Here is a 70,600-nt window from a genome sequence, read left to right on the forward strand (position 1 = left end):
CGCTCGCCTTCACAGAGGAGCACCCGCTTTGCAGTGAATCAGCCTGATCAGATTTGTCCTAACTACGAGGAACTTTTCCCTCCTCATTCGGATCATCGCACACAGCGACACCCACTGCCCGCCTTGAGCCCGCCTTCGTGCGGCCTCTTCAGCCAGAGTGAGGGGAGAGGGAGCGGCCGCCCTCACTAAAGATGGCGGCCGAGGGCGGCCGGGCAGCAGCGTGGCGCTGAAGCCGCTTCCGCCCGCCCCTGCCCGTCACGTGATCGCTGGGGCTGCGGCCGCCACTGCCCGACCCCGCCGAGCGGGCGGGGAGCGGCGGCGGGGTAGACTGAAGCCGAGCGAGCCGAGCCGAGCCGAGCCGAGCCGAGCCGGGCCGGGCCGGGCAGGGCCGGGCAGGGCCACGCCACGCCACGCCACGCCACGCCACGCCACGCCACGCCACGCCACGCTCCCGGCCGCAGCGGTGGCGCCGGGCGGTCTGGCCCTGAGCGCGCTGCGCGGTCCGGGTGGCAGCAGTGAGATGGAGCCCGAGGAGGGAGAGGATCGCACCCCACTGCTGAAGGAGCCCCAGCCCGACACGGGTGAGGCGAGCGGCAGCTGCCCCTGTGTGGCGGCGTCGCGTTGCCATGGAGGCGCGGGCCGCGAGCGCCGCTGTGGGGCCCGGGGTTCGGTGCCGCCGTGCCATGGCCGGGGTGACGGGAACAGCGCTGCCCGCGGGCAGCGGAGACGGGCACGGGCGCTGCGCTGGCTGCGGGCAGCGGTGACGGGCACGGGCGCTGCGCTGGCCGCGGGCAGCGGCGACGGGCCCGGGCGCTGCGCTGGCTGCGGGCAGCGGCGACGGGCACGGGCGCTGCGCTGGCTGCGGGCAGCGGTGACGGGCACGGGCGCTGCGCTGGCCGCGGGCAGCGGCGACGGGCCCGGGCGCTGCGCTGGCCGCGGGCAGCGGCGACGGGCCCGGGCGCTGCGCTGGCCGCGGGCAGCGGCGACGGGCCCGGGCGCTGCGCTGGCCGCGGGCAGCGGCGACGGGCCCGGGCGCTGCGCTGGCCGCGGGCAGCGGCGACGGGCCCGGGCGCTGCGCTGGCCGCGGGCAGCGGTGACGGGCCCGGGCGCTGCGCTGGCCGCGGGCAGCGGTTGACGGGCCCGGGCGCTGCGCTGGCTGCGGGCAGCGGTGACGGGCCCGGGCGCTGCGCTGGCTGCGGGCAGCGGTGACGGGCCCGGGCGCTGCGCTGGCTGCGGGCAGCGGTGACGGGCACGGGCGCTGCGCTGGCTGCGGGCAGCGGTGACGGGCACGGGCGCTGCGCTGCCCGCCCGCCCCGTTCGGTACCGGGGACGCCGCGGCGCCCGGGGATGCTGGATCAGGCACGGCCCCGAGTCCTGACAGCGGTCGCGGCTCAGTCGCGGCGCCAGGTGTGCAGCCCTGTCAAACACCAGCCCTCGGCTCGGGGTGGTTGCAGTAAAGACATTCCAGCCTAAAAACTACCGGGGTTCACCGAGATTGTGTCAAAATTAAAAACGAAGGAAGAATTTTGAGTAAGACTAACTGCTTGTGACAAGTATGGAGAGGAAGGAAGGTGAAAGGATGCACGAAGGTAGGAGAGGAGGCTCGATATATGGTCAGAGCTTCAAAACAGCTCGCATATTTATTTGTCTGTGCTGTTTTGCTTCCCAGAATGCACAACCTATAAAGAGTAAAGTAATACTTTTAGTTTATTTAGCATGCCATGCAAAAAAAACTATTCAGCAAATGTGCAACTGCATGAAGAGGAGCTGCTAACAAAATGACTTTGAAAGTGGCAGGAGAGAAATTTGAGCTCAAGTCTTCCTGAAGCAATATGTTCTTAAGTTTGCACAATGCATCAGGCTCCAGTTGGAGGTGGCTCACCTCACCCATGAGGAAAACTACAGCAGACGAGCAACTTCCTTTAAACTGCCGTGCAACTTGCAGCACAGACCTATTTTTAAACTGCAGTTTAAGTATCTTGTTAAATTATAGCTGCAGTGCTTTAAAATATGCCCCTGAAATCAGAATTAGCTACAGATGTAGGACCAAAGACTGCTAGTCAAGGTAAGACCTTGAACCCAATGCTTTAAATTTTGGTTAGCTGCTTTAGGGGGTGAATGTCTGTGTCTCTGGCTATAACACTCTCCTGAAACACATTGGTAATCTTGAGTCTTCCGTTCTGTTAACCTGATCTAATATTCTTAGGTATTTCAAGTGATGGAATGACAGGGAACCAATAATTTTGTAGCTACTTGCTTCAGATTTTAATTCTACATGTTTGATAGGGTTTTTTAAATTAAATGTTTACAGTTGGAAAAAAAAAAAAAATCTGACATTAGCTTAAGTTCTTGCTCATCTGTTTTGTGGAGATTGCTCTCCATGCAAGTTATATACCAGTAATAGTCTTATAGAGGAAAAGTAATGGCTGTTCCAGTTAATCTGCATTTCCAGGGAAGGGTTACACCATCAGTGTGTTATTCAGCTTTCTGTTATTGTGGTCTAACCCCACCAACTACAAGAAGTGGAACAGTTAAGTAGCTTTACCTGTAATTTTATTAATTGTTATAAATTATATGACTTTACATTTTCTACTTAAGGCAAATTGCTTTTTAAACAACAACAAAGAACAACAAAGCTGCTTGAGTAGCTTTTGTGTAGTAAGTACTTCCTGTTCTCGGTGCCTGTTGTTTTTAATGTAAGCAATAAAATTTTGGCTGCTCTCCCTCTTGTCATTTAAAAGTCCAGGATGGCTTTTTCAAATGCTTCTGATGCAAAACTTGCAATTTGCACAGGTCTGGAAGGGGTTTTGCATATTTGTACAATAGCCTTGTTATTTATTTATTTATTTGTTTGTTAAATTAACAGAGCAAGTACAGCATCTCTGTGTCATTTTAACAACTTGTGCAGCCATAATGAACTTCACATAAAGTTTGTCAGGATGGGAAAAAATGGGAAAGTTCCGTTAATTTCATGAAAAACAATCTTGCAGAAAGTCTCTGTTGGTGTTCCTCCTGAAAAATAAAATCATATAGGCTCATTCCTTGTTTCAGGGAAGTTACTGGGAAGGGGAAGGTATCTCATCAGTTTGTCCACAGGGCATGTCCTTTGTTTCTTACTGCAGATCACAAAATCCAGTCAAGTGACATATTGCAGTAGCAGGTGAACCTCTTGTCAGTCCTGTTCACAAATGTATGTGTTCTATTCATCACTTGAACTCTGTGTAGTGAAAGATGAGATCACTACAGATCGATGTAAACTGATGTAATATCTGCTGATCTCCAGCCTTCCCAGAGTTTCAGACATCCAGGTTATAAAACTTCCCATTAGTAGCATAGCTCCCTCACAAGAGGGGAAAGTCTACCCTCTGTTTGAAAATTCAGGAGATTGTTCAAGTAGCAATCTGACATTCCTACTCAGTAGTTTCAGGCATTCCCAGTTCATAAAGAGTAGCTGCAGAGATTTAAACTGTTACAGCTCAGCTCTGATGAATGCTCTCTGCCAGGTGCTGCTGTGTACTGCTGTAGGAAATCAATAACTATGTTAGAGTGCATAGTCTGTGTATAAACAGCTGACAGAGTTGACTTAATGTCACGACACAGATTTTATGCTGAATCTTAGGACTCACTTCCTTTGTTGTCTTGTGACTGCCAAGAGGGTGTACTGGGCAGCTGGGGACGTGTTATTGTTTGGCAGTGCCATCACAGTGTTTGCCATTCCCCTTTCTGGTAGTTTTGGCAGCTGTCAGCAAATGCATATTCTCTTGGAAGCAAATTTATAGTAGGAAAATTTGTCCTAGAAAACAGCCTGAAGTAGCAATGACCGTTCATTAGCACTACTTTAGGAGTATTCGTGTTTCTTGAACCATTTTTGTGTATATTACAGGCTTCCCACTAACTGTTTTTGGGGGTTTTTTTAAGTGTGAAATTCTGTCTTGAAAAAATATTAGAGTGTTGTGGAGAGGACTTTTGAAACTATGTTTCTAAATCCATTTCCACAGACCACACACTACCCATCCTCTGCAGTCCCCAGGCTAATGTGGGTAGCTGCCTGTTGTCTAAACAAGGATTGCATTTGCTTTGCACATCAGTATGAAAGTGGGCTTTTAAAACTTTTTTCAACCAGCCTCAGACTCTACCCCTATTGAATAAACTCCTTAAGAAGAAAAATTACCTTGTCTCCTTGCTAATTTTTTATCTTAAACAAATATTTCTGAGAACCTTAGTAAAAACTGCTTATGAGTCGTTCTTATTCTGTTAGGTCCATTAAACATTTTTCATTTGCTCTTGTTTCAGTCCCTGCATGCTGCTCAGCTCGCTACAATCTCGCATTCCTGGCCTGTTTGGGGTTCTTCCTCCTGTATGCATTGCGTGTGAACCTCAGCGTCGCCCTGGTGGATATGGTAGAACCTAACACAAGCTTAGCGAAGAATGTGACTTCCAATGTGTGTCCAGAGCATTCTTCCACCATAAATGTTCCTCGCAACACAACGGTGAGGTCTCAGTAACGTGTCTTGTCTTGTAATGTGGCATGTCAAAGTGGTTTTAGAACCCTGTGAGAGATAGAACCATATTAAGGTGGCAAGAGAACAGGCTGTCTTTTACTGCATGGCCTTTCCAGCTATTCTGGGAAGTGTCAGCCTTAAATGACCAGCTAATTGAGAAGCGCTATGCTCAGGGTCAGCTTTTTTACGTACCTATTTTCTGTGCTGTTCCTTGGAAATTGGCTAATCTGACCATGTAGATCTACCATGACTCACTGTTTTATATGCCACTTACCAATTGTTACTGTTACATCTGCGTCAGAGCTCCCATCACTGTCTAATTTGCCTGTTCTTTGTACAGTCACAGTAGCATGAAATTTCATTACAAATTAACATGTAATATTTCTCTCTTCACTACTTCAATCTCTTTCCCAGATCATGCATTTGTCTTATATACCCTTTGCTTCTGACTTCCAGTAATCCTTAAAATCACATTTCTTAGCTGAACTGCCAGATGTCGAGAAAAAAAACTTCTAAAAAAAAACCCCAACTTTGTGGATTTGGACTTGCACAGATCTTGTCTTGAAGTTATTCCTGAGCAGTCTTGCCATCTTCCTGCTTTCATTTTGTTTGCTCTTTTAGAGGTCATTTATTATTTATCACAAACTAATTATAATGGTGAACTTTATGGGAACATTCTGTCTCATCTTTTCTGTGAAATGTATGCTGCTCATTTGGATGCGGAAAAATTGGTCTTTTGGAAGTGATCCCAAATTTCAGAATCACTTTATTGGGCAACAGTTCCTGTCTTCTTGCTGACTTCCTTTATAGCTGCAGATTCCTATCTCAATCATCCTCACTTTTATTGCATTGTCCACTAAACTCATCTTCTGAGTTGTGCTGTTATGCTTCTCCCATTATTCCACCTACACTTGTGAGCCCTGTCCTTGGCTGCTCTCTTTCTTTAGATTAAATGTAAGCACCTGCAATTCCTTTTTTTTTTTTTTTTTTTTTTGGTTTTTTTGGGTGGGGGTGGTTTTGTCCCTAAATTTTCTGCAGGTAAAGCCATTTTCTAGAGCATGACAAAATGTCCACTCTGCGATTTGGAAGTGGGATTTATACTCAGGCAGACTTACATAGCCAGTACCTGTCACCTAACCCAAGCTGCTTAGAATTCAAAAAGGGATAATTGCCAGAACACTTGTATTTCATGTAGTGAAATTTCAAGTATTTTCATACTTGGGTTAGATATGTCCAAATAGATTGTAAACTATCTGAATTAGCTTTTAACACAACTTTGATTGCAGTACCGGTGGGTGTAGAGGAAGGAGACCCTACGGAATAGGCCACAAAAATTTGACATTTATTTATAAATGACTAAATAGTGGATCAATGAAAAAATATCATCAGAGAAACTGCTGTCTTTAACTTACTGCATTTTGTTGGGATCTTTTTCTTTTCTTAGGGAGTAAAGTATTCCTGGGATGCTGATACGCAGGGTTGGATCCTTGGTTCTTTTTTCTATGGCTATATCATTACTCAGATTCCAGGAGGATATCTTGCAAGCAAAATTGGAGGCAAACTGTTGCTGGGTTTTGGCATCTTTGGTACCTCTGTATTCACTTTGCTTACTCCCTTAGCTGCAAATTTGGGAGTTGGCTACCTCATAGCTGTCAGAGCCTTGGAAGGACTGGGAGAGGTAAACCTGTTTCCTCTATGTAATTTGACAATGTATCTCAATAATTTGTTTAAAATTGGAGTGATTAGACTCTGTGGGGGTTGTTATGCTGGAATAGTATATAGATTGGTTCATTTGAGTGGCTTAGTTTTATGGGTTTTAGAATAATTAAAGCATTTGCACTATATTTTAGCCTAAGCTTTTCAAGTAAGACATGTAACTTGAGACAAAACTATTCTAATTTTTCAGAAACCAGGGCCTCGAAACAGTGTTATTTGCATTGTTCCTACTTTTCCAGTATATACAGAGTCAAAAGCAGGAGAAATTAATTCTGCCTACTTATTTTCATGCCTTACACAATTTTTATAAGTGGTTTCTTGCTAGGCAGCAAACTAAAAGATAGTACTACTGCTTTTAAATGGAACATGCTTTGAAACATGTAAAGTTGAAGCGAGTTCTAAAATTCTTGCATTTCAACAGAATGAAATGATGTTTTCTAGGGTGTTACCTTCCCAGCTATGCATTCAATGTGGTCTTCTTGGGCTCCTCCACTGGAACGCAGCAAGCTCCTTAGTATTTCATATGCAGGTGAGAAATTCCCACGCTGATAATGGGATTATAAATTTTTACTGCAGCAACGGGGAGGATTGACTTAAATCAAAGGGATTTATATTGTAAATTTTAATCAGCATTTAATCCAGAAAGTGTAACATTAAAGTAAATCTTGCTTTCCATTCATTTTCTTCATTTAGTCATGGTTTTTATAACCTGACAAAAGGTATTGATCTATAAGTAAGTATAAACTTGGGTCTAACTTTGGTATAAAGTGGTGCAAATAATTACTGTGAAGCTGATTAATAGATGATATTGTAAATAAAAAAGATTTTGCATTAGGAACAAAAAAGCTGGGGCAGTCACAGGATAGAGCTGTTTGGTTGATTTTTGGAGGGTTTTTTAAGTGGTCTTGGAGGAACTTGGGGAACAAAACAGCCAAGGTCCCTTGTATTGCTGCAAGAGCTCCTTGTCAGAGTCGAATACTCTGACCAGATTGTTTGAGATATTCTGTGTCTAGAAGGTGTAACGTTTGGTATCAGATTTACTTCTTTGAAGGTACTTGATCTTGTACAGGATTTTTGAGTGATACAGAATGTACTGAAAGCACAGTACCAGTATAAGTTAGCACTTAGCAAATGTAAGTTGACACTTAGCAAAATATAGCAATTGCAATAAACTTCAATTTGGGTTGACTGTAAGTCAAGTCTGTTGTTCTCTCACAAATTCTGTTGTTTAACTTTTATACTTTGTGTTTGACTAACCCAGGTATTCACTCACTTCACGGTGGTCTGGCTGAGTCAGTGAGACAGTCACACTTTTAGTGAACTGAATGAGGAGAAACATTTACACCACCAGTTGATCCACTCGACTGACATAGCTGCTTATCTAAAGCAAAGCCACCCTCTGATGCCCTTTGTGTTGAGATAAAGTCAGCTTCTTTACAACTGTGGTTGGTCACACCCAGTGTTACTCCCCGAGTTTGATGGACGTGTTGCTCTTGCCCACCTCCATTGAGCCTTCTTGCATTTTAGGGTTTTTTTGGTCAGTCACATTGCTCAGTGCAGTATTTGAGGGACAGGTGAAAAAAAGGTTTCTAAATTTGCTAGTCAAAATTGCTATTATTTCTAAGAAGATGGCAAATTTTGTATTCAGTTACTGAAGTAATGGTTTGCTTTCCTCACTCTTACTAGTACTAATTCTATTTTTTATTTGACCTGTGGTTTATCAAGAAGACAGGCCTATACCATGTAAACTTCAGCTACAGTTTCTTAAGGAGCTAAGACAGTCTAGTGACTCACTTTTCCCAGAGGGATGAAGCCTTAATCCTTTTTCCTCATGTTTCCTCACTTTGCTCTGAACCAATTGTTTCATCATTCATTGAAATGACCCTTCAAAGAGCTACTTTAACTCATTTAATGCATCAAAAAGCTTTTTTCTTTCTCTTTTTTAAAAATCTGTTTTCTGCCTTGGTATTTAATTAAATACACTTTAAAAAAAGTCTCCATGTGAGACCCAGCACACAAGTTAAGCAGAGTGTACAGAGTTGGGATTGCCTTTACTGCATTTAGTAATTGGGAACTTTTAAATTGTCCTTTTGTATTTTGTGAAAATATATGCTAATGTACTAGTGAGAAGAGGCTGTGGCCTTGAACAGCCTATTGTTAGCAGTCACGGGTGGATAAGATGTCTTGTGTTATCTTGGCAGGCTGTTTTCCTTCCTTTCCTTCCATGCTGGCAGTCATGTGGTCTGTAGTTAGTCTAATCATGATCATGTTGATTTTCTGAGAGAACATGTGGTTGAGGTTATATAGAATTGTTATTTTGATTTATATTTTGCATGATGTATGTGGTTTTCTTGTTCATTGTTGGAGCTTTCTGCCTCAAATAAAAATTATTGTTTCCATGAAGATGGAGTCTAGGTAGCCAGAATATCAACATAATATTTTCTGAGTTAAGTTTGGAGAAGTAATCGTACAGCTAATATTAAGAGACAAAACCTACTGTTTATCACCTGTAGAGGGTCAAGTATGTAAATAATATGGGTTTCTGGTTTAGATTTCAAAAGGGAAACACCTGCCATCCTTTTTCTTTGCAAAATGTATGTTGAAGTATAAGCACAGGAATAGTTCTTTCTGGCTTTTGGCTTTATTCTGAACTGGAGTCTGCTCATCTTTCCCTTCTCCCTTGATCCTAGACCCTGTCACATTCAGGAGATGTGGAATTTGATTCTACTGGTTATATATGCATGATTTCTGCTTCATGTTTCTAGCATTCCTGGTTTCATGGAGCTAGAAGGAGATACAAAAAATGCAAACTGACTATATTGTCACATTATACACCCAAGGCCTTAATTATACTGTATTCAGCTCTCTCTTGTTTTGCAGCAATACCAGTTGAGTAATTTGCATTGGTTTAAATGTGTTAGAGCCATCACTTTATTGGAGACAAATGTCCCAAGAATGCTTATCTTTTATTGCTTGTTGCTTCTAATTTTGGCATTTTAGGGCTTTGTAGCTCTATTTGCTCGGAGCTGCCACGGCAGCTCATTGTGCCTGTGTTTCTTTAAAGCAAAGCACAACCCTCTAGTGGTGGTGACAATCTTTATTCATGATTTATTACAGAAAAATAAAATAACTCTGAAATGGCACTTATACTTAAGGGGTCCACAGGAAATCTAATTCTTTTTCCACTTTGTTTTGCTTTCTTCTGGTAGGTGCACAGCTGGGAACTGTTGTGTCTCTGCCACTATCTGGTTTAATTTGTTATTATATGAGCTGGGTTTATGTGTTCTACATATTTGGTGAGTTTCTGTTGTTTTGATTTTTCTTAATTATTAAAAGTACAATCCATATTCTTTTTGAAAACCATATTCTATAAAACTTACTTTTTGTTTTCAAAGCATGTTTGACGTGTTGGGTTGCTGTTTTATCCCTTCTGGTCAATTAGAGATATATAAGGCTAAGTAGATTCCAGTGAATGGCTAAATAAGCCTTCTTTCAGTGAGCAAAGCTGTCTCTGAGTTGGACAAAAGCTGGTACAAATCAAATGCTCTTAAGTCTCTCACCACTTGAAAACAACAGTCTGAAATTTCTTATCTGAAGTGTGAAATTGAATTAATAACCTTAATCCCAGGAATAAACCTCAACTTTGAATGAAAGGAAGTAAAGTGTCAAAAGTTACTGCTGCTTAAAATATAAACTGTGGAAAATCTCTAGCAGTCATAGGGACCCTGAAGGAATGCATAGCATATTTACTGTGACTTATATTCTGGAAGAAGCTGAAACAGATTTTTTTTTTTTTTTCTTTCCCAATTTTTTTTTTAATATATTTTTAACAGCATGGCTTAGGTTATGCTTTTTACAGGTCTGTTTATGTGTCTGAGCCATTTCATGACTCTGCATGGGAAAGGGGGAATCAGAATATAAGACAAGAGTTACATTTTCCTCAAAAAAAATCTCTAATTTTTTACAAATCACAAAGGTTCAAACAAAAGAACTGAACAAAATTAAATAAGTCACAGTGTTACTGTTACATAAAAGTGCAGTTAATTTGGACCAATTTTTGAAAAGTTACCTTTTTTCAAATGACAATTCTGGGGTTGGCTTAAGAAAGAAAAGGAGGAATAGTACATCAATTAAGCTGCATGTAATGATATTCTGTGTATGTGCACAGAGTAGTTTTTGTGATTAAACTTAATGTGAACTTTTTATTTCCTGAGGGTGAGCCATATCCTTTGTGGCTTTTCCATGTGACTAATAAAAATACAATTATGTATGAGCACACAGCTTTCTTGCTGTATGAAGAGCTGTAAGTAGCAGAAAAAAAGAGGAAAAAAATAAAAATAAAAAATTCTACTTAGTCATCTTCATTCTTTATTATATCTAAATGTACATTGTTAAGCCACTTTGGGGAACTAGTGTTTGTAAGTAGATGGAAAAATAATGTTCATTAAAATTATATTAGTGTATTGAGAAAACACTCCTGACTATATAATCTGAGATTATTACTCAATAAAATAGCGTTTTTAAAATCTTCTATCTTTTCACCCATCTTCTCACAACAATAGGTGCACTTGGCGTATTGTGGTGGTTCTTCTGGATGTTTTTGGTTAGTGATACACCAGAAACTCACAGGAGCATTTCACATACTGAAAGAGAATATATACTGTCTTCTCTAAAAGATCAGGTACTGCATGCACTTTGATAGACACCAACCTACCTAAGTCTGAACATAAACCACACACATGGTCATTAATATCAAGCTTTGTTTGTGGTTTGTTACATGATTTGTAATGCTTTGTTATATGTTTATGTAAACATAGTTATGTTTAGAATAGCATTGTTAACCAGAAATGGAAGCAGGATTTTTCAAACAAACAAAAAATAAATAGTGCAGTTGTAAACTGAAAAATAATCAATAATCAAACAAAACATTTATAATAATGCCTTTTGTTACAGATGCTGTTGAGGTGCTTTATTCAAAAAGCTTTGTATTTAAAAAAAGCCCATTTTATACTACATCCAGACCTGTATAATGTCTTTAACATTTGCAATACAATATTTTACAGCATTTCTCTTTCTCAGTGTGTCATCCAGAGTAAGAAACAGATTACTATTCGCAGAGAAAATGCTAATGAGCCAGTTCCTGAAGTCTGCATAAGATTCATTCCTATGACTGGGGTGATATGTGTTTACAAACAGTGAAGCTGGCTGAGAGACCAAAATTAATATCTAGGATTGAGCAGGAGAGATTCAGCTAAATCAATACCTGAGGGGTGACTAAATATTTAATTATTTATAGTAAAAGCAGAAGGCATCAAATTTCAACAAGGGAAGGAATATTTTCTGAATGACAAAATGTAAAAATTGGTTTACTTTGGGATAGTAAACATCAGAGCAGTAACATACTTTAGTATATATACCTTCATTGACATCTGAAGATAGTAATTAATTCATTGCTGATGACTTGCATTTATCCACTGAGACTCATTTTGTGAATGGATTTCAGAATTTCAGAATGGATTATGAGCATAGATTTGGTTAGCATCAAAACCAGTGTATTTAGTATATGTTCATATCAACATCCTGGTTTCCTTCTTTTTCTCTACTCTTTGTCTCCTGCTTGGCAGCTTTCTACACAGAAATCTGTTCCCTGGAGACCTATGCTGGAGTCCCTTCCACTCTGGGCTATTGTTGTGGCACACTTCTCTTACAATTGGACTTTCTACACACTTCTTACACTCTTGCCCACATACATGAAGGAGATCTTGCGGTTTGATGCACAGGAGGTGAGATACATACAAATATAGTAATCTTCTTCTGAGTTAAGGAAACTAAATCACCTGCTGTTTAGAATAGAGGAAACTGTTTAAGAACCTTGGAATGTAGACATAAAGCTGGGAAATAATAACTCCACACAATAAAGCAGATGCATCAAAAATGTTGCCTGCCTTAAAATTTTTACTTTCTTGACTTATTTGACATTTACCATAGTGCCAGCTTTCAAGTTAAATTTTCTGTTTGAAGATGCATGGTACCCATCTTCAACTGCTCTGCTTTAAAACAAGAACTATAAAAATACTTTCCCTGTTATATGACTTCTATGATCATTTCAGATTTTACACCAAGTTTTATGGCTTCTGAAACAATAACTACTTATTTTCTATCTCATAAAGGAGAATATTTCCAGTTAAAAATAAAACTTAAAAAAACCATTGGACAAGTGCATTTTTGGAATTATTTTAAGGATGGGGTTTGGGGGGAGAAAGGGACCAGAGGGAAGCTTCATTCTGATTGGATCACTTTCCAAATTGTCAATTTCTTTCTTCAATGAGCAGCAGAGGTAAAATACCTTTTCTTACTAAGGCAACTGGATGAAACAAAACCGTAGTCTTAAGGTCCAGATATAGTGATTTTCAAGGAAATTCTATAAAATTATTTCTCAGGGAATATATAGAGGGGTGGAGAAGGTAGAATATTCTTATTTATAGCAATTACTTGACTGCATTACTGGTCTGTCTTTAATGAAACAATTTTGGTGATGGCACAGCTTACCTGGAGAAACTGGTATAGCTAAGATAAAAAGGTGCTCAGAAATTGCAATAAATTTAACATTGTCTTTTCCTGGTTTAGCAAACAAAACTATTTTAGAGCAATCTGAAGATGAACGCCATGCAAGAAAGAGGTGATGCCAGCAATCTTGGGAGGAGAAGATGGGGAACCTTAGTATTAGAACAGAAGTTTGCATTAGGGCAAGTTGCAAAATGGCTGGAAAAAACTAACTGAAGTTGCTGGTTGGGCTCCTTATTATGCCTCTTCAGGGAATACCTGAGCATCTGTGAAAGTCATTTACTACCACAGCTCTCAGTTGTACGAGTTTTCTAAAACACCATTGCATTAAATGGTAACGGGTTCTGCTGTGGTTTCCTTTGTGTCTGGGTTATGTGTTTTCTTTTTGGAGTAGCTTAGAGTACTGACTGTTGTGAACATCAAACAAAAGAAGCTTGTGAAATAGTGTTGGAGTAACTTGTTGCCACACATTTAGATGGAAATTGCATTAGTGTTTAAAATATTATACAGTTGTTGCTGTTCCGTTTCCTTTCTAAAATACAGAAATTAGTTAAAAATAATGCTGTTTCTTTGAATAGCACTTCAAAAAAGTTTTTTAATTACTGAGATTATCTATTTTTCAAAATTTTAATTACTGTTTTTGAAAACTGATGAAATCCAACAGGCAGCATGCTTAAGTACCGATAGAATGGACTCCAGGTGGGGATGTGTCTCTTGTTTCATTTTAAATTAAAATTCCTAGGGAATATTTCAGTTCTTGACAAATACACGTTTCATACTAGTGTATAAAGGTCATACTATTTCTATTCAAATACCCCTTTTTAATCACAGATAAGGTCAAATTATAGCTCTGTTATCAGTAATTATCCATAATTCTTTGGAGAAGCTGTAAATGCAGGCAGTTTAGTAGTACCTTTTGTTTTCCTTCATCAGAAAATCATCTAGAATCAGGCAGAAGTCTCTAGGCAGCACGTGTTTAAAGTAACAGGAATTAACCAGTGACTTCAGTGTCAGACCCTGAATAACTCTGCTTGGTGTCGTGGGATATCCAGCCTAGATGTGATGAAAAGTCCTAGTTCTAGATTCTGTCTCTGTTTACAGCCAGCACCAGATGTTTCAGCAGATGAGTGAGGAATAATGTAAAAGTAGTACAAAACCCAGAGATTCTACATAATTTTCAAAATTCTGAATAAATATACAGCTTCCACTTACTGTAGTAACCCGCTTGATATTGGTTATTCTGGAAACTTCCGCAATCAGGTTAATGTCTACAGGATATCTTCAGTTATAGTTTTCTTTCTCCTGAAGCTAGTTGCTGATCTAAACCTTTGAGTTTTTGGTCTGACTGCGTCGGTAGTTATGGATTAAGTCATTATTGATTTGTCATTTTCATGTTTTAACTGTCTTCTTTTAACCTCCTTAACAGAATGGATTTTTGTCTGCCCTGCCTTATTTTGGCTGCTGGTTATGTATAATTCTCTCTGGCCAAATTGCCGATTATTTACGGGAAAAACAGAACTTCTCCACTGTTTGTGTTCGCAAATGTTTTACCCTAATAGGTAGGTGCAAGTATTATCTCCTGGAACATGTAATCTTAGAAAATACAATAATATCAGTTTGGGAAAATGTAAGGGCTTGGGGGAGTAGTCTGACATTCTGCTGTGAGATGAGGCAGAATTGTGCATGGCTTGAGAGGAGCAATTTTATTTGTACATTAATGTGTCAAGAATAATCCTATCTTTTTCCATGAGAAGAAGGCCTACTGGATGAGAGAACAGTAAGAGATTGTCAAAAGCTTTTTTTTACACAAGATAATTGGACTACAAGCAAACCAGTCAAATAAGTGGTCATGTAAAGTCACCATAAAAGGGTGAATGAAACACTGTTATCAAAAAAGGTTTATCAAACTGACAGGATTATTGTTCTTCGTGAGCCTGTTCTGTTGTTCAGTGTTTTGTTTGTCTAAGACTAAAATAACTGAACAGGAATTCACTTGCAAAATTTACAGTTGCTCCCACAGTAAAAAGACCAAACAGAATCCAAAATGGTCTTGATTAACTGGGAGGAGAGATGGTCTGAAATCTTTAACAGATCAGCCAGATAAGGTTTTTAATGAACACAAATAAAAGGCTGTATTTAGGAAAGAGAAGTTAATTGCTGAGGGGACAGGAGAAAGAAACTGAAGGGAAAAAAAAAAAAAAAACAATATGTACAGGACCCACAAGTTGCAGCCCAGTTATTGTATGGTGATCCTTGCTGCCTTCTCAATTCACCTGATTCAATTGCTTCCTTTAAAGCAGCTCTTGTAATAAGTTCTCAGGCATTTTGTTTGTTTTAAGACTGTGCTATTTTGGTGATTCAGTTGACTTCAGGGCTGCACACCTCACACCCATGTATGTACAACTCAGGAGAAAAAATGTTGTTGTCTTAGGAAAAGCAGGACTTAGGTTGGCTTCATCAACAAAAGCATGTACTTGTAGCTGTTTGCAGAGTGGGTCATGTAAACGGGCTCTGGGAAATGGCTACCAAAGTTAATTGCAGATAGGAAGCATCATGAGCTCATGATGGCTCGTAAGCTGTTTCCAGTGCCTGATGACACAGCTATCTTAGATTCACTCAGGGTTCACAGTGTCAGTGTCACTTCAATTTATTTCTAGCAATAAATAAAATTAATTAGGTAACTTTCAAAACCTGATGATTTTTGTTAGTTTTTTAATCTAGTTTGTTCTTGCCGCTAGAGTGGGATATTTCTGATCTAGTTGCTGTTTCCTGAGACAAGAACAATTTTGTAACCCATCTGCTCTACCTTTTTACAAGGACATGTAGTGATAGGACAAGAGGAAACGGCTTCAAACTGAAAGAGAATAGATTTGAATTAGATAATAGGAAGAAATTCATTACTGAGAGGACGGTGAGGCACTGGAACAAGTTGCCCAGAGAAGTTGTGGCTGCCCCGTCCCTGGAAGTGCTTAAGGCCAGCTTGGACGGCGCTTTGACCAACGTGATCTAGTGGAAGGTGTCCAGGCCGGTGGCAGGGGGTTTGAACTGGATGATCTTTGAGGTCCCTTCGCCCCAAGCCGTTTCTGATCCCTCTCGTGCAGTGCCGGTTCTGTACGCCAGGGGGCAGTGGAAGTTGCATGGAAAACACTTGGCGCCTTCGCGTGTCCCTGGGGTTAAACGTCCATTGATCCTGAGGTTTCTGTCTTAAAGGAATGATTGGACCTGCGGTGTTCTTAGTAGCAGCCGGGTTCATAGGCTGCAACTACGCACTGGCTGTTGCATTCGTGACCATATCAACAACGCTAGGAGGATTTTGTACATCAGGCTACAGCATCAACCATCTGGACATAGCACCTTCGTAAGTATTGCTGAAACTGTTGTTAGTGCACGTGAAATGTTTATGACCCCCTTTTTTTTTCTTTTTGTGTTGCTGGGGAGCCTTGGAAATGTAGCTATGGAGCAGATGCTGTACGGACCTGGAATGTAAACACTGACAATTACTTGGGTTTACAATATTAAGCACTGTATTTCCAGAAAGGGCGAGTTAGGCAGAGGATGTGACATAAACGATAGTTTCGAATCATTCCAGTTTTAATCCCATGGTAATAAATTATATAATTCCTGTAGTTTCAGATTGTAATTACAGACTTGATAGACTTTTGTCACATTTGATTCATGTTCTTAATAGGACTGGTTTTTGAACTGTACAATACAGTTAAGTGTTTCTTTGTTTTCAACTTTTCCATTGGAGCTATCAACCTGTGGTATGAACATTACCATATTTAAGCACTGTGACACAGGCAAATTATTTGCATTTGAAAAACATTCTGTACACTGAAATCTAAATCTTGTTACAAGTAGTTGACCTGATTTGTCAGTAAGTGACAAATCAGGTATGTACAAATGCTCTTAAATGAGTAATTTTCAAGAGTGGAAAGTTGAGACTTCAGGCTGTGATTTCTCCAGTGTGTTACAAATTCATAACTGGGTGGATCTGTCAGTTTCCCAAAGAGTATGGATGTATGTATATTCTTTTAAAAGTGCACTGGTAGAAGTCAAGTACTTTGCTTTGTCATTCATTTACCTATTTGTGGTAGCACTTAGGTGTGAATAGGGTCAAATGACTTTATGTCCAAAGAAAAGTATGTTTCTGTACTAATGTGTAAAAGAAAAAGACTTTAAGTGTAAGTGTAGAGGAAAAATTTTTTTGTTGAAATAACATCTGTTAAAAAATTCTGATCATCTAGACAACCGATGGAAAACCTTGGTTCCCAATTGAAGGTGGTATTCAGGCTTTGGCAAGTGAAACAATGGTGGTCACATCCACAATCATGGACAATTTTTGACTTAACAAATGGATATGAAATAGTGAGAATCCAATTAATCTTGGCAAGTGAGGTTAGGTAGTAAGCAAGAGGGGAGGTATCAGTGGCCAGCTATAAACAGCTTGTAATGCTGAATTGAATATGAAAGTAAGAAAAGTGCACTTTGTTTTAAATCATGTATAACTACAAATTTAGAAAATGTAGTTAAAGCAATTATTCTGGGGTGTTACAGGACTATTATACAACTTCTCTTTGAAACTTAGCTTTGCAGAACTGCAACAGTTAGTTTCCAAAATATGTATTAAATTGTACTTGTTATGCGAGTGCAATTTAACCTGTCAATGGAATGCAACAGAGTTGTGACAGGAAAAGGGAAATCATGTAACTGCAGTGTGACTTACATGAACAAGGAGCTTCTGTATTTAGGCAATAGCTGAGGTTTTCCAAACTAGGATGCTGTATGTTTCTTCTAATTTTAGAGACTTCATTTTGCATTTCAAATATGCTTATTTCAAGAGTCAATTTGTTTATAACAGTATTCAGAGTATTTTAAGTGTTGAAAGAAAGCCACAGGAAGAAAATGATGTTACACAGTGCCGATGCCTGTCAGCAGGCATAGTTAGTTATCACACATGAACTGCTGCTTCTCCCTCTGACCAAATCCCACTCTGTTCTTCCTGCCCTCGATAAAGTCCTGCTTTTTCCCGTTGCATTCACACCAAACAAATTCCTCTAGCTCTTCTTCGCTCTCAGACAGGCAGAAGGGGGCACACTGAGTGCAGGAGGGGTAAGTGTCTTGCTGATAGTTCAGGGACTTTGGCCCCGCTTTGCCTCTAGAGGCGAGTGGCTGCATGGATGGGAAGACTTTCCTTGGTGGTCGGGGTGAGTGCTGTTTTATTGAAATCGGTGGTTTTCTATTCAGCACATGCATGCTTTACTTCAGGGTAAATCTGTTCAAACGGGGACAGAGAAAGAAAAAAGCACATCTTTGAAACAAAGGTCATATTAAAAAAATTTCATCAGAGTCAGAAATGCAAAAACCATCTGAGAGGAGAAGCAAAAGAAGACTGTGTTTCCCCCTCCCCCACACCTAATTTCTTGCAACTTGTCTGAACTTTGTTGGATAAAATGATCAAGGCAGATATGCACAACTTCAAGGAAATGCCTGGCATAATTGTAGAAATCTAAAAACAGGGTGTGCATAAAATTGTGAGTTTACTCAGAGCTCAATATTTATTTTTCATAATTTATTGAAAGAAATTAGAAAAACCAGAAGTGATTCAAAGCAGTTTCAAAATTTACAAATGCCCATTTAGATTGGTTAAAAGTATGCTGCCAAGAATAGCAAATGGTCCCTTTTTGCTACTAAAACTTGCATTATATCAAAGATACAATTATTATAGTCACAGGAAAAAATAAATTAAAATACTGATGCTTTATTAACAACAATATTTGCTATGTGGTTTTGGCTGCTAATATGTATTTATTGTGCCATTGGTGAATTGGATTGGAGAAGGGTTGGGGACAAGATTGTTCTTTTGGGGAATATATGTTATATTTTAGCTCTTTAAATCTACATTAGTACCTTTCTGTTATTACAGATTTTAATATTGGTGTTAACATTATCCCTTGTAATATTCTTGTGGCTCTGTTGTACGCTAAAAACTTCACGTAGCTGATTTTTTTTACTCTTGATTTTACTACTTGACTGCTCTGCAAGTTAATTTGTATTTGGTTACCCCCACTATGCCATAAGAACCTGGCCAACAGCCTACTATTGGTTTTGCAGTACAGACATGTCACTTTTTGCTTTCCCGTTTCATATGGGAGTTTTCACTGTGCTAAGGGAGTGTCATCACAGTTATCTGCATCAAACAGCAAGCACTATCAAGAATGTAACCTATGTCAGGAACACTGGGCATAAACAGAGGCATTTAGCCAGCAATTGGTTGCCAAAGATCTTTGTCAACCAGAGAAACTATTAAACTATGTTTAGTTTTAGAAGTGTCTGTTAGCAGTATTGTAGTGCTTAAACTTGTTGAAGACAAAGAGTGTTTGGTTCTACATAAAGGCTTTAAAACAGGGTTTTGCTTTATGTGCTTATGTTCCTAAGGGAAATTTTTACACTTTGACATTCAGCTTCATAAAGGCCTGTTAATTCTAAACCACTTTCCAAGACAGGAAGACTGCATGCTAAGTTTAAAGGAAATAAAGAGGTTTTAGCTAAAGTATTGCCGTGCTTTAAATTGAGATGTAGTGTAGAGTTTCAGGAAAAAAAACAACTAGTAGGCTAGATGATTGTTTCCCTTTCGCAGGAAAAAACCCACACGTTTTTCTAATATCACTGGAATGAACATTGCAATCTTTTGTAATAATGCTATATGGTTGAATTCTCCTGTTTTGGTAAAAAAATTTCAAAGCTATGCATTTCTCTTTAGAGATGAAATATGTTTCTATTGTGTTAATATTGGTGAGGACATAATTTTACTCCAAACAGCCTAAAATGATCACTGGGATATGATTCCTTTCTCCTGTGGTAAACTGCAACTATTAGTATTTTGTGTGATTCTTCAGCCAATAAATTTACCTTGAAAATCTAAAATACAGGGATCCGTGCCCTGGTGGTTATAAGGTCAAACTTCTGTGGAACATTTCACTCTTACTTCACTTCAGTCTCTCTCGCAAGTCTGTACTTGTGGTAGTTTCAAACTTTCAGTATTGCAACATGCCTGTGAGAGAGATCTTGAATTGCTTAGAGGTGAGGTGCTGAGATTCAGATATTAAGCAAGTTACCAGCTTTTCCCAGCAAGTTTTTATGGCCGCTGGTGCCTACACATACATTTGTGTGTGAGAGAGCAGCACGTTCATGGAACAGGAGGCCTCAGAATGGAGCTGCAGGAACAGCAACCAGCAGAACTGGTTTAGTCAGGCCCATTTCCCATTGGCCTTGACCCACAGAAAACTGAAGGGAAGGACTGCCACAGCACTCTGAACTCCTATCTTTGGAATATACACTTTGTAATGTAAGTGGGGATGTCCAGGCACACTGCTGATACTGCCTTCTTGGCAGACAAATTTTTAGCAATGAAACCTGAACCAACTCTTACTGTTGGCAAGCAGCTCTTTGTCATACTCCTTGTTGTCTTTCTGCTTCAAGACATACAATGTGTCTTTAATTGCTCCATTGGATCCATTCCAGACAGTTTGGTTGTGCCTTAAGCAAAGAGGATGTGGGTTTGAATTATGGATCTTAAGCAAAGCCGTAGGCAATTTAAGTTAAATTTGATAACTAGCCTCTGAAAAATAGAGACATACAGAACCATTTAAGTAGAAAAGGATCTTTAAGATCATCACACCCAACCATTAACCTAACACTGCTAAGTCCACCACCAAACCGTGTCCCTTAAAATGTATGTGCCAAGCCATCAGTGAGTTGTTATTAGAAGAGGAGCAAGTCATTCATGCTGGAATGTTTGTGTTTTAATTTCTTTTGTGTGATCAAGATGAGGCCTACATGATCAGGTTAGGCAAAATTGTTTCCATGATTGATAAGCCTTACAAGTTAATAAGCACTGTTAACAATTTCTCTTGCAGGTATGCTGGAATTCTCCTCGGGATCACAAATTCTTTTGCTACTATCCCAGGGATGGTGGGTCCAGTTATTGCCAAAAACCTCACTCATAATGTGAGTCTGTTTATTATCTTTTTCAGTTGTTATATTTTTATTGCAGTTGAATAGAAATTCCTTCTTCTCAAGTCTGCAGTCCTTAAATGAAACAATCGTTACACCTGTTAGTCATATTGTTCCGTTGTTGTGAATGACTTAATTCCTAGCTCTTACTGTCCTGATTCTGGTCAGGAAAATAAGGGTAAAATCAAAGACCTTTGTAAGGCTTGAAAATTTTACTGACTCACCCCTTATAATCTCTAGGAATAAAATGAATATATTTTTATCACAGTAGAACTCTGATAAAATGCCAACTAGATGAGACAATTGTGGTATTGTTTTATTAAATTAGAACAAGTTCTTGCTTGTTGTTGTTTTTTTTTTAATAAGGCTCTCACATGAGGTGTTGAGTTCTAATGTCAGCATTTGTCAGATAAGCGAGAAACTAGATTCTAGTGTTAGATTTGAACAACCACTAACAAAGTGTTGTAGTGATTCTGATAGAAAAAGGGAAGCACTTTTGAGGAGTTGATTACTATTTTTTCAATTAACATATGAATTATTCTAAAATCTTTCAAGAAAGGGAGATGGGAGGAGTAAGCTTAGTGATACACTTGAATTTTTTTGAGTTGGAGGTCATTCTAAGGATTTTCTTAAAAAATCACAGAATATTCTGAATTGGAAGGAATCCACAAGGATCTTCAAGTCCAACTCTTAAGTGAATGGCCCATATGAGGATTAAACTCAACACCTTGGTGTTATTATCACCATGCTCTAACCAAAAACAATCAGAAAATATTCATTAATATATGATTTCAATAAAATTAATTATTCCAGATACCTTAGCAAGTGGGTTGTTTTAGGGTACTGTTGTTCAGTTTAGTTTTGCCCCCCCCCTTCAGGTATACTGTTTTTGTAGTAAGATCATTTACAGGTTCGTTACAGCATCATCTGGAACTTAAAAAAAACCTCAAACATTTAAGACATCTATAGATATTATTTATTTATTTGAAAAGGGAAGGAAAAAAAAAGGAAATAAAAAAAAAAAAGGCAAACACACCACAGTTCTTTACTACACATTTATTAAGGCCTTTTTTAAAAACCAGAGTTTAGAGGATTACTCTTGAAATCTAGTTAAGGTAGCTACCTTGCTTGGACCAAAAGGCTTATGAATCTGGAATGTTCACATAGTAGTCATTAGGAATAGCTTACTGCACAGTGCAGGGCACTTCAGCTCTCGGATCACCTGATCTGAAAGCCAAGGTAGTGTTTCCCTTACAGTAACATTCTCTGCATTTGTGTCGATGGCTCTGCATCTTGGGTGATAAACTGATCCAGATAGGGTAATGCAGTTCTGATAAGACTCCCTGTATAAGCTGTATTATATAACTGAAGTTGACTGTACTAATGATTTCATCCTTTATGTTTATAATGCTTTTATGTTGCTGTGAAATCATGCTGAATTGCATTTGCATTTAATAGGCAAGGCATGAAGCATCAATTTTAAAATTACTTTTTCTTGAGTGTGAAGCTGCACATTGACTGCATCTTTTTTTTTTTTTTTTTTTTTCTTCTTTCTTTCTCCCATTTGACAGAATACTGTGGAAGAATGGCAGATGGTTTTCTATATTGCTGCCTCTATTAATCTATTTGGAGCAATTTTCTTTGCATTATTTGCAAGTGGTGAAGTTCAGGACTGGGCAGTCACTGGATATCACTTGCACAGAAGCTGAAGGAGATGTTGAAATACCAAAGCTGTGCTGAGTCCCGTTGTGCTTAGAACTGTGTGACCAGAAAAGTGCCTTCCCTGCTGATGCCTAGGAGTCTTCAGAGCTATTCGGTTAAACTACCTTATCTCTGTATCTTTTGTACTGAAAATAATCTGACAGACTATGTGTGCTATTTCCTAACAAGAAACTACTTGGATTAACTATAGAAATTTCATGCTAGGACTTGATATCAAATATATGATCAGAGACATTTTAAATCAGTGTGCTAGGCTCTAATACTTCCCAGTTTTTAATTAATATTTTCTGAATTAGTGTGTAGGCAGATGTTTGCTGATACTAAAATGAGAGGAAAAATAAAGTGATTATGCAGCGCTGTAAGGAGGAATGACATGCAAAAAATTGTACCCAAAAATGTGGTTTGATTTCCATTATGAGACTGATTGGTTTTTGCTTTTTAAAAAATTGTAGAAGATCTCTAGTTTCATACAGTCTTTTACAGTGCTTTTATTTTGTCATTGTTTTTATGATGGCTAAAAATTGCACAGGATTTACTTCTATTTTATGCACAAATTTTGAATACATAAACATTCCCTGCAACTAATACACAGCAACAAAGAAGTAAATGTACTATTGGAACTGAGAGAATAAACCACGTTCTCTGTGGTGCAGGTTTTTCAAATAGGTCTCATTTTTATTTCTCTCTGCAAAGAAGAAGCACTGCAGCTCAGTGGTTTATATCTAGACAGTCTACAAGAGTGAACTAGAAATAGAGTATCTGCATGATTACCTTAAAATAACTTTCAGTTATATTTCAGGGGTTTTTTTGTCCCTTTAAATCAATGCAGTGGAATTCTTTCCTCTTGCATGTAGATACATTTGTCAGCTTGTCAGTGTCAATGAAATAAAATAAGACCAGTGTAGCAAATAATGAGAAAAATCAGTTATCTAACAGCCTTGTTTGTTAGTCAGATAAAACCTGAGTATAAAAGAACTAGTGCAATAACCTGGTGCTGTTACTCTCCTATCAAGATAGAATTTGACACTCAAGAGCATTCTTTGCACAACACACACAAATGCCACAGAGTAGGATTAAAACAGTGGCCTTGTTAAGAACAAATGGCTGAATCATGTTAGAGCCACAAAGCAAAGGAAAATTCCTGTGCCAAAGATTCCTGGATTTGAGCAATTAGGTAAAAAGTTAAAGTCACTGGGCTCTGGGTTTTTCATTTACCACCAATGCAAAAGAAAAGCCCAGTACTAAAACTGCTCCAGTGGAGCCTACTTTCCTTCATTTCTAGGAAATGTCATCTGCCTCTCCTTTTTAGCTTTAAGAGCCATTTTGTTTTGGCCTTTCTTGAAGTGTCCTGTTCTCTGATGGTGGATTTAAACTGTGTTTAAATCTCTGTTTGTGTCTGCAGCATTTCCACAAAAAACAGTATGTTGTTCAGATTAAATTAGTACTTATTAGCGGGAGTATGTTAAAACTATATTGTGTTTTCAGTCTTGTTTCTACAATAAATGGATTGAATATTTACATATGCATCTGTTGCTGAAAATTACTTTCTCCCTGAAGTTAAACTCCACTTTGAAAGTATGCTGAACAACAAGGTAGGTGATTGGATTTAGGAATGGTTCATGTTTTCTTGGAAAATACCTTCCTCAGAAGTTTTTTTGTCTGGCTTTACAGGTAAGTATTGTCTTCCACCTGACGCAATGTATTAAAAGTAATAATTTCACTTTATGTAAAAAGAAATTTGTACTCTTTCAGTATCTTTGGTTAAAAAGGAGGGAGGGGAATGTTAAAAAAAGTAAAAGATGGTATATCGTGTACATTAACTTGTGTCTTTGCTTTTCTAGAGATTGTAATCAGAGCAACATATGGACAATTGCAATTCCACCTGCTCTGAAGTTGGAAACTTCAGCTTCCTGTGCTTTTAGTCTTTTTCTTCCTTTGCTTTTAGTCTTTTTCCTTGAAAACTGTTCAGCTGAATATCAAAAATTTTAAAATTATAACTGATGGAGTAGATGCAGTAGAAGTGTATGTAGACATTCTCTGTATCAGTTAATGAGTCTGAACTGGATTTAGTTAAAACTGAATTTTAGGCATATCAGCAGTTGAGTAGTCCAGAAATTTTTGGACCTGCAGACTAGATTTTCTTTTCCCTTAATCTAATGCACCATTATTACTCATTTTGCATACTCTGTAACTTCTAAGTCAGCTTGGGAAGTAGGACTGAAAAAATGATATAAATCTTTATATTATTTGTGGACAACAGGCTACACTGAAGTTAATATACAGCTATTTCTGATTTCATTTTTGAAAGTATCAAAATGTAGGGTGGAATTCTTGATTCAGTGAGGCTTTTAGTACATAACAAGACTATCCCCAAAAAAACCCTTAAGTGTTATCTTTCTGTATCATGCTTTCACAAAGGGAAATCTGTTAGAAAAAGCTGTCAAAATACTTCCTGCTAATCATCATATTACTTTTATTGCATTGCCATGCTACTGTTTCCATAGTTTTCTCAGCCAGTGTCATCTAGCCAAAGACATTCCTCATATTCTGTTTTTTTGAGGGGTAACAAGGGGTGGGAGTACCTCTTGTCTCAGTTCACCTGTGTGACACAGGATCTTGATAGAAATTGGCCAGTTTTTTTGTGGTGACTGTTTTCCTGAAACAATCCCATAACTGTTATTTCTTGCTGCATTTCCTTAACAGGTAAGAAGTACCAGAGTAAGAAGTTGTGCTCTCTGTCCATGAAGAACCCTCTAATTAGGATGTCCACGTGGAATGAGGGAAGTCAGTTCAAAAACAGATTTCACCCATTTCAGAGCAGGAGTTGAACCACTGCTTTGGGAACATGTCTTAGTATTGTCAGGTATTTTTAAGTGCTTTCTCTTCAATGTGTGCTTCTGACACAGTTCCCCTTAATTTTTTTTTTTTTTTTTTTTTAACTTTAGTGCAAATTTCTACCAATATTAAAAACAGAGATGAAATAACTTCTCAGAATATCCTACAACATGTGACATGGGTATTGCCTGAGATCTGAATCATGGTCTCTTACAGCCTGAAAAAGTGCCTTCCTCATGCTTTGCAAAAGATGAAATGCCACAAAGTAATGCGTGTGGTTTTCAGTTCACTGTTTCTTTGTTCTAAAGGTACAAAGCATCAGTCAAGTTCCTTACAGAAGTCCAAAGCACTTGACATCCAAAAATACAAGTTAACTTACACGGGTCTTTTGAATGCTAACCTAGTGAAGGCTTCTGTAATTCACCATTATACATAGGCACCTGTGCACGGTGCTTCCCCATCTACATGTTCCTCTTTAACTGGTAACAGCTGCATTTGCTGTGTGAAAGGGTTGTCTTAGTTGATTTCCCAGAAGTTGAATAGTTCCTGTGATGTATCTTTTGTCTGGTTTCTTCTCTCAATCACTTATTTGCCAATTTCTCCTCTTCTGCTGTGTGGGAATATTTTCTTCCATGACAAATGAACTATGCTTTGCGTTTAATGGGTTTTCCAATATTTAAAATTTGTCAGAAAGGAAAACCATGGGTGGGAAAGCTTATACATACAGACAAGTGAGACACAATCTGTATGGAAAGGTAGTATCTTCCGTTAGATCACCTGGAGCTTCAGAGAAAAAAGACATGTTTTTCAACTTTAAGCTTCCTCCTTCACATTTTGAGCTCAACTATCACAACTATGACACTGCTACATTTTTTTGTAAGCTGTTGCAGTGAGTAGTGTTTTAAGAGGATCTCCCATTTCTCCTGTGCTCACCTGTATCTCAAAAAGCTGAATGCCTACTCTTAATTTACATGATTTAAGATCAGTTAAATCACATCAAGTCATCCAAACCAGTTATCACTCAAACAGTTGTAGGCTGGCCAAATCCTTTTCAGAGACCTGTGACTAAAAATGCCGTCTCCATTAATACAAGGGCACCGGCCTGAATTGTTATCCTGAGGAAGATATGTCTGCCTTGAAGCTAAGAAAAGGATATAATGTGACATGAATGATTTGATATTAACACATTTTACTGTTTCTGTGCCCATGGGGAGGAAATCACCACACTAGCACTAGTATATTCGGCAATGGCAAAGTAGATAATCTTGAAGGTAGGAAGAGGACCTCATGTGGCCTCGTATTTGGTCTCTTCTATATGAAGAAATATAATGAGCCTTTTTTTCTAAAATGCATTTGTTTAACTAATCAGAACATGGTAGAGCCAACTTAAAGCTTTTCTGATTTGCCTTCTTCATGCTTCACTCAGACTACAGCTATTAATATTTCTACAATTCTGTATCTAATTGACTATATGTTTATAGTGCTCAAATATAGCTTAAGAAAGGGTTCATTTAATTACACTTAGGTGATGTATATAGTCTGTTGCAGAAGTAATTCTTGCCATGTTAAATGCTACGGTAAAACAATGAGTTCTGTTTCTTTGAATTTCTCGTCCTCCACCCAGCAGCAACTCTACAGGCAGAGTTGCCTGTGGCCTCCAGAACCTGTTTTATGTCAAGGTGTTAGTTATTAACATTTTGTGTGTTTCAAATACCTAGAAAAAGAACTGCAGGAAGACATCAGCAGTTATTTAAATCCCAGTTGTGTAGCAAATGGCTGAGTTTGGGCACACAAAGGCATGCCAGAGGATAAAATAACACACTATCGAGTGAGACACTGGAGACCCAATTAAATCCCACTGCAACGTACTTCTCCTCCTTCATAAAACTGCCATAATGGTGGTTGGTCATACATTTTAAACTAAAACTGCACCTGTGTGATTCCACATCCCTGACACAGAAACCAGGTTTTTATTGTGTGCAAAACCATTGATCTGCCTTAACCTAACACTAGGTAATTGCTAAGATGCTAAGATACTACATTTGTATATAGTTCTCAAAGGAGTCATAAATCAATGCAGTAAATTGCATTTCTTTGAGGAAAGTTACTTCCATGTGAAATTTTAACTGTTTGGCCTTATCAGTTAATAAGTGGTGTCCTGAAAGAGTTGCATGTGTTATTTTTCTTTATCCTGTGTAAGCTCCAAAACTTGGAATTGACTTTCATTTCTCAACAGTGGACTTAATAAGATTGCATGAGTAGATTATTACCAATAAGATTGGTAGAGTTCAGGCCTGGATCAGACACAAAACATGAGAGCTAGCATAGTAATTAAAGAAGGTTCAGGAATTAGTGTACATTTTCAAGTGAATGCAGATTAACTTCAGAACAAGGGTAACTTTGCTCTTATTGCAACATAACCTGTACCAGGTTGCAACATACTGCAAGTGAAGGTGCCTTGGAGTTGCCCAAGGCATAACAATGGAAAGAAAGCATGGCTTATTATGCCAATATTCTGTTTGCCTTCCCCTTCCTTCAAGGGATATATTTGCTGTAGAGTAGAGCTGAGTGAGAAGTGGTAATAGCCTTTGATAATGTGTTCTTGGAAGGAAATTTCATTAAAGGAATTTCTTAAAATCTTTTTTTACAGTATACAGAAGTTTCCATATGGCTGCTTCAGAGTAGGAAATGAATATATTTTTTCTGGTCTTTTCCTAAATTAAATTGCATTGTACTTATTTAATAAGCTTAGCTCAGTCAGACATATTGTCATGTTTTCTGATAGAAAACATGGTTCTGTTGATATTTTTCTACCTACCTCTTCTGAAGTATTCTAGCAGTAAATGACTAATCTTCTATTTCCAAAACATCTTACTAGATGAGAAGAGTCAATAGATGAGCAGACAGTGGGTTGGTTTGGTTTTGATTGCAGTATTGGGGGAAATGTGAAAAGAAAAACCCCAGCTATTTTTCTCCCACTCTTTTTTCCCTGACCGTCTGGGCTTCATGGGGAACAAGAATGCCTTCTGTATTTACAGGTTCAAACAAACAAAAAAAAATCCCAACTCTGCTGATGGGTGGGAAAGAAAATAATTTTTTGTGTATTCATTTGAGGGAGATTAAGCAAGAGTCCTGCTTGAAGGACTTTTTAAAATCTCCATAACTAGATAACTGGTTCAACTGTTAAAATACAAATTCAGTTGGAATGGCTATGGAAAGGCTTAATTTCTTGTCTGGAATGTTGTTTAGTTAGTGTAGTCTGTCTTTTTTTTTCTTTTGTACATAGAGATGAGCATATTTTGGAATTTGCTTCCGATGCAGTTACTTACATTGATATTTTCTGCTATGAACATAGCTTCTGCTTAAGCTTAGAAGCCCTTTTGTGGAGAGAATGGAAATTGAGATTTTTGAGTTGTCAGTATATAGTTGGTAGAATTGCTAAGCACCTCTGCATGGTTTTGAAAGTAAACTGTTGAATACAAGATATACATAGCAGTAGAGAAGAATCACATTGTGAAAGCATATTCACATGGGGTTGGTGGTGTTAACACCTCTCTGTAGAGCCATGTTGATGCCAACTTAAGCTAAGCATTGAGAGCTAAGCATCTGCTGAATTATTTTGCTGTAGTATTACCAAGAGCCAGATTTGCAAAGGAGATGGCAAGTCGCAAAGCTATGCTCTCATACATAAACTGGTAAAGTGCATGTTGCTATCAACAGAACCCACAGTTCTCTGTCTCAGGGATAACCTCTCCCTCTCATGGGAGACAGGTTCTTAAATTCCTGAAGGCAGAAGGTGGAAATCAGTCTTGTTCCCTTTTCTATCACAGATAGGGTAGGAGGTGTAATAAATATTCAACACTCACTCCCTGTTTTGAAAGAAGAGGGGCGGGCCACATTTGTGAACAGCCCATTTTGTTAGTCCTCTTACCCTCAAGCCCTGAGAACCAGGACTGCATGATGTTTGTGGAGCTGTGAAAGATTCAGAAAGAAAACAGGGGTACCAGGGAGCTGTATTATCAAAGGCCTGTGTAGCTGCCTGTGTACAGCTGGCACCTTTAATGTTAAAAATGGGTGTCTGTGGGCAGAATTGTTTATAGACCTGAGCAGCAACTGAGGTTTTCACTACCCCCAAGTGTGTGTGAAGTGTGTTCACTCAAGCTTAGATGTCGTAGGTATCTGTGACTTTGCATGCATTGCAACATTCTTGGGATTCAAATTATCCCTTCTCGCTTGAAGCAGGCTGTGAAAATCAAGCCACAGCAGTCTTCTTCATCAGTCTAAGAACATACAAAATCACAAGCCACAGAAACTGTTTCATCCCCCAGCTCTCCTCTTAACAGGGTGCTAACTTCAAAGGTTACTCTTGACCGTTGAAATACCAGCTGTATTAAACAAGCGGTCAGAATGCAAACCACCAGTTTGAATTGCTGGAATTCAATTATAAGCAGCTGGCTTCACTTCTAACTGAGGATCTAATAGTAAAAAAAAAAAAAAAAAAAAAAAAAAAAAAAAAAAAAAAGCGACAGACCAAAACAAAATTCCAAACTAAATCCATCTGTCTGCTTCTACTCAATGAAAGTTAAATAGTAAGTGTGCCACTTTGAAGCCCAGATGAAAGTTTCACTGTTCAGAGTGTGTGCAAACTGTACAAACACACATTTTCAAAGGCAGATGTCTTCCTACAGGAGGTAAAAATAAATCTCTCTACGGGTTTCCTCTTCCTCTGTGTCTGTTTTAATTCTTCTGAATCACAAAATATGACGCAAAGTCACAGCAGCATGCACAGATGGATGGTTAATATGCAGCTCCGGTTGTTCTGAGGAGGTTGCTGTTTGACTTGGGTCTTTTCAGCTGAGTCATGAAGCATAACGATGCAGTTGTACATTTCTTTGTCTCAGTGCTCCAGGCAAGGAGGCTGCTGAGAGCAGCTATCTCTGGCAGAGAGGAAACAAAAGCAGGGATTTAGAGTACGGAGCCGGGACAGTGCTGAGTTGGTGCATGCTTCTGCAACAATGGGGAGCCATCCATGGCAGGCTCCTGCCCCAGCATGGCTTCTTCTACCAGCCAGCCCGAGGGCAGCTCACGTGGATAAGAAGGTACAGAGGATGATACAGATAAACCACTAAAAGAATTCAGAGTCATGGGATCAAAATAATTTATCCTAGAATGCTGATCCCTGAAAAATCTCAAGATCAGCAAGTCAGTTAGCACAGTCAATAAAATACTTTGACTCTTTGCATAGTGCCTTTACTGCATTTGATTTTGATCTGAGAACTAACTACTTGTAAAGAAAATACCGAGACTTCCCAAATGGGCTTCAGTTATGCCCCAAAGAATCCTCTGAGGCCCCTCCATTCCCACACGAAATTTGTTTGAAGTCACTGCCTCCAGCTGTAATTGTGTCCTGGAGCTTTTGCTTTAAATGAAAATGGCTTCACATTGAATCCTAACCCTTATTATCATCCTCAAAAGGGAAGAGGCCCAGTGGTAGATGTGCTCTTCTATGAGTTTGAGTAGACCTACCTGACTCCTTCAAAGATAAAAATTACCTTAAATAGGTAATAGTCAAAAATGTACTGGTTAGTAATATATTAATGATATAATAATGAAATATAAATGCCTAGTCTTTACACCCAGTGTTTTCCACCTGAGTGACTTCAAACACTTCTTGGTTATAGTACCTTTGTTCATGAGATGGGAGTGTAACAGAACAATTTGTAAGAGATGAGAGGGGGGGGCAGTTGTGGAGTGGGAGCCAGTACTGTGAGCACCTTGCTGCTCTTCAAAGCGTCTATACCTGTGAATGAGGGTCTGCAGCCCCCGAGCCTCTGAAAAGTCAGCAATTGGCTTCTGACTGTTTGCTTAGCACATTTTTATGCTTTCAGCCCTGGATAGCTGAGACGCAAACGTGAATGGATTTCTCCAATTTCTCTAAATATACAGTTGGTTCCACTGTGGAATGTTCACACAACTAGAAATAGGTAACACAGGAGAGGAACCAAAAGCTAAACCTGGCTAATTTTTATGAAGGCACAAACTAGGGGTCTGAGAAATAGGAGGCTCTGGCACAGTAATAGGCAGCATCCCTGGGAAGGTATTCCAGGCACAGGTAACACTTCTTACAGCAAAAGCCTCTGGTCAGTACAGTCCCTATTTCCTGCATAAGATCAGCATCATGTTTTATTCATCAGCTAAGTTAAAAAATGACAGATTTTTAAGGATATCACTATGATGGAGGTCTAGCCCATTTTAGTCAAATGAAAAATTGGCAACTATAATTCTACTCAAATCAGTGTAATTCTGCTTTGTATTTCAGAAAAGGAAAATAGTATCCAAGTTTTTTTTTTTTGTATAAAATATGAATCAATCATGTTATTCTTCTTTATAACTGCTTACATAGTTAATACCCACACATTGCAGCTATTCAGGTTAAAAAAAACATTCAGCAATGTATAAAATAGGAGAAAAGTGCACTGGATTAAACTGTCTTGCTTAACAAAGATGAAATTGAAAGACAGAAGTTTATGTATTGTGTACTGCAAGTGATATTACTCAGCAATTTCCAGTGCAGGTGAGTTGTTACAGAGTTTTGTTATGTTTATCACTTCTAGAGCCAAATAATGAATTTATTTTGGTTGGGGTTTTTCTTGTTTCGTTTTTGGGTTTTTTTGGTCTTTATTTCTGATGACCAAGTCTTTTATTCCATGATGCTATGGAGGTGAAAACCTTAAAATCACTGCAGTTGTGGCTGGTTTTACATTTACATCTGCATTTCACCTCACTTTCACTGCTAACAATGACTTCCTGCTAGGCAGGGCTGTGCTCCTTGCTCTTGCTTTTCTTGCTTTCTCTTGTCTGATGGATTGAGTGACTTTGTTGTGTTGTTTGTTGTTTGTTTTTTGGGTCTTCTTTAACTCTGCTGGTTATGTTTTATTTGCAACAAATGTATCATTACAGTAGAAACTACATATGCCTCGAATTAACCAGAAAAAATGTGATTATACTGATACATGTTTTGCTTGTAGCTCCAGCTCCAGTAATATGAGACCTGCTTTATAATTCATCCACTGGGAATTTTGTGTCTATTTTGAAACCTTTGACGTGCCTATTAGAAGGTAACTGAGAACTATATACCAACACTCTCAAGTACGGTGATGACAGATCATTTTTTTTAAAACCTTGTGGATATTTCTGTACTGAGACTTTCTTAGCATGTCTAAGAATGACAGGATTATAAATCATGCTTAATCACTATGGCTTACCTTAATAACCATTGAAAACCTGTTTCACTGCTGCCTGGATGGCAGCAGAAGCGATTTTTGTTCTGTGAAGAGTAGCTGGCTAGAGCCACCTCAAACCATCCTATACTTACACTAATGAGGGTAGTATACTGTGTGTTGTGCTGGGTATCCCTGGTAATCTGCACAGCAAAAAAAACAGATTTGGGTTTTTTCACACAGGTTGTGGTTTCTCTTTCACTTTGAATTAGTCTGCACTTTCTGTATTTTAATGAGTCTCTGGTCATGTTCACATATGGGTAATTTGATATGCCCCTATATCATAGGAGAGGCCCTCTGGTACGTGGTATAGGTGTTGCCTGTGTTCCAGGCATGGTCTGCGTTCCTTTTCTTTAAGCCTCATCAGAGAGAAAGTATGTGAGACACTTCACTGCTGCCATTCTGGGACACACTGAAGATGCATTGGCAACAGTTTGGAAACTGCTGGTTTGGCTGAAATCATAATGTCAAAGCCATGGCACAGATAATTGGCATAGTTTATTTTCATATACTGCTTTTTAAGGAAGCCCTGAAGCAGCTGGTGTTATGACCCAAAAAAGTCTCTAATCTATCTCTTTTGCAGTAATTTCCCACCACCCCTACCTCCACCCCCACATTAGGCTGTGGTTCAAGCAGTCACTGGACTACTAATACAATTTTGATAATTGTCAGGAAGAGAGAAAATACGGAAGAAAGGAGTTTGTAAAATTGAAATGGAAAGTTGGTTGATACGTTTTTTAAAAAGCTGCCTAAGAATATAGATGAGAGAATACTGACAACTACAATATTCTACAAGGATGTGTAAGTTAGCTTAGCCGGTGCTGAGGAATCCATTCAGTGCGAGTATCTGGGTGAGCAGCTGCAGCCGAAGGTTGAGCTCTGGGTGGGGAGAGCCCGAGGCAAGAGCCCGGGCACTGCCGACCCTTTGCACAACAAGGGGCCAGGGGACTGGACACTGACAGATCAGGCAGGAGCTGACAGCCCCCAGGCTTCTTCCGTACTTGGACTGTGAGGGTAGAAAAGATTGCTTTGTTCAGCGTCCTTCCTCCAAGGCACCAATTCGAGCTGTTATTTTGTTATTTAGTTATTGTACCACGATTTAATTATTTTAAGGAGCTGGACATCTGAGACTCTGCTATGGGAGACCTGGGGTTAATCAGGTAAGGAAACCCGGTGTGAGTGTGGGAGTGTGGGAGTGTAGCTGCCAAGGGGCTTCAGTCCCAGCTCAGGGGAGTGAGTGTGACTGCAAGGGTGGCTCCTGCAAGGAGGGAAATTTCCTTAATATCAAAACACAGTGTAAATACATAATTGTGGCTGATAACTTTTTTCTAACTAAAAGAATTGAGTAGAAAGTGAATAATACAGGATGCATATTGCCATTAACAGACCAATGGATGTAACTGAGTGTTTTCTGTTGCTACTTGTATGCTTGGAGACGGTATGCAGCCCCTGTTAGCAGGCATTGTACATATTATAGCAAGAAAAGGAGAAAAATCCAAGCAAAATCCAAAAAATAAAAATCCACACATTTCATGGTTCAGAACTCAGAATTCAGAGACTATTGAGACAACAAGATTAGGGTCATATTAAGACGACTAAGATGGTCTGATGTTAGCTAGTCATGCACATAGTGAGAAGTCATTCAGTATTGTAAACTTTTGAAGTTGTAAATTACAATTATTTTGTGTGTATTACCACCATTCTCTGCTGAATGATGAATACTTCAGAATTAGTCGTGGAAAAACCAAAATTGCCACAGAAAAATACTCAAATCTTTTTGAAAGAGGTAAGTGTATTTTTACAAGGTCTAAGCATGAATTTCAGGTCTGGGATTTCTTCTGAGAAATGCGTGTGACACAGCCTAGATCTGCCTCGATGGTTATAATGGCTTAGTCAAGCGAATAAATGAGAGTGCAATTTCACTTTGTAGCTAAGCTGATGTAACTGAGCTTTGACACCTAAATGATATGTCCTGTTTCCTGTGGGTTGAATCAGAGAATCAAGTGGCCATGAAGTTAATTTGGTCAACTGGATGATTAAATAGGAAACAAACACAAAACAAAAGTTTTCCTGTGGACAGCTTCACTGCTTCCATTCCCCTTTCAACTATACAATGTGCTAGATCCAATGCAATAAATCTGTGGATTGATAGAGGAGAAAAACAATTCTTTTGGCAGGTTTTACCAGCTGCATAGATTTAGCTTTGGCATGGAATAATACTTTTCAAATTCCTGAACTCGCATATATGCTAAAGAGAAGAAATTAAAAGTTTAGTTTGGAATAGACTTTTCTTTTTTCTTTCATATCATCTATGCTGCAGTTTTATCCACGCCAGTCACTATCTGATTCATAGGAATGTCATTATTCTGAACTGTTGTTAATGGATGCTGTTTCTCAAGAATATCCCAGAAGGAAAGGGGAAAGCAAGTGAGCCAGAGTTTCTGCTTCCATGGTGCATATGGGTGTGTGAATTTTGCTGGGTCTCATGACTCACTGCACAGCTTTGTGAGGTAAATTGGGCTGTGTTAGCTTGCAGAGCAAGTATAAACTATTTCCCATAAATAGCAATACCTCACTTTGTCTCTGATGACTGCACAGAGCTAAATTTAGACAAGGAGCTAAGACTGACTTTCTAAAAAGCTGCATTTCTTTACAACTGCCATTTCACTCACATGCACCCCTACCTTAGATGGTCAGGGGCCCCATTCAGACGTGGGGGGAGGTGGAGGAGCCTATACTTGTGTGTGCCTCTATATTCTATAATTGCAGTAACTCCTACCTGTACATAGTGTGTACACACAATTAGGTTTTGTATGGTGAATAAGTATATATGTACATAAAGCAGCTGGGCAGTGATTTAATATCCTCTGTGCTAAATCAAAAACAGCATACCAAATTTAAAACAGAGTGTGCTTTTCACTTCAGGTCTCCTTAGGAATTGCGCAGAGTGTGCCATGGAGACTGCCCGGTAACTGAGATAGACCTCCTAGCTCTTTCTGCTTTGCACAAAGGGGATCCCTGCGTGCTATTCACAGCTTCAGCAGCACAGGCTGTCTCCTGCTGAGAGCAGGAGTGTTCCTGTTTCAGGCGGCAGAGGACAGTAACACGACTCACTGGTATGAACCAGTTTGCAATCTTCTAACCCGTACTGCATTTTTAAGTATCTTACTTTTATTCTGGGCTGTGGGATAGCTACAGGCTTTTACAGTTCGTATTCCCTTCATCTGCCCTCACTATGCTCTGGCATGGTAGCCGGACGGACAGGATGTCCCGTCAGCCCTGGCTCCCTGGCCTTGTGAGATTTGGCCTCAGTGCAAAGAGCTGACTCAACACCTGCTCTGGGTTTAAAGGGGCCGAAGTCTACTTTGTACAGCGTGTGGTACAAGCTTTTAACCTCTGAAATGCCATTCCTCTGAGCTGTGCCTTGCAAAACCACAGCAGCTGTTTCTCCCAGGGACTGTGAGGAGCAGCGGTGTATGTGGAGTGACCTCCCCCGTAATACTGCCGAGCTGATAGATCCTGCCAGGGCATCGCTGCCCGTGGGAAAGTCATGTGCACTGGTTTTTAGCATTCCTTTGGATTTTGTTTAGAAACTGCTGGAGAAACCAAACATGTTTTTCAGCATTTCATTTTGATAAGAAGTTAGTAAAGAATGAATGCTTTATAACATCCAGGGCCAGGAATGTACTCAGTTCCCAAAAGCTCAAACATAACCTACCATATGCGATGGCAAGATGAGTCTGTGATATAAAATTTCTCCTCCCATCTTTCATTTTTAGCCTGACTCTTTATTGGTTAGAGTTTAGGACTGACTATTCCATTTCCTTCCACACCTCTCTTAGTTATATTATGCCAGCTTTTTGGTTTTCAGTAAAATATACTTAATAATCTGGTGTGAAAGATGTGATTTATACAGCAAGATGCATGATTATTGGTTAAAATATTTGTGAATTGCCATTCAGATTGACTCCTGTAACTAAGGAGACCTTTAGCTGATACAAGTACACTGAAGTCAAGGAGAGATTTCCTAACAAAGCTATTATACCACGAATTACGGTATAAGAAAATTCATTTTTGATTACACAGATCTTCTAAGTAATGTAAACTTATGGAAATTAAGGCTTAAAGAGGATTTGGGGTATGTATAGATCAGTAAGCATTATTGGAACTTGAACCATTCCTGCTAGGTACTTAGGTGCTTTTAAGGAATTCGGTAATGACAGATGTTCCACCAGCTGACCACAGAATCTGTTCCAGTGTTTTTACCTCTGGATATCATCTTGAAGCATCATTCCCAAGATGGACAAAGTATCCCAGCAAAGGCTTTAATGAGTACTAAGTAAAGTGAAAGGTTTGTTTTACATATCTTACAGCACTTCTGTTCATACACCTCGGTATGTTTGCTTTTTTCACAAGAGCATGGCAATGTTGACTCATGTTCAGTTAGTGATCCACTCTAACCTCAGGTCCTTTTATACAGGCCTGCTGGGTAACTGCTGCTTCTCCTGTGTTTTTGCAGTGAACTGTTCCTTACAAAGGACAAATGTTAACCTTAATTTATTTCCTAATTATTTTAGCCCTTTTTTCTTTACTTGCCCAGATTATTCTGAGTAATGTTCTTGACTTCAGAAGTGGTCAGAGGTGTTCCCTGTCCTTTTTTCCCCCCAAGTGTGCAATTTAAAATTATACTTTTATGTCTTTATAACTATATATTTGTATGGTGAATTAATGTCTGTGCCCACAGAAAACTGATTTGATACCAGTCAGTTTCACAGTCATCATAGCAATCACTTTGAGCATGTCATCTTCAGCTGATCTCCTGCACATGCATTATTTTGTCCAGTTTGCTGAGCTTACTTATGCAAGTTGCCCATAAAAAGCATCAAATCTTCCCTTAAGTTAAATGATACCCATATTTTCCCCATCCATGAGCCTGTTAAACCTGTCACAGTAAACAAGATCATTTTGATGCAATCAGCTCCGAACAAGTCTGGGGTTGTTACTTATCAACCTAGTATCTTCCAAAAATAGTTCGTTTGTTCCAATATATTTTTTCAGGAATTGAAATTAGACAAACTGTTCTGTAACTGCTCAGCTCATGTGTGTGGTTTTTCTCTTTTTTTCTTCTTCATTTATTACTTTCCTGATTTTTTTTTTTTTCTATTTATTTAGTGTTCTGGAACCTTCACCTTCCATAGCTTTCCACAATAAACAGTAGTGGTTCTGAGATAGCTGGCCAAGTACTTCAGAGACACTGTATTAAGAGAAGTCTAACTAAAAATATAGATACCATTTTAAGTAAATGGCCCCTCCTGTTCCATCTCCCTCCAGCCAAATCAAGTTCTTGATCCTATATTGTGTTTGGGGGTTTTTAACTAACATAATTAAATATTGAACATTTCCTCATATGTTGGCTTCCTGCTTTAACCAAGCTGCTACCACTGCTCATTGACAATTACAAATAAGGGATTTCTATTTCTACCTTAATTTAAGTACCAACAGCCTTGAACCTTCTTGTGTCTGCACCCAGACTTGTGGTTCTTCCTTTACAGAATTTACAAGTCTTGCAGAATCCTGGGAATTAAGCCAAACTATCTTTCAGTAAACTCAGTATAGATTGAGCAGGTCAAGTGCAAGTACATTTCCAGATCTAGATTTATTCCCATAGTTCTTCTCTGAAACCTTTCCAAAGTTTAATAGTCTCAAATCTAAATTCACTGAATAAATGTCAGGCATATGCTATAGTCACTAAATCTGAGCAAGGCTTCTAAGTGACTTGACTTGCACCATGTCTGGTTACTGTGGTTACCACAGAGTAAGAACTATGTACATGTGATTGCAGTGGAAGGTGAGCCTATGGCTGGAGTGATGCCAAGAGTCAAAACCAGAGCAGTGTGAAGATGGGAGAGTGAACAGTGAACAGCTGGATATATCTGTGCCATCCTTACTAGCCCAGGTCTCAGGAACAGCCTTCTTCCTCCTTCAACCCACCCATCCACTGGCTCCAATCTGGAGCATACTTTTGTGGTCTGCACCAAAATCACTTTTAATAAGTTCCTCTCCCTTGCAGCTCTAACCTACACCTCAGGGTTTTTTATTCATGTAAACCCCTTCTAGGGTGGGTTATATACTATAGCGAGAGGGGCAGCTAAATTAACCTGATGAATGGACACTAAGCAAAGTTATTTAAGCATGGGTGCTGTGAGGGCTCAGAGAAGAATTCTAAGATGCATGGGTGAGGATTTGAAGTCCCACTTAAAGGTTTTGTCACAGGCTTATCAGCACAAGAGGATTAATGTGTTACTTTTGGCAAAATGATTTTTATCAGAAGAGACCAGAGGTTTAAAATGGAATTTTGGAGGTTCATGGTAAATTCAGAACAAACGTCACACCATCCTCACCCAGTGGATTTTGATTCAGTAACTGACATTTTCTTCACGCAGAATGCACTGTTTATATATATATATATATATATATATATATATATATATATATATATATATATATGTAAAATGTTCCCATTTAGGGCATTCTTTCAATTGAATAGAAGGGCTTACCATTCATTTAGGATGTCCAAAAGGTGGTGAGATATAGTAAAAATTACCCTGTTTGCTGTTGGAAAATACTAATACAAAACCACAGAACACTTAAACAAATTATGTTCCTCCATAATGGTGGTTACTTTGTCAGCCCTTCACCTTTATTCTGCATGAGTGTCTAGTAATTCTCCTTTTTGCCTGGAGCCAGGTCATCAGCTGGTGTAAATTAGCCTAGCGTTAATGAGGCATATGAAGTTTTGTCAGGTGTCTGCAAGTGAAGGGTTACTTTTTGTTTAAGCAACATGTATCTGTCTACATTTATCTGCCCATTTGCTGTTTAGTTCCAGAACGCTCTTAAAAAGCAGTCACCTGTGAGGCTGGTTTTTTTCCTGCTTAGGACACTTCTGCTCTAAATTAAATACTTTCATTTTCTAGCTCACCAATGCAGACCTCCACAGAACAGGAGGGTTTAAATACAACTGTTAGTTCTGGTCACATCCCAGTATGATCTGATCACTCTGTCTGATCCTAAACCTTCAGTATGACAGTTCAGCCGGTACTAAACCTTCAACATAAGTGAGCTTTCTCATAAGTGCTGTGGATAAATGTGGTTTGAAAAGACTGTCCAAAGGAATTTTTTTTTTTTTTTTTTTTTTTTTAAGCAGGCTATTCTCTAAGCCATTAGTCCATCTCCTATTATAAATGCTGTAACTACTATGTCAGTGCTTCCCAGAGGATACTTCTTTCAGGGGCAACAATGACTTTTAAAGAGGTTCTTCTTAAGCTATTCAGAAGACTCTGAAATCGTAACTGCGTGTTCATCCCAGTGATATTCTCAACAGTTTTGAAGTCCACTGTCTTGTACGTCCTACTGAAAAACCTTCTTTTGTGAGTCTATAAGCAAGGTCAGCTATGAGATCAGACAAGGAGACTTTATTTAGTCCAAGTCTTAACTTCCAAGGATGGAATTTGTACTGTCTACTATGACAGTGTGTTTACTTAAGTATGTTTACTGTTGTCTCTTCTACCAAACTTTTTTTTTTTTTAAATATAAAAACGCCAGCTACTTGTACAGAGCTAAGTAACTTTCAAAAGTAGTGTTTTTCAATTACTTTAGATTACCTCACTGTGTTCAGTTAAACCTTGTTTTAGGCAGGTTTTCCGTCTATTCGTATATGAATAACACCATTATTTTATTGTTCTTTTATTTCATAAACAGATGACAGTAAAAACTGATAGTAAGTTTTAAGATCATGTATGAAAAAGGGTTTTGTAACAGATGTAGATTCTTTTTATTGCTATTAAGAACTAATGCATTAAAGAACATTTATAGATGGAAGCAAGGCTGTATGCTCATGCTATAGTTTATATTGAACTTTGGATGAATATATGTACCCTATTAATTGTAATATAGGGACTAGAAAACCTTTCACAGTCAGTATGAGGCTAAATGTATGACAGAATGGTGCTGCATACCAGAATCCAGTTCTGCTGATCACCAATTACTACTGGTAACTTTGGACTTCTTTTCCAAATCTGAAAGTGGCCTCAAGAAATCTGAGTGCCTCTTTCATATACAGTGAGCTTGATACACTCTATTTATCAGATCAGTGTTTCAAGTCTTGTGCTTATAAAGTCTGTTTGCTCATACTCCCGAATGACCTTGGTCATCACGGTTAAAATGATTGTACAAGCACTACTTACCTTCATCTTTGCACAGGAGTCTGACGGACAAAATCCTCATATGTATATGGTAGAGAGTTAGAATTCTTTAGAGGTGCTCAGTGAGCACATCTTTTATCTCCTAGCATGATTTCACTGGCTGTGACTGTTCTAAGCTTACAGCCCATTCTCTGTGTGCTGGAGCCACATGCTAAAATGGAAGTAATGCTGCAGTAGCTACTGTGAACTCAAAATCCAGTTAACATATACTTTTTAAAATTAAAAGAATTGGCTTAGATACTGACAGCATTACTTTTATTTTAATATCTCATTTGATCTGAGACTCAAAACCCTTTTAAAATGGTGTTTTCTGTATAGGTTTCTACAATACAAATGCTTTAGAGCATTCTGTGTGTTCTTACACTGGAGACATATGTTGACATAGAATATTTCAGTTTAGCATATGCTCGTATTGAAGGAGAATGAGTATTTTTTGCCCACAAAGTCCTCCTATTTCTGAAGTCAGCTGGGACTGAATAACCCCTATTTCAATGCCTAAATGTCCTTGACTTCTTAAAATATCTTATCTCTGTTCCTTCCTAAACATTACATATTAAAGTGATTTGTTTTATCAAATTAATCAAATCTAAAATTTTTACAGGCTCATTGCACACAGGATTTAGTCCACTGTAGGCCTATTTGTCTTAGCTGAGAGGATTCTTCAGAATGTATTTCCACTGTATTATCTGAGGCTACTCATATATCAGGAGCTCCCCAGCTGTATAAATATTTGTGAGATTGGTAATAGGAATGTTCTAATAGAATAGGCAAGAAAAGATACACGAATTGTTGAGAGAATAAAAACATGTATTGGTCAAACTAAAGAGGAAATAATAAAATTATTTTGAAAACTCATTTAAAGAAGTGGAGGGGGAGAACAACTGCTGTAGATTTAAACTAGGACTGTGTTGAAAAATTTGTACCACAAATTCAGCTTTCATAGCTTTCAGCTGTGTAGATACCAGAAAAAAATTACTTCCTTAAGAAATACCTGTTTCTAAGAGCCTTTATTTACTAAATAGTCTTTTAAGAAAAGTATCTTTAAAAAATTAGAATTTCCTTCCTTCTCTTCCTGTTCAGGCACAAATAATTGACTACATTTGGGGAGTATTAAAACTACCTTTTTATGAAAACGGATTCTTTGACAGATCAGTCCATTAAAAATACCCCCCTACTGAAATACATTTGAGAAGGTAACTTCAAACCATCTCAAAGAATAATGCTTTTTAAACTCTGTTTACAGTCTTTGCTTTATAGAAGACCCTAAAGAAGTGCTTCCTAGATTTCTTGTCAAATATTACACTTTGGTCTTCAACCCGAGCCACTTCATAATAATGCATTTCCATTTCCAGAAAACAGACCACCTTCCTTTCCCTGCCCTTTTATTACTATGTCTTCATATGCAGTGTCTTCTCTAGTAACTGCTCCTGAAAGTTAGTTTTGAGGAAAGCTGAACCATCTCTACCGTCCCTCCACCCCAACTGCTAATCTCTGCTGAAAAACATAGGAAGGGGTGAGAGAGAATTTGATTTGTTTTTTCCTTTCCTAAAAAACCCATTTTGTTTAATATCTGAACCTTTTTTCAGGGTCCTACTCTGAAACTGGCTATTTTTGTAAAAGGTGTATTCTAAACCCAGCATCTTCTCTAATGACATTTTTAATTTTTTTTTTTTTTTTTACAAAATACATGTTTTTAATCTTTCATGTGGGAAAAAATACCGTATCTCATTGAAACACTTCCATATCAAACCATGAAATACTAACTTTATTGCTCTCTAATGAATTTAATGCTGGGTTTATCTCAGCTAGTGAAAGTTGAAGTCGAATAGAAGGGTACATTTGTAGATGCATGAGGTAGGGGTTTTTTTATTAATTTGCTGATGTTGTTATTTTTTGTTTGTTTTTGAACAAGAGGCTGTTTCCATGCTTTACAACTGCAACCTGAAGAGCATACCGAGAAATTAATGGATTATAGTTGTCTATAGATAAGTAACTATTTCTGACAGGCATATGATGTAGCTGAATAAGAACATGGACTACACAGCTTTGCAGATAATTTAAAAATAACAGAGATAGTTCAGCTTCTCAGATTAATTTCTCTTGAATGGGTATAGGAGATGTTGAATATTTAATGATTTTTCTTACGTCAGTTACAAGCGACTAAACCATAAAAAACCCACTGGAATCACAAGGGCCTATATTTCTGATATTGTGAGTTGTTTTGTGACTCCTCATTGCCATGATTCTAAAAATAATTTGCCAGGGCTGCGGGTTTTCCCATGTGCAAATACAGTATGGGGGCACTTCTGGCAGTCAGGGTTTCTTCCAGAGACCCCGTCTCCTGAATGCTTCTGTGACTGATACATTTGCAGTTCAGATGCAAGTTGCTGGAGGTGCGTCCGCCTTGATTTGTATTTTTGCGCGGAATTTTTCTAAGACGAGTCAACTTTTGTCCTCTAATGGTACAACAAAGAAAGAATTTTTTTTTTTTTAAGCCAAATGATGGCTTCTTTTTCTGATGTAATAAGCTTCCAGAAATTCCTGATCTCCCCCTGCTTCTCCACCTTAGATTCTGGGAGACTTGCAACGTACTGAGGGAGGGGCAATCTCGTATTCCATGATGTTTCGCCGACATTTGTTAGTTGCCGGTCAGGGTAACTCACTGAACGTTTCTAATCTCGCTGATTGCATTATTTTGTGTCCCTAATGCGAAATACAATTAGTTCGCCGGGGGCTGTTCCCGGGGCACTTCCGTCAGCTGCCGCATCCCTCCGGCCCGGGCCATGACGCCGGGCCAGCCGCTCCCCGGTGCCCAGGCCCGAGCCGCTGGGCCCTGCAGGGGGGCCGGGGCTGGTGTTGGCGCTGCCCCGCTTCCTCCCGGACAAGGCGGCCACTCCCGCCCGCCCGCCCGCTCTCCATCCCAGCGCGGGACAGGCACCGGCCCCTTCCCGGCGCGGCCCCCCAGCACAGCGCATCCCGCGGCCGGGCCCCACTCCCCGCGGCCGGGCCGGGCCGCGTCCCGCTCGGCCCGAGGGTCCCGCACGGCCCTGACGGGGCGGGGGCGCTCCGTGCCCGGGCGGGGCCGCGGGGCCGCCGGGAGCGGTGACGTGTCCCCGAGGCCCCGCCCCTCGCAAGGGTATATAAGGGGCGGCGCTCACGCTGTTGGTCTTTTTCGCTCCGGGTTTGCCGCCGTCGTCGGGCAGGTGAGGCGCGTTCGCAAGGCCGCGCTGGGCCGGGGTCAGCTCGCCCCGGAGGCCCGGCGAGCGCCGAGCTGGGGCGTGGTGGGGGCGAGGAGAGAGGGAGTGGTACGAGGGGCCGGGGGTGCCAGCGGGACCCGGGGCGGACGGACGGGCAGGAAAGCGCGGGGCAGCGGGATGGCGGCGCATCGTTCTCCTCGATTGCCATGTGCGCATCCCCGTCGTCCGGGCTGAGGTCTGGGGAGCGGCGTTTCCAGGCGGGCGTGAGGCGGAAGGCGCCCGGCAGCCTCCCTTTATGCCCCGCGAGCGGCGGCGCGGGGCCGTGCGGGGACCGTCGGCGGATGCCGTCGGGGGGAAGGGGGGCCGGGGCACGAGTGAAAAGATGGCCGCTCGCCTCGCCTGCCCGCCGCCAGCGCCACAAAATGGAGGACGCGGCGGCCCGGGCGGGGTGAGTCACACAAAGGAGCGGGGCGGCCCCGCCCTCCGCGCTGCCCGCCGGGCCCGCTCGCCGCCGCCCCGCGCCCCGGCCGCCGCCGCCGGGGTAACTCGAGCCCGGGGAGGGGGCGATGCGAGGGGCGCTCCGAGGGGCCCCCGCCCGCCCGCCTCGCTCCTCCCCTCCCCCGGCGGGGCGGGGCTGCCGTCCCGGCCAGGCCGCCTCGCATGTGGCGCCGCCATCGCTGCCCATCGTAGGCCCGGCCCGAGGCGTAACCAGCGTTTTTTCTGGGGAACTTGCAGGTGTCGATTCTCTTTTGCCGAAAGAAAGAGCTCAAGTAACATCCAAAATGGGAAAGGAGAAGACCCACATCAACATCGTTGTCATCGGCCACGTCGATTCTGGCAAGTCCACCACCACCGGCCACCTCATCTACAAATGTGGGGGCATCGACAAAAGGACCATCGAGAAGTTCGAGAAGGAAGCCGCTGAGGTGCGTGGGCCCGTAGCAGCCAGCAAAATTCCGGGCTGCAGGAAGGGGTATCTTAAATGAAAAGTGAACCTGCAAAAGCGTTCAGTGGCCACGGGGAGGCAGTTTGGTTGCCTCTGCCCCAGAAGCTGAACAAGTGGCTCAGTGTTGCGTGGCCACAGGGTGGCAGCTGCGTCGCAGTTGTCCCCGAGGTAGAACAAGTGTCTAAGTGTTCAATCTGCCGTTACGAGTTGCAGAAGCTCAGATTGTGAATTGTAGAGCAAATGAGGAGAAGGTAATCTAAAGCTGCATCTGAATAGTAACATCTGGAATCAAGTTAAATGGCCGGATTCTAACTCTACATCGAAAGAAGTTGGTCTATTGAGATCTAACTTAAAAATCACAGAGTTGTACTGATGTTGCTTTTTTTCTGTGTAATAACAGCACAGGTCATAAGAATATTATAGAATGAAATTGGGTAAATGCTGAGCACAGTGGAAGTTTAAGTGTTGATTATTGCAAGGATTGAAGTAGTAAGAGGACTTCAAATTCTAGAAGATATTTGATAGTGGGGACTCAGGCTCAAGAGCTCTATCATAAAGATGCATTAGCGAAATTAACAAGCTGTGAAGGCGCCTGAGCTGTCAACAGGTGCAGTAAGGTTGAACAGTTGGCATCTCTCACCAATAGCGCCAAATGTATCTTGTTGCTTCTTTAATGAGCAGCAACATTTTTTCAGTGTTACGCCAGCTGCTATGATTAGATTTTGCTCTTCATGTAGTCTGTGATCTTTTTGAACTAGTTGCAGATACGGAACTCTCCTGTTTTGTAATGGGAATAAAAAATTGGTTTTCTTGTAACCGTAGATGGGCAAAGGTTCCTTCAAGTATGCCTGGGTCTTGGACAAGCTGAAGGCTGAACGTGAGCGTGGTATTACTATTGATATTTCCCTGTGGAAGTTCGAAACAAGCAAATACTATGTCACCATCATTGATGCTCCTGGACACAGAGACTTCATTAAAAACATGATTACTGGAACTTCTCAGGTATGTAACAAAAAGTAGGATTTGGGGAGTTCGGGAACGTGGTTTCTTGGTTGGTTAGGGGGTTTCCTTAAGTACTTTGACGTGCACACAAGCATTTTAGTGAGGGTTTTTTTTTTTTTTTTTTTCTTTTCAAAGGCCGATTGTGCTGTCCTGATCGTTGCTGCTGGTGTTGGTGAGTTTGAGGCTGGTATTTCCAAGAACGGGCAGACCCGTGAGCATGCCCTTCTGGCCTACACCCTGGGTGTGAAACAGCTGATTGTTGGTGTGAACAAGATGGATTCCACTGAGCCACCCTACAGCCAGAAGAGATACGAAGAGATTGTCAAAGAAGTCAGCACTTACATCAAGAAGATTGGCTACAACCCAGACACAGTGGCTTTCGTGCCAATTTCTGGTTGGAATGGTGACAACATGCTGGAGCCTAGCTCTAACGTAGGTTTGGCATTTATTTCTATTAAGGCATAAAACTAGGAGGACTGTTGAGACCAATTATGCAATGATAAAATGCACATGTTTTGTAATAGTTTTATTTGGGAAGTGCTAAGGTCCAAGATAAATCCTAGCACTTGAAAAAATTCTTAGTTTGCACCAGTAAATTGAGATAATGCTAGGAAATCTGACTTGTGCTTTTCCAGCCTTGCACCATTACATTTGGCAGTCAGATTAACCTGGGCTTGTTTCCACTACAGATGCCCTGGTTCAAGGGATGGAAGATCACCCGTAAGGATGGCAGTGCCAGCGGAACCACCCTCCTTGAAGCCCTGGACTGCATCCTGCCCCCAACTCGTCCAACTGACAAACCTCTGCGTCTGCCTCTTCAGGATGTCTACAAAATCGGCGGTATGTGTTCTCTGGAATGCTGCTCACATGCCAGCTGCAGCTGATACATGGGCCAGAAATGCAGGCGTTTGCCCAAGAGCTGCTTTTCCAAGTCAAAAAATAAACTTCTTGTCTAAAGTGGGTTTTTTCCCCCATAAGGGCTTACATTCACTAAGCTGAATAATTGATAATGCTGTTGTTGTTTCTTGCTTGCAGGCATTGGTACTGTACCAGTTGGCCGTGTGGAAACGGGTGTTCTGAAGCCAGGCATGGTGGTTACATTTGCCCCTGTCAATGTAACAACTGAAGTGAAATCCGTTGAGATGCACCACGAAGCCCTGAGTGAAGCTCTGCCTGGTGACAACGTCGGCTTCAATGTTAAGAACGTGTCCGTGAAAGATGTTCGCCGTGGTAATGTTGCTGGTGACAGCAAGAATGACCCTCCAATGGAAGCTGCTGGCTTCACTGCACAGGTATGTTTTGCAGCATTTCAGGGATGTTGGGAATGTAGCTTTGTATTCCAAAATAGTCTTGTTAGTCTAAGCTATAAAGTAATAGAGAGTTGTATTCTGAGTTCTGTTTGATCAAAGCAAATCTCATTAACTCCTTGACTTTGTAAGAACACCTCAGTGGTCAAAATTAATTGCCCCCCTTCTAACTTTGCTTTCGTTGTGGCTTAGGTCATTATCCTGAACCACCCTGGCCAAATCAGTGCTGGCTATGCCCCTGTGCTGGATTGCCATACTGCTCACATTGCATGCAAATTTGCTGAGCTGAAGGAGAAGATCGATCGTCGTTCTGGCAAGAAGCTGGAGGATGGCCCCAAATTCCTGAAGTCTGGAGATGCTGCCATTGTTGATATGATCCCTGGCAAACCCATGTGTGTTGAGAGCTTCTCTGATTATCCTCCTCTCGGTAAGGCACATTAATATTGGTCTTGAGAAAAAAACACTGCAAGCTGTGAGTTGGAAACTGTGAAGTGGAACCAAGACTTTACTGGTACAGGGAGAGAAGCTCTGAAGAGAGGTGATGCCTCTGTCCCTGTGTGGTTCCAGAGCAGTGCTAGCCCATTTACACCGACCCGTGTGTTACCTGTGGAAATCGGGCTGTGAGTTAGGCAGCATAGACAAAAGTCATGAAACGTGTTTTTGCTTTCAGGTCGTTTTGCCGTGCGTGACATGAGGCAGACGGTTGCTGTTGGTGTCATCAAGGCAGTTGACAAGAAGGCTGGAGGAGCTGGCAAGGTCACAAAGTCTGCCCAGAAGGCCCAGAAGGCTAAATGAAAATTCTGTACACCAGCTGCCACCTCAGTCTTAATCAGTGGTGGAAGAACGGTCTCAGAACTGTTTGTCTCAATTGGCCATTTAAGTTTAATAGCGAAAGACTGGTTAATGATTACAATGCATCGTAAAAGCTTCAGAAGGAAAGGAATGTTTGTGGACCATTTGTTTCGTGGCAGTTTAAGTTATTAGTCTTTAAAATCGATAAATTTTTTAAAATGGAAACTTGACCAAAAATCTGTCACAGAATTTGAGACCATTAAAACAGAAGTTCAATGCTACGTCTGTGTGTTCTTTGGGTTAATGTTAAGTTTATGGCAAAACCTAGATCTAGTCGTGGTGGGATAAGAAAGCAGCATGGTTACTCAAGTATGTTCAGAAGTTACAAAGCAAGTACTCAAAATTGTTTCTGAACAGAAGAACGAAATTCAGCTACAGGTTTACTTTTTAACTGATCTAAGCCTTAACTAACTTTTCTGGTGCTTTCTTCAAAAAGTATTTTTAGATTGGATTGCACAGAGGTAACAAGAGTACTTTGGTGCATTCTGTGATGCATCAAGTAAGCCAAGAAAAGTCTACACAGAAAAAAGTGTGAATGCATTTAACCTTAAAAAATGTTAAACAATCTAATGTTGGGTTTCCAATATTCTGTACACTGATTTTTCTAATCAAAAGCAGAACCAGATTTTTTTTTTTTTCTGGAGGACTGATTAACTGGTGTGTAGCTCTTAAAACACTTTACATAAATGTTTTCATATATATAGTAAGACCCTGAATAGCCAAATCTAAAACTTCTGTCTAGAATTACACATGGGTGCAATCTGAGTGACCCACCATTGTAGCCTGCACCAAATGGCACAGTGGCACAAAGTGCCTGCTATCTTTTTAACAAGTTCAAAATTAGGATCAAACAGTCAACAGTCTGGTCCCAACTATTATTAATCGCTAGACAAATAATCCCAAGTACAATGTCCTGGGCTATAGGAACTAGGAATTCTGGCATAGGAGCCTTGCTTCAAATTGGTAAATGGGGCAAGCAGTTAATGGATAATCAGAGCTGACTTGCATAATAGTGCAGCTGTTTTACTAACCTTTCACATGATTTCCCGACAAAAGGTCAGAAAGAATTCAGTATCTTTCAGGGACTGGTTCCATGACACCAGTATGTGTGTTCTGCCCATAACAGCTGTATTCTCTTGTTTGTTTTCCTTTCCTTCTCCAGCTGTGTGCTTGCTCTGCAGGAGCTCATATCTGTACTGCTTGGATAGGTCTGAACTGCTGTTACTTATTTTTCATGCTCTTTGGATCTTTTTTTCTGCTCTCTTTTCTGTGTCTTAACTGCAAGTGAAACCTTGGAGCATTACACACCGCTTTTAGAGGTACAGTGGAAGCAAGGGCTAGAGAGCTGCTTAGTGTGCTATGTAATTCAGTAAAGAAATCTCAGCTGCTTAAATTCAGCTTCTGGAGGTTTGTTAATGTCCCCCAAGGCAACAGGAAGTACATAACTTCAAGATGGAGGCTGACCCACTGTTGCCATAATAAAAAGCTTGAAGTATCTTGCCAAATCTTGACATGCTTTTCAATTAAACCGCTAAATATTTTCCAAGAGGCTTCGGTCAACCTGGTTCAGCAAAGTTCTGATTTGGATAAAAAGCAAAGCAGCTTCAGCACAGGCTGCCGCTGAAGCGCGGCTCTGCGTTTGTTAGATTTCCTTCACATTCCTTTGTTAGGCGCAGGATGTTTGGTTTGGCCGGCCGTGGCCTGGATATGCAACACCCAGTCTGGAGTGCCTCTGCAGTTGCACAGCGTTGTCTCTGGCTGGGTGTCCTCGCTCCATGGCAGCTTGGAAATGGGCTTGTAGTAAGCAACTCGCTGAAATCCTTAGGGACAATAAGGTGTGATGCAGCAGCGAATGCCGGGACCCAGCAGTGCAGAGCGGTGCTGCTATTGCAAGAGGCCCTTAGCTCAGCTGTGCATGGATGAGATCAGCTGCCAGAGCTGCTGGGAGGCTGGGTCACGCTAAAGTGGCCCAGCTGAAGAGCAGGACAAGAGTCAGATGCATAGTTTGTGGCAGAGGGACGGCCCCTGCTTTTAGCAGGAAAAAAAAACCTCTAAAGAACAGTATTGCATTTAACAACTTCATATGTGCAGCAAAACACTTGGGAATGCTCTGCCTGCAATACCAGCATTTGCTTTCATGTATTTACAACCTAAATTTTACACATTTGTTTTATTCTTTTTTATTTTAACTTTTATAGACCATACTTGCTCTCCATGCACTAATGTAATTCCATCTCAGTTCTTTTATTAATCTGACTACCTGGGGAAATTGTTAGACTTTTGTAAACAAAATTTGGGAATAAAACTACTTCAATCAAACTTTTAATAAATGTTCTTAGTTGAGAACTCTATTTGTCTGCTGACGGCTTATTTCTTTAAGCAACTTCTACAGCTGTCCTTAACTCTTTCCTCACTGTCCTGCAATGCTGGTGGTGTTCATACAGAAGTGTGACAGCGTGCTGCTGTGCTGATGGAGCCAGCTCTGAAGGCAGAAATCTGCCTGGAGTCTTGCATTTGTGAATGTTTTCTTTCTAGTTGTTGATGAATGCTTTGGTAGTCCAGAGGACTTTAAATACACAAATATTCCAGAAAAGTATGTGGTGAGGTAATGGAGGACAGAGAGGACAGGGGCTGGCTGGTCTTTGTAGGGAAATGGATCAGTGCAGTCATAGCTGATATCACTAAGTAACTTCTTGCAGTGTTTGTTCCCTGGGTGGATGTTTCAGGCTGGAATAAAAAGGACCCTACTGAGACTACTGCCCAGAGGCATTTCAATTATAGCTTGTACAAGGCTATTACTGGAATAACTTACTTTACTGAAATGCAAATGAAAGACTAATTCACATTCTGAATTTAGCTGTCAGTATATTTTGAAAGGTATTGACAAATTTTGAAAAGTTATTTTCTGTAAATGCATATTTTAAATTTTAGATTTGGTCAAGATAAACCACGCAGAGACAATTTAAACTTTGTGCTGTACAGGGGTATTCTTTTCCTCAGTGGTGCTAAATGATTATCTGTTTAAGAACCATGTAAGTTCAGTCTGATGAATGCAACTCACCTGGTTTTAATGTCTACTAGTTCTGTGTTTATGCAGTGCCCAGAGGGAGGCTGTGGGGTGGAGAATGCAGTGGGAGGGCTGCCTCCCCAACAACATCCTGAGGTCCTGCTCAAAGCATATGCCTCACCCAAAGTTCCTTTTCTGCAAGAACCACTCTCTCACACATTTCACTGCAAGCTGTAAATTCCTGACAGTATTAACACCTTTGAATTTATTAATTTCAATAACTTGAATTTTCCATGTCATCCGCACCAAATAGTACTTCCTGTCTAGGAATTTAGTTTCTGAACTTGCAAATCTTTAATAATATCCAAACCATAAGCAAAACAGGAATAAACTGACCATGGAAGATAATTCTGGGTAAAATTACTCTTCTCTTGCAATGCTGCTCCTGCTTACCAAGGAGAGGCCTGAAACCACTTCAGGAGAAAGAAGAGGGCACCTGTGGTGCAAAAGAGCTGAAGAAAAACCTAGATATCAAAACTATTGGCTTCCAAGGTAGCAGAAGCTGTGGTTTTTGTCTTTTCTGAGTCCTCCTTAGTCCCTTCAGATTATTTCTGCATTATAAATCAATTACATTGTTGCCTGCTTCTTCAAAAAACAGGTTACTTTCCCTGGCTGCTGCTTATCAGTAAATCTTTAATCCTTCCATGTTTCAAATATTTACACTACATAATTCAAACCTGCCAGCTTCTCTGTACTGGTACGATGACAGCTGAACCCATATTTTCCTTGGAAGATGCTGAGTGACGTACTGAGGAAAGGTGGAGGTGAATCAGCGGCATACCTGATGAAGGGTGCCTGGCCTGTGGGTGGGGGCATGGAGGGGCAGCAGCGCCCCGGCAAGTGCACGCGGGCTGTCAGCCAGGGGGCTGCACCCGCGCTCAACAGCTCTGAATTCCTGCAGCTTTTGCTTATTTCTTCCTTTTAAAACGCAAGACTAGTTGGAAGGTACCTAAGCTTTCATTAGTGAATCATCCCCGTGGGCCAAGCGCGTGATTTTAAGGATGCAGTAGCAACAGGTTTGCCCTCAATGTGCTGAGGTACTTGCGAAGGCTTTCTCCTGGCTCTTCTCAGCAAAGCAATCCAGAACCCTGGGCATCCTCCTGCAAGGGCATCTGCTAGCTCATGCCTAGCACAAACACTAGTCCATGGGTTCAGATGCTAATCTTTTTGCATTACACAATCACTGGAAATAAGCAGAGCCAGCTCACCTCTAACTCAGGGCCCTGCCTGCTCTGCCAGCAGCAGTCACAGGAACATTTTCCCTTTCAGCCCAGTAAAATCTGGATTATTTAATACAAAGGGGAGAGCCACAGCGTTTCCCCACCCCAGGTGCCTATTCTGCACAGCTCAGCACAGCTGGTGAAGCTGCTGACTCCAAACCTGCACAGAGCTGGAAAGGCAAGACAAAGGTCCCCTCCTGGAGGGGGCTGATTGCAGGTAGGGCTGAAATTTAAAAGGCAGTTTCAGTCTCCACCCGTGTGCTACCTGGACACATCTTAAGCAAAATGCCCTTTTTTTTGTCATTTCATATATGTGTGTGGGTGTGGGTGTGGGTGTGTGTATATATATACACACACACACACACACGTGCATCTATATATGATATATAACATATATATACATCTGTATAAATTAATAAGGTGCCTACTGTTTTTTTTTTTTCGGGGTTTTGTTTGTTTGTTTGTTTGTTTGTTTTAATAATTGCAGTTGCCAAACCCCTTAAAATCTGTGGTTCCTATTTTGAAGCTGGATTCTGGGCTGGTTCCTTAGTAAACAAAGTGAAATGCCCCCAGATGATTAATATTTAGTTATTGATAGTTAGTTACTACTTATACATATTATTTCTTTTATAGTATTTGTTATATATACTTCTTATTCTTAAATATTTAATTAATGTTTCATTAATATTTAGTTTATAAGTGAATATTTAGTTTATAAGCTAGGCTGTGGTTCTGCTAATAGGACATGAGTATTTTGGAGAAAGAGATGTAGGATTGTAGGTGTTGAGTTGTCTCTATGTAAAACAAGTCCTTTAATAGTCTTTTCCGGCGGGAAAAAAAGGAGGGAATAGATGAATTTAATTGTAAGTTTGCTTGACTGTCACTACTAGTAACAGTAACTAATATCACCTAGCCTGCTGCTAAAGCACTTTTATGGATTACAGTACCCTAATTCTTTGGAGAAGAAGACGGTGTATTTACGTGGCCCGGGAGTGGGAGACGGAAAACCGCCCTGAATGGGGGCTGTGCTCTACTGCAGTCACTTCCTTGTGAGGGAAATTGCTGCGACTCGTTCCCGGGCAGCGTTCCCCAGACTGCTACACACGTGGCACGGCCGAGAAGTGAGATCAGCGCCCGTGGCATGTGACCGCTGCTCCTCAGCAGCCGCTGCCAGCTCTCGCCTGGCCCCCGCCACTGTCCACCAGCCAGCTCTGGGGCAATGTCACCAGCCCTGTCGCCTGCCACCTGGCCAAAGTCTCCCGAGATGCAGTGGGACAAGGACAAAACCTCGCTGAAGTGCCAGCTCAGCACTACCAAGCACAGCAGTTCCACTTGTGATGTGACTCCAAAAATCCTGCACACGTGTGACACAGGCCACCACCTGGCCATGCACGGCATTTTTTCAAGTTAAACCACGGCAGATTGCAAGGGAAGAAACTGGTCACAAGGCTGTTGTCACCTCCCCTCTCTTCTTGCTGCCCTGTAAGGCAGAGTGAGCTCATTTCCCACCTGGCTCCGTGCCCGCTCTTCTTCAGTTGACCACATGCAGCACCAAGTCACTCGGAACACGAACGGCGTGTGTTTATCAGTCCCCAGCGGTGCCTGAAAACGTCCCTCCCGAGGCTTGTGCTGGGAGCTGCAGCTGATGCTGCACAGGAACACCTTCCCCCTTCACTCATCCCCTTCACCCCTGTCTCTATCACAGCCCGGGCTTTCGGGCCGCGCTGCTCCCCGGAGCCCTTTGCAGCCCACACGCGCGGCTCTGCTGAGCCGTGCCTGCGGCAGCAGGGAGGCACCCACCCTGCAGGGCCACAGGGAAACTGAGACCCTGGATGTGCCTGTTCAGAGCTGAGCACCTCTAGGAGACATCACAGGCCATCAAAACAGCCAGTCTTATGTCTGCAAAGAGGTGAAGAAGGTGCAGCCTCCAGCTTTCAGGATAGGAGGTTTGCCAGTACTGCATTCCTTGGCACAGAGGCCAAGGCCCAGGCACCAGGCATGGCCACCACACAATGCTGAATACGGAGGCAGAGATCCTCTGGTGGGGATCCACATCAGTCTACTCCCCCAGAGCTACATTTGAAGCTACATTTGTTAAACCTGCACAGCAGTTTAGAAAGGAGACAAAAGCACAATTTGTTTCCCCAAAGCATCATTGTCAGTAAAATTACAGATCAAAATCAATCCTTTTTTCTCCCCCCTTTGTGTAATAGCAATTGCCGAGCAAGTCTCCCATCCCCCATCTAAATGCCTGGACACCACTAATTTTAATCAAAGGTGGGGAATGACACCTTTTATCTCTCAGTATGAGAAGCCATGAAGCCCAAGCAAAAGCTGGAAACAACACCCTGGAAGCACTCTAAGCAGCATCGGCCATGGTTTCACGGGAAGAACCGAGAACATCTCCTCAGTGGAAACAGCACCTCTGAGGGGACAGTAGATTCCTCCCTGCATCCACTACATAACATCCTGAGGTACCTGTCACTGCATGAGGAACACAACCTGGGATGTATGGTCATCAAAGCTGGTAACGCCTGAGCATCTAAAACCACTGCATGACTGACTGTTAGTTAACAATGCACAAGGGCAATGCACAACTCGGAGGCACACTGGGCCTGCCATGGGCCAGCCAAGTGGGGGACTAAGACAACCAGCCACCAAGGCTGCACCACTGCAAACATCCCAGCAGCACTGAGACCATCAAAGCTTGCAGCTTTCAGTGTCTCCTAGCATAAAATGTCTATTTTTCTCTTGCTTTCATCTCCCAGGCAGAAATAAAGACAAGAAGAAGAAACTGCTCAGTTTCAAGTACCATATGAAATGAAAAGCAGAGTAGGGAAGGAAAAGAAGTAAAAATCTGGGATAAGACAGAGTGGTAGATATCTGAGGAAAAAGTGCTGATCACCAGGCCTATGTTCTGCAGAAGGAAAAGAGACACACATTGAAGCAGGGAACACAAGAACAGTTGGTAGTGCAACAAGTTAGGTCAACCTCACCACACATCCTCCCTCCCTGCTTGCATGGTGACAGCAAGCATTACAGGACAACAAAGCGCCATTCATTCATTCATTCATTCAAAGCACAGACAAGGAAAAGCAAGCAGACACCCACGTTAAGAGCAGATTCCTCCAGTTCTGCCCTTCCCATCCTGTTGGTCTTAGCGAGGCCACAGGACCTGGAGGGTCTAAGCTCACTTTGTCTTCACATAAAAACCAAACCTTGGGCCTTGTAACAAGTCCCCAGTGGTTAGAAACCAGATGGCACAAGGTGTCCCTCCTATGTGCTCATGCTACTTAAGCAAATTATTTAGCCTGTCTGTGCTTGGTTCTCTTACCAAAATGAATTACTTGTAGCAATTTTTTTTTAATGTTAAAAGTTTTCTCAAAAAAGAACTGTTCAGCAAGCGCAAAATATTGTGGCAAGCTCTGTACACATGAAACCAATACCTAAGGGACAACCAGTCCTCAAAATTGTGCACATGCCAGGTTTTCCATTTCAGCAAATATGGACATCATTAACCTACATATGTGAACAGAGGATACCCTGTCTTAACAAGGGAACTCACCAGTGGCCAAAGACCCACTTGACACTGAAACAGAAAGAGCAGTTGTTACAGATCAGCTGGGAAGCAATGCACTTATGACTTCAATTTCCCCTGAACTTCTTCCCCCTCCTTGCACCACAGCTGTGCATTATGAAATTGTTGAAGGTAAGAAAACTCCCCTCCTTCCGCTCTTCCTTTGACACTGGTGCAGCCAGCTCAGTGGAATCACCTTTTCATTTATGCTGCGTGTGTGAGACCAGAAGCACAGAGAAATTTAAGGCACAAAGCTGAGGAGTTTCCTTTTGTAGCAAGGTGCGAGGTACTTGCCTTTAAAGACACACATTATTGAAAGATAAATAGTCCTCTCAAATGAGTACTGAGAACCAGAAAATGCAGTTTTGAGACTGCACAGTTGAATTAAAAGTGAAGATTTAGGGTTCCTTTGGATTCACATACCTGGAATTCCATGAGCACCATACCTGGAACCCAAGTTACACCACAGAAAGCCTAGCTGCCTTTCTGATGCTGAACTTAAGGCTTGCAGGGTTGAAGCAAATCTTTGAGCCAACAAGGATGGAAGGAAAACAGGCCACAGATATAAAGGAGCAGACAGATGTTCACTTTTCCAAGCCATTCTGACATGAACTGACCTACAGATCACGTGCCTAAAGCTCTTCTGCACAAGCCAGTGGATGCTGACAGGGAAGAGCTTCCAGGCAGGTCGGATAATGCCCCAAACTGCAAACTCTGCGCATACTCCCTGCTGCATGACAGGGTCTCCGTCAACAAAAGGGATTTGCTCTGACTCCTTTTCCTGGACAGGAGAGCAACCCTCACTTAGAGCAAATATGCCAGAGAAATTTCCAGAATCATAGTTTCAACATGACAGATAAGATATTTGGGTCATAGTTGGACTCAATGACCTTAAGGGTCTTTCCCAACCTGTAAGATTCTCTGATTTTACTGTATCAAAATGTGCTCTGAAGCCAGAGGACATTCAGAAATGATACCAGTACCAGAAGCTGCTGCCTAAGTCAAGCAAGGATTTGGTAGGTGCACAGCAACAGCTTGAGTTCCATGAGTCTCGCTGCTGAGTAATCAACTGCCCAGTTGATCCAACTGATTTGGATCTTGCTCAAATCCAAGTCCTATTCCTGTCAGTTCCAGGACCAGGCTGATGAGAATCCCACTCCCCCAGCCCAGAGCCTATCAGACAGAGCTTCACAGTGCCCAGGCTGAGGTTGATGGGACAGGATCCATGTCTCCCACCGTCCTCAGCACCCAGCCTTGTGCAGCTGCCTGCCCCAGCTCTGTAGTCAACCTCAGCTCACCTTATGCATGGGAAGTGTGATCCAGTGAACTCGTGAGGCCCTGCTGAAAGCTAAGTGATAACCAAGTTTTCAGCAAGTTCCAAGATAAGCTTTATTTATTTAAAAAGAGGATGTGCAGGATGTGGCATTTACATTCAGTCTCCTACGTAAATTTAAATTTCGTGTGGCACACATTTCCAAGAGTCTTCTACTGACTGACACCACACCGAGACACCAGCCTGTGCGTAGTCACTGCACAGCTCTGAACACAAGCCTTGAACTCAACAGAACACACTTTTCAGCTCCAATCCTCTTGTGCTGCCATGGGCTTTGCATGGTAACATTTCTTACTCATTTCAAAAAACTAAACACTGTCCTTTATAAGATGCAGATTTTGACCATCTGGTCTTCCAAATGAGTGGAATTTAAAAAGCAGTTCTCCTGTCTCTCCATTTGCATCAGCAAAATCACAGGCTGTATTTAGGTTTCTGAGATTTACTTTGTGCATTCATCATCTTTGCTGTCACTGCCACAGAACCCAACTACAACTGCTTTGGATCCAGCCAGCATGGGTGTTATCTGGGAAGAGGCTCAGGAGCACAGGGAACCTTGCCACGAAGTCTGGCAGGATCAGTGCCATTCTCTACAAAGGTGTTTTAACAAACTTTGTCTCCTCTTCAGAAAACTCTGCTGAAATCTGTCTTTGTGAAGTTGCTTTGCCTGAGTACGTTTTCCCTGGGAAGCCCTCCCCAGACTGAGGCACAGCTTTTAGCTTCTCTGTCTTCCGGTGATCGGTTTTCACAAATCTCAGCAGGTTAACAATAGCAGCTGGTGTGATTCCAGGGATACGGCTGACTGCACCAATCTGCACATGGAGACAGGAACAAGTTAACCACCACCAAACCTACACACTGGAACTAGTGAGAAATGAGATCAAAACCTGTGGGCGTTCCTTTCCCTGATTCTCTCACCCCCATGCCCCTCGAGAAGACAGAAGGGATTTCACTGCTGCACAGCCCTGCTGTGGCTGAATTTCTCACCGTCTGCGGGCGGTTTGAGTCCAGCTTCTCCCGCACCTCTGCAGAGAGTGAGGCGTCAATGGCAAAGTAATCCAGGTCGTCTGGCAGCTGGAGCGCCTCATCATGACGTACTTCTTCCATTTCCTGCTGCTGATTGACTACACACCACTCGTAAGCAGCTGTGGTGATCAGGGGAACAAGAAAGGCAGATACAGATAGTTACTCATGTGAAACAAGTCACTTGCAAGAAGTCTCAGAAGCACAATAAATTCCACTGAGGTGGTCAAAAGCTCCTGAGGAAATTTCCAGCCTCATAGATTATAGAGCCTAATTCACATCACTGCTTTGGAGGAAGTCATACTTTTTGATTTGTTACAGGAATTTAGATATATGGGTTGTTTATATCTTCTCATCACAACAAAGGATGGTGTATTTGATGGGGCAGTAAGGAGGGAAAAAACACAAAGAGTGATCTTACCCACAGAGTGAATCACCAGTGCATAAATGGGCTGTGGCTTATAGTAGGAAGCTCACACCCTGATCAGTGCCTAATTTCTCTAAGCAGCAACACGAAACACACTAGGAAAACTGCTCTCCCCTTACTGAACAAACGTATAGAGATCACCACAAGAGAGCCTAATCCTTGTACTCTACCTTCTATTTTCAATCTCTCTGCCAGCTCTCTCCATTGAGCAAGCTTGCCCAGGGGCTCTGGGATAGCCTTTGCCAATATGTCCATGTTGACACCTTGATATTGAAGGATGTCAAAGGCACTGTGGAAAGCAAGAGAAAACATTTACAAGGAGTCACGCTTGTAAAGCAGATTTATGGCTGTTCCAAGCTCAGAGTTATAAAGTTCTTAGCTTAATCCAGAACAACTGCAGGGCCAAGCTGAATTCCCTGCTATCTCCTCTCAGTACACAGAAGAGCTGCTAAACTCTTGAAGAGAGACTCATCACATAATTTACAGCAAGACAGAAAGTACAAGGCAAGGGCACCAAGAGAAACCTTTCAGACAGACTCTGTCAGCCAGGTCTTAGTCACTGATTTAAAACAAGAGAAAAGAAAAGATTAGATAAAGTATGAGTAAGGGGAGTAAGTTTTTGTGTACAAGAACAGCTACCACCTGACAGCAGCCTGAAATCAACTGCTCCTTTTACCAAGCCTTTAGCAAAGCTGCAACCCACTGCAAAACCATCCCCAGCTGGTGACTGTGTAAGGACAGCAAGAGCTGTCTGGGCCAGCGGAGCATTCCCTTGCTTTGAGAGAATGTCAGCACCAGGAAATGTGGACTAGTAGAAACACCAATGCCATGCTTATTCTATAGGGAAAAATCAGATTTGTGTCCTCTGAAAATGGTAAAATTGGAATCTTGCAGTACTGACAGCTTCAGGAAGAATGGACAAATGCTGTGAAACAACTAGCCAGATGTGCTTAAGCAAGCATAGGTCAAAGCAGAAAGCTCCAGGTGTAACCCTTACCTGACAGGTGACCTGCGATTGCTACTTATGGAAACTCCTGGTAGTAACCGTGACCATTTGGATATGCTGAACTGAAGTGATTTTAGCGTTCCGATCCCGTCCTCTAACGCGGCTCTCATCTTAACCGCTTGCTCATACCGCTGCTGCGACACGCACCCAGCTTCTTCAAACCCTACGGAGACAGATGGCGTGTGAGACAAGGGTCTACAGGCAGGCAGAGCTGGTCAGTGCAAGAGCTGCCACAGCAGAACACCTCTGCGAGTGAGCCTGGCGTCCGCGTTGTCCGGCCGCAGGGACATGCGGAACTCCACGCGGCTGGTGAACATGCGGTAGGGCTCGCTGGTGCCCAGCGTGGTGAGGTCATCGATCAGCACTCCCACGTAGCCCTCGGTGCGGCTGACGGTGAACGGGGGCTTGCCGTGAGCCCGCAGACACGCATTGATCCCCGCAATCACACCCTGCACGGGCAAAACAAACCAAAACCATCAGCACGTCTGCCCCCAAAGGCTCGCACGTCAAACCGTACCAGGAAAATACAACGGTCTGTGCCACTAGTCCACGCTGTTTCCTTCTTGTGACATTATGAGTGTCTGAAGGGCTTCTTGGCCCCTGCTGATGTGTCTGGAGACAATTCCAATGTTTTCACTATCCCCACTTCACAGCCTCCACGCTGAAATACTTGACAGGACTTTGAGTACTATTGTTACTGCAACCTTAGTGATAGCAACTGCAGATCCTTGCACAGATACAAGTAAAAATATCTTAGGCAAGTCTGTTATCAGGGTGGGCAACAATAGTAAGAATATCTCATGAGCACAAAATAGGCCTAGCAAGACTATCACAAAGGACAAGGTAATAGCCCTTTCTGAGTGCTGAATCAACAATAGTCAGATTCGCCCACCTGAGCTGCAGCTTCTTCATAGCCTGTCGTGCCATTTATCTGGCCTGCAAAGAAGAGGTGCTGAACAAGACGTGACTCGAGAGAAGCAGTCAGTTGTCGGGGGTCTAAAAAGTCATACTGCACCCCATAGCCTGTGACACACAACAAGACCGATGTTACACAGGAACTGTCAAGGCAATCAGTGAGCAGAATGGCTTATCAATTCTATTTATGATTTCTGAACAAGCAAAGGAAAAATCACTGCATCCAGGAATCAGTTTTGCTTCATATTTCCTTTGTTTTGCTGCACTCTAAACAAAACCTGCTTTTCATTAACTAGTAAATAAATATGACCAATAGATTCAAAACTATTTAGCCCCCTCACCTGGCTGTAACATCTTGGCTTTTTCCAGGCCTGGGACGGATTTGATCACCTGCTCCTGGAGCTCAGGCGGCAGCGTCATGGACATGCCTTGGGGATAAATGACATTGGACTCCAAGCCTTCGGGCTCCAGCCACACCTGATGTTCTCGGTCTGGGAAGCGCAGAACTTTTGATTCAAGAGAGGGACAGTATCTGCAACAGTAAACAGCATGAGCAGCACCTGACATGGAGAAAAAGTTACTTTCCAGAAGCGAAGCAGGAGACCCACAGCTCCAAACAGACTGCCAGCTTAACCCCTTGATAACCTTGCCACAGGCTGATGCCACACACTCACCGTGGGCCCCTGGTTGTCTCCCTGACGTGGTTGTTCAGGTGGAGGTTATCGCGGATAATTTGCTGGGCCTTCAGGTTCGTGTGAGTCAGGTAGCAGGGCAGCTGATCTTCCGGCTGGAAGAGGCCAAAGCTCGGCCTAAGTTAATCTGGTCACAACACTGTATCCTTAATAAGTAACTCGGAGATCTCCAAGACCTTTCCCATGACAGCTGGCTCTCTCTCTGGGAGCGGTCAGCAGTGCTGTCAGACTGAACATGAGTGATCCGAGAGCTTGAGCAACATGCCCAAAACCAGACCGAGAACAGGATGGAACTTGGGAGTCTAGAAGTTCTATCCTACATGCCGTATTCCTAATTACAGGATGGATACTGCCATTAAATCAACATGTTACATCACAGCATTCAAACTGATCAGAGGGAAAAAAAAGCTCTGGAGTTAGAAGAATAAGTGCTGACCCTACAGCTAACAGCCAGTTAATGGGTTTGGTGAAGGAAAGAAAAAATTCCCTCGGAGAGGAAAAATAACAAACCTCAAAATTCTGCAATTAACATTAAAAATTCAAAGTTTGGGAAGAAACCTCATCATTTGAAGTGAAGTATTCCACTGATTTTTCTGAAAAAGATTCAACAGACTCACATTCAAAACAGTGATAATGTAGCACTGTAACTCTTTAAAACTGCCAGTGAGTTATATATTAGTTAGCCAAGACTCTTGTGATTTTACATGGTTTTGATTTAGATCTGTTGGCTGAGTGTCAGTACAAAACCCTGAGAAATCATCTCACTGCACCTGCAGAAAGGAACTCCATGGACCCATACCTCTTAGAGAACTTAATCAGCAGCTGAGGATCAAAATGTAATAAAGAATTGTTTAATGGTTGTCACATAACTTGAGATGAATTAGATGCCACAGAGCAAGAAAGCTATCTTGAGAAAGTTAAGGAGTCAAAAGCCTATACACCCCAGAAAATTTGATTAATACATTGCAGGTGCAGTAAGGGAGCTACTTAATAGGCCTGTACACCCAGAAAACTTCATCAATAGTAACTGTCTAACCAGGACAGCAAATCTAATAAAGCACTGTTGGCTGGATAAAACCTGGGTTATCCATTAAACAAAGACAGGTGAGATGTTCTGACAGTAATAAAAGAAACAGAACACCTATACCGTGATGCAATAAATTGGGTAGACTCTGGGAGTGTCCATAAAAAACTCTGGATGTTATAGCATATATAAATGTCTGAAAATTGTTGTTTCTTCGAACATGTTCACAGTGAATGAATTTCCAGTATGTTCTCAATTTTGACACAAAATTGTTATTAGGACTGTTTGTCTAACAGCTTTTTGCCGTTAGATTTAAAACTCTTTTGTTTTGAAACAAAACCTCTCCACATACCAAGGACTTCAAGTGATACTACTTTTGCTTCATCCCGATTAAAAAAGGTTATTGCAATTCCTATATCCTCTGGGGCAAATTAAACTCCTAATACTTAACTCTGTGCTGTTTAATTACCTTATGTAAAAACAGCCAATTTTCCAAGATTTTCTTCAGAAACTTCTTCTGTTTCTAAGCTACTGTTAACCTGCCACCTCTCAGCTCTGTGGATAAATCCATCCTTTCCTAGTCAATACTACAAATGATCTCTAATTTCAACATTTTAACCTTATTCCAGAGCTAAGATAAGAAGCCAGACACTGTAAATCTCCACACTATAGGTGTAATACTGGAAGATTTTGTAAAACCAGCCATGTAACCAGCACATGAAGAATAACACTAGTACCACTATCACATTTCACACGACTCTGACTCCAGAAGTAAAAAAAGTTCAGTTCTCAAGTTGAGAAGTGAGAGTAAAAAGGTATTTGCACAAGTAACTTCTCCCTCACATTGAGAGTCCTCAAAAATGTAACACCTCCAGTGCAAATAAATCCCAGCTGCCTTCTCCAGCCACCAAACTCCCAGGCTGATTGTGAGCACAGTGTTCCCAGAACCACTCCCCACCCGGCTCTACGGATTTGATGAGTCCATCGGACGGGTGCTACCCGACCTTGATCCACACGGCCTCGCTGAGGAAGCTGAACGGCACCGGAGGGTTGTCAGCCGCGCGTTCCTCCAGACCACTGAAGTCAATCGTATCCTTGGCAAGTCGGGGCGGTGTCCCAGTCTTCAGCCTGCCCACAGCAAATCCCAGTTTCTCCAGCGTGTGAGCCAGCCCGATGGCTGGCTGGTCCCCCAGCCGCCCCGCCGGGTGCATCTCCAGCCCGATGTGGATCACGCCCCTCAGAAACGTACCGGTGGTCAGGATAACACTCCCAGCACGTACTGTGCTCCCATCCCCTGAAACAGCAAGTTTTCAGAGATGTACACGTTCTAGTATCAACAAAGCCCCGGAATTCTGGTGCTTCTGTCTAAAACTAGACTGACAGTATTCACTGGGGGTTTATCTGCCTTCTATTATAAAATAATACCAGCAATTTCATAATAAAAGCATCAATAGTAATAACTACAGTAAGCAGCAAGTAGTTATTTCTGTATATTTATTATTCCTAAGCAAGTTACCCCAAACAAAGAAAACCACTCCTGGGAAAAATACATATCCAGGCCTTTACTTTGGAAAGCTTGTTTATTAGAACAGCAAGGGGTAATGAAGTACAAGCCTGTTATTAATAGGACCCCACAGTCCTGTAACATTGAGGGCAGCATACACCATTTACCAAATAAAATCTCAAAACACAGCATGGAATTCAGTATCACTAGCCTGAAGAAAATTAACTTCGTTAATGTCCCAGTATAGTACCAATCCAGGTATTTTTGACATTTTGTATTACTTTGTATTACACATATTAACCTGGTTTAGTTCACCCTTTGCCTAAACCAGTTCTATTGGCTAATTAATATTTTTCACTAATTGTATAGAATGAAAATAATTAATTATATAATTAGAATTGGGTAATTCATCTTTCTCATCGGTGAGTCCGAAATGTTTACCCCAAAGGGTGCTCTTAGTGTGGAGTAACTGAAGGCACTTAGTGAGTTACTAGCACATACCCAGGACAACTCCTGTGACTCGGCATTTCCCAGGACGGCCTGGTTCTGGCTCTGCCAAGAGAAGATCCTCCACAGATGCCTCACGAACTGTCAACAGTGGTGTGTTAAGGATTTCTTTCTGTCGTGAAAGGAGTTACTGCAAAAATCTAGGAACTTATGAGACACAAGGGCAATCCCAAACCCTGCCGATTTTGGAAACATCTATTACCCACTTCCATTCTTACCAGGCCATTTAGCACTCAGTTACGGTACTATCCTGATCTATCAGGTAGAAGTTTTCATCCATATAAAGTTTTAGCTCAAATAAACTATTTGCTCATGAAGCCTGACCCGTATCCACAACACTAGAGAATTTTTTTAACTATGCTGAGCTCCAACAACTTACACTGCCATCGAAGTACCAAACGTAAAGGTACCTAGGTTTGATGGGTAAATAATGAAAAGCAACACATAGCCCCTTCCTTCGTAATCCTCAGCCGTGTATCCCGACTCCCGGCACGGCCCCCTCACCTGCATGTTCTCCTTGTAGAGGCCGCGGTCGATCTGTGCGCGGAGACCCCACACGGCCGGGCCCTTGCTGCGGTTCAGCACCTTGTAGTGAACGCCGGAGCGGTCGCACACGCGGCCGCACAGCCCGTCCAGGGCGTCCACCTCCCGCATGAGGTGCCCCTTCCCGATGCCGCCGAAGGACGGGTTGCAGGACATTTCCCCTGGGCAACGACACAGGGAGACCCTCAGCACCTCCCGAAGGCTCCCGCGACCTCCCCGGCCCAGCGCCGCTCCCCACGCCCGTGGAGGCCCGAGGCGCCCGCGGCAGCTTCCCCCGCCCACCCCGGGCACCCGCGGCGGTACCGATGGTGCCGATCCTGTGCGTGAGCAGCAGCGTGCAGGCCCCGCCGCGAGCGGCCGCCGCCGCCGCCTCCGTGCCCGCATGGCCCCCGCCGATCACCACCACCTCGTAGCGCGGAGCTGCCGCCGCCCCGATCTCGCTGCCCGCCCGGCGGTGCCCGGGGCGAGGCGCCGGCGGCAGCGGCAGGCGGCGGCAGCCGCTCCGCAGGAACATGGTGGCCGGGCCGGCGCTCCCGGCAGCGTCTCCTCCGCCCCGGAGCGAGAGGCGGGGCCGGCGGGAGCGGCGGGCCGTGCGCCTCCCCGCGGCTGGAACAGCCGGGCGGTGCCGGTGCCGACGTGTGCTCGCCCCGCGGGAGGGCGGGAGGAGCCGCCCGCGAGCGGGAAAACGCTCCTCGCCGATTGGAGGGAGGCCGCGGCTTGGTCGTTGCTGCCGAAGCTGTCTTGTGCCCGGGTTGAAGTTGGCGGCGCCGGGCAGCGTCTCGCCTCCGCCCCGCTCGCCGTGTTTCGTTTCCTAGGGGAGGCGCGCTGCCTGGAAGAGGAACTCGCCTGAAACCAGAGGCGGGAACCCCGCCGCTCGTGGGGCCGCGCTGTCGTCTTGCGGGTGCGGAAAGGGAACAGCGGCCATGGACGCCGCGAGTGGCAGAGGGGCGCGGGCCAAGCGGGGGACGCGTCCCGCAGCTCCGCGGAGCCGGGGCGCGGAGAAGGGCGCAGCCCGAAGCCCCGAGCGGGGCCGCGCCGCGGGTAAAAGCCCGAGCGGCGCCGCGACCCTCCGGGCGCCACGCACGGACGGAGCCCACGCCCGGGGCGGCCGCTCGGCGCGGCGAGCCCCCGCCGCCCGGGAGCTGCCGGCGGGCGAGCCGGCGGACGGCGCAGAGGCGCTCCCCGCCCCGCGGAGCAAGGCGCCGGCCGCCAGAGCCCCCGCGGCCCCGCGGAGCGTCGCGGCGGTGCCCGACGGGGCGGTCTCTGCCCCCGCCCGTCGCCCACCGCCGGCGGCGGACGCCTTGCGGCTCCGGGAGGTGCTGTCGCGGCTCAGCCTGGCCCGCGAAGACGTGTCCGAGGCGGCGGCGCTGGTGAACAGGGTGGTCTCGCGCCTGGTCCAGGCTATCCGCGGTAAGGACAGCTGCTTCAGCTCCATCGAGCGGCAGAGCGCCGGCAGCTACTACGAGCGCGTCAAGGTGGGTGCCGGGGTGGAGGAAGCGCTGTCCCGCCGGGCGGCGGTGGCCGGCGGCTCGCACGGGCCGGCCGCGCGAGAGCCGCTCCTAGCCGACCCTTCCCGACGAGCTGAAATTAAGGATGGCTCTGTGAAGTAACCACAATGCTTTGTGAAATGATCAATAACCTGCTGAATGGTGTTAGGTGCATTCAGTCAGAGACGCTACCTGAACGTTCAAGCTGCAGCAAGCCCCGCCCTTGCACGGCACGCAGGTGACCCCGGTCTAACACGATCAGTCAGGTATAGCATTGCACAAGAAGCCCTGGGCCGAGGTTTAGCTTATATTTTTTTCTAAAACCTGCTGTTGCAGATACAAATTGCAAGAAACAAAATTTAGAGTAGATATTAGAATTTTTTTACTGTGAGGGTGGTGGGAGATTGGTACAGGGTGCCTTGAGCAGCTCGTGGATGCTCCAAACCTGGCATGTGCTCAAGGCCAGGTTGGATAAGACCTTGAGCAACCTGGTCTAGTGAAAGGTACCCCACCCAAGTCAGGGTGGGCCAGCACTAGATAGATTTCTAAGGTCCATTCCAACCCCTTCACCTTCTGTGTCTAACCAGTGCCTTTTTTTCCTGGTTCCAATAGACTGAAAGAAAGTCAAACATAGGGACACTTATTTTTTTTACTGTCTAAAACCAGCCTCAGACCTAGCAATGCCGGTTTTTTCCTCACAGTTGATTCTGATGTGCAAAAAGATGATTGAATACAACATTTATGCATTAATTACTCAGAACAGCTCAAGAATCTTAAAACTCTTAAAAAGTTAATAAATTGGAGAGCTGGGAAGTGAGCTGTAAATTGCTGTTTTCCACCCCAATGCACAGTAATCTTGCAGTACCACAGAAATAAGCTATATTTCACATCAGACGTGATTAGGACACCACAGTAGACAAAACCACAACTGGTATAAAAATCTCAGGAGAATAACAACTGAGCTGAACACTGACTATTATATTCATATATTTGCAGATATCTGAACCAAATGAGTTTGACATCATGCTTGTAATGCCTGTTGCAAGGATTCAGCTGGATGAGTCTGATGATACTGGAGCCTATTATTATGTATCATTCAAAAGAAGTCCAAAAGAAAAGGACTGGGCAAAGTTTTTAGAGGAAGATGGAAAATTATCAGCCTTTAAAATGCTTCAAGCGTTAAGAGAAATTATTAAACAAGAAGTAAAAAATATTAAAGGTTAGTACTGAGAAAATAAGCTTCACCAGGAAGCACTAAAAATCCAGTTACACTGTGCATGGGTGCCCCAGTGTTACGAAGATATATTTTCCTGCCAGTCCTCTGTCTCTTTGTGCCAATGGAGCTGTAACCCCTCCTTGTCCCCAGTATCTCAAGCTGGCTTTCGTGTTAAGAATCAGAAATAGATCATAGGTAACAATATTAACAATTATTACAATATTAACTCCACCATGCATATATTCTGTGTGAAAATAATAAACACTAAGGGTTCTGTTGCATGCTTGGTGTTTCCTACATGACCTATACAACTTGCATCTATCTGGAATATATAAACGGCCTTTTGCTGGAGTGGTAGTAAAACAGAGAGCTTTCTTTTATACCGTACCTAAATATTTTTTATTGATCAGTACAGAAATGGTATCCCAGTTATTTATATATATATATTATATATATAAAATAATTATATTTAAGTAATCCCAGTTAGGGTTATTTTTTTCCCAGAACCTTCAGAAACATTGAGGTCAGATCTCTTCACTGTGTGTTTTCAACAGGGAAGCAGTTCAGTGAAAAACATTACTATATTTTTAATTTTTAAGATAGTAAATCAAGCAAACACCAGTGTTCCCAAGTTCATAGAACTCCTTAACAGGCCTTCTCAATTTTTCAACATCCTGCAGGATAAAGAACCAGTGACCAAACCCAGGTATTTATTTTGATTACTTAGGAGCTCTTTAGTAAAAACTGTAACTTTTTTATTATTTTTAAAAAGGTTTCATCTAACTAATCTATCTATCTAACATGAAATATCACTTTCTTTGTTACTAGGTGTGGAAGTTACTGTGGCAAGGAAAAAGGCTGGAAGCCCTGCAATAACTCTTCAGATCAAAAATCCTCCATCAGAAATATCAGTGGACATCATCTTGACTTTGGAGGCTCAGCAGAGCTGGCCCGTCAGCACACAGGGCGGCCTCAAAATTGAACAGTGGCTGGGAACAAAAGTCAGGAGGGATTTGAGATTTAGATCACTTTATTTAGTAGCCAAGCAAAACAAAAGAGAAAAAGTTCTAAGAGGTACCTCAAATATGGACAATACTAAGTTATGAAATAGCTTCTCTACAATTTGATCACTTACAAGTGCTATAGAAAGGGTATCCAGATCATGTTCAGTATTCTGCCTTCGAGACACCTCATCCTGGATACATCCAGCTCAGACAACTGAAATCCCTCTTTAAAGCATCAGATTTATGGTACTGCTAGTCCTGTACTGAAATGTAAATACAAACCCGCTCTGCCAGGCTGTACATTAACCATTACAAGAGCATTACATTCAATCCACTCCAGCCAGACACATGGATACAAGCCTTTCTTTGTGCTAGCACTGTACTAACACTAGCTTGCACTCTCGTGTAAGGAAATTAGAAGAAAGTTGCTAAAAATGCAGGGAACATCCCCGTACATGGCATTGCATGCACAAATCAGGTATTTCTGCAGGAAGCAAACTGTTTTCTGTCAAGATACATTACTTCTCACTGAACTCTGGTATGACTACAAGATATTTCCCTCCAGACCACTGTCACATTGAGGTTTCATTAGTTTGTAGAAACATTATGACTTGCCAACACATTATGGTAACTGACGATTTCAGCAAAAAGATTTCAAGCATTCTGGTACCTTTTTAATTAGCATGTCCCTGTAATCAAAGCCCAGTACAGCAGTACTGATTTATTTGGCAATTTCTTCCTGCACAAATTAAATGCAAAGAGTAACTGAGCCAAACAGGCAAGGGAAACTGTAATTAATGAAAAGAAGACAAAAGTGATTGCTGGTGTTAAAAACAGGGCATTGAGCTATATCAGCAGTTATATTCAGAAGCATGAGCAGAACAAAAAGAAGTGCTTTAGAATACTCATCTTACTGAGACAAGCTCACAAACCTATTACTTACACAAAAAAACACCCCCAACAAAAAAACAGAAAACACAGTAAGAGTACAGAAATAAAAAGATTGTAGATTTCTATGAATAATGCAGTTCTCTAAATCATATTCAGCAAATATGAGGATGTTCAGAATTAAGCCTAATTTTAAAATAAATCTAAACATCCTTAAGAATTTAAAGCATCCAAATAATTATGTCCTGTATTACTTACATTCTAATTGTGTTTGAAGCAGCTGGGGAGTTAAAGAGGAACGAACTGCATTCACTGAATTATGATTTTTGGTTTTTTTAGTGGGTGCAAAAAAACTGCTGGTATTTGAGTCAATTATAGAATTGTTTTGGTTTTTTTTCTAGCTACAAAAGCTGATGCTTAGTGCTGTGTAACCATTTAACAGTCTTGTGCTTGACTTCAGGGAACACTTGGCGACTCTCCTTCTCGCATATCGAAAAGCACATGATAAACAACCACGGCAACTCAAAGACATGTTGTGAATCCGATGGACCAAAGTGCTGCAGGTCGGTATTTCACAGGAATATTTTACTTTAAGCCTGTGTGAGCTGGGCCAGCACTTACACTGTTTCAGTTTAGAACTTAAGAATTTGATCCAACAGTACTTACTCATAATAGGGAGCAAGATTAAGTCTTTTAGGCATAATTGTTCTACAGCAATACAACACTATATGTTTTTGCTGAATGTCTGACCTGCATTTACCTGATGAAAGGTAGAAAGAATCACATTGCTGGTTTACACTCCAGACTTGCCTTAGAATGCAAAAATATGTGATTTGTTAATTATCTTTCCTAAATTCAGTCCCATTTAGAAAAAACAGCTTTAAAAAGTGACAACTCCACTTTCTGAAGAACATTACACTCCATATCAAGGCAAATTCTAAAATGATGGTGAGAAAAGTGCTGAATGAAA

The 70,600-nt window shown here is 42.0% G+C and overlaps 4 protein-coding genes across 4 annotated transcripts in view; 3 read left to right on the forward strand and 1 right to left on the reverse strand.

Moving 5' to 3' along the window:
• The first annotated feature begins 447 nt into the window (after positions 1-447).
• On the forward strand, positions 448-24,040 carry SLC17A5 (solute carrier family 17 member 5). Its single transcript, XM_040060288.2, has 11 exons — positions 448-581; positions 4,294-4,490; positions 5,947-6,180; positions 6,660-6,747; positions 9,428-9,514; positions 10,781-10,899; positions 11,843-12,001; positions 14,209-14,341; positions 15,993-16,140; positions 20,702-20,792; positions 22,370-24,040. The coding sequence occupies exons 1-11, from the start codon at positions 521-523 to the stop codon at positions 22,505-22,507; spliced, it is 1,455 nt and encodes a 484-aa protein (XP_039916222.1). The 5' UTR covers positions 448-520; the 3' UTR covers positions 22,508-24,040.
• Positions 24,041-43,976: 19,936 nt separating this feature from the next.
• Positions 43,977-48,421, forward strand: EEF1A1 (eukaryotic translation elongation factor 1 alpha 1). Its single transcript, XM_040058540.1, has 8 exons — positions 43,977-44,099; positions 44,829-45,019; positions 45,862-46,041; positions 46,177-46,473; positions 46,731-46,881; positions 47,077-47,333; positions 47,541-47,775; positions 48,019-48,421. Exons 2-8 carry the CDS (start codon positions 44,876-44,878, stop codon positions 48,141-48,143), a joined length of 1,389 nt encoding a protein of 462 aa, XP_039914474.1. The 5' UTR covers positions 43,977-44,099; positions 44,829-44,875; the 3' UTR covers positions 48,144-48,421.
• A 9,007-nt stretch (positions 48,422-57,428) lies between these two features.
• On the reverse strand, positions 57,429-65,453 carry MTO1 (mitochondrial tRNA translation optimization 1). Its single transcript, XM_040058541.2, has 12 exons — positions 65,339-65,453; positions 64,997-65,196; positions 64,487-64,604; positions 63,486-63,775; positions 61,440-61,552; positions 61,107-61,297; positions 60,743-60,873; positions 60,095-60,299; positions 59,842-60,013; positions 59,015-59,133; positions 58,382-58,539; positions 57,429-58,206 (listed from the first exon to the last, which is right to left on the reverse strand). Exons 2-12 carry the CDS (start codon positions 65,189-65,191, stop codon positions 57,985-57,987), a joined length of 1,914 nt encoding a protein of 637 aa, XP_039914475.1. The 5' UTR covers positions 65,192-65,196; positions 65,339-65,453; the 3' UTR covers positions 57,429-57,984.
• Positions 65,454-65,697: 244 nt separating this feature from the next.
• Positions 65,698-70,600, forward strand: part of CGAS (cyclic GMP-AMP synthase) — a 5,621-nt gene continuing 718 nt past the window's right edge. Inside the window, exons 1-4 of the mRNA XM_040059491.1 lie at positions 65,698-66,510; positions 67,519-67,741; positions 68,567-68,812; positions 70,091-70,193. Of these exons, the coding sequence (XP_039915425.1) occupies positions 65,959-66,510; positions 67,519-67,741; positions 68,567-68,812; positions 70,091-70,193 (1,124 nt within the window). The 5' untranslated portion in view covers positions 65,698-65,958. The remainder of the gene's footprint in view (positions 66,511-67,518; positions 67,742-68,566; positions 68,813-70,090; positions 70,194-70,600) is intronic.

This window comes from Hirundo rustica, chromosome 3 (genome assembly GCF_015227805.2).
Source record: "Hirundo rustica isolate bHirRus1 chromosome 3, bHirRus1.pri.v3, whole genome shotgun sequence".
Taxonomy (NCBI): Eukaryota; Metazoa; Chordata; class Aves; order Passeriformes; family Hirundinidae; genus Hirundo; species Hirundo rustica.

Bases quoted from the DNA above. Each gene is read 5' to 3' on its own strand.
- MTO1 (XM_040058541.2), bottom strand. From the start codon at position 65,191: ATGTCCTGCAACCCGTCCTTCGGCGGCATCGGGAAGGGGCACCTCATG. The intron at 61,553-63,485 runs GTCGGGTAGCAC...GGCCTCTTCCAG, and splicing joins GCGAGGCCGTGTGGATCAAG to CCGGAAGATCAGCTGCCCTG. The intron at 58,207-58,381 runs GTGAGAAATTCA...CTCCATGTGCAG, and splicing joins ACTCAAACCGCCCGCAGACG to ATTGGTGCAGTCAGCCGTAT.
- EEF1A1 (XM_040058540.1), top strand. From the start codon at position 44,876: ATGGGAAAGGAGAAGACCCACATCAACATCGTTGTCATCGGCCACGTC. The intron at 45,020-45,861 runs GTGCGTGGGCCC...TTGTAACCGTAG, and splicing joins TCGAGAAGGAAGCCGCTGAG to ATGGGCAAAGGTTCCTTCAA. The intron at 46,882-47,076 runs GTATGTGTTCTC...TCTTGCTTGCAG, and splicing joins GGATGTCTACAAAATCGGCG to GCATTGGTACTGTACCAGTT.
- SLC17A5 (XM_040060288.2), top strand. From the start codon at position 521: ATGGAGCCCGAGGAGGGAGAGGATCGCACCCCACTGCTGAAGGAGCCC. The intron at 582-4,293 runs GTGAGGCGAGCG...CTCTTGTTTCAG, and splicing joins GGAGCCCCAGCCCGACACGG to TCCCTGCATGCTGCTCAGCT. The intron at 6,748-9,427 runs GTGAGAAATTCC...TTCTTCTGGTAG, and splicing joins CCTTAGTATTTCATATGCAG to GTGCACAGCTGGGAACTGTT.